The following is a 72,089-nucleotide window of genomic DNA, read 5'->3' as shown; positions in this document are numbered from 1 at the left end:
TTAAAAGCTCTGGAATCAACAAATTAATAATCACAAAAGAATAAATATTAAAATTAGAGAAATAGACAAAATGAAAAAGGTTCAACATGAATTATGAAAAAAAAATTAAAGGCTAATTATGTGACAACACTGAGAGAATTGATAAATTGTTAGTTATCCTAAATAAAAGAAAAAGGAAATAGCAAGGTTGGATAAAGATCAAGGTTCATTTACAAAAAAGAAGTTTAAAATTTTTCTTAAATTATCAGAAGCTATGATATGCAATTATTTAAGAGAAAAAAAACAAGAATTTAAAGGAATTGAATTATTATTTACAAAAATATAAAATTCTACAAATTACTAAAACATCAGATAGAAATCCCAAGGAAAAATATAATCTCAGATAGTAAGCTGAATAAGTGATAAAGGCAGCAAAATAATTCTAGAATGACTACTTGATCTGAAATCTGAGGGCCTAGGTTCAATCAATCAATCAATGACTAAGCCTTCAGTAAGTACTTGCTTTTGAATTGTCTTGGTAAGTTTCTGAAGATCAACTAGCAGGACAAAGTCTTTTCTTGAACTAAACTGCCAAATATTCAAATTCTTACTACAGAGAAGGAAATTCTGATGGACTGGCCACCTTGTTCAAATGCCAAATGTATATTTGCCTAAAAAACTATTTTTTGGAGAACTCACAGGAGGCAAGCACTCAGGATATGGTCAGAAGAAGCAATACAATGAATGATACCTTCAAAGTCTCTCTGAAGAACTTTGGAATTGATTGTGTGATATAAGAGTCATTGGCACAGGAAGGCAGGACTGAAGTAACTCAAAAGAAATGAGAGATACACAAATTTAGAGAACCCACCCCAAATGTTTACATGGAGTATTTTTATCTGACCTAAACTCTTTTGGTCTGATCAGCCATGATCAGACACAGTCTAACTTGACTCTAGTTTAACAGTGTTATTTGGGTTTTCTTTGAGAATGAAGGACAATAACCAACAAGTCAGGCACTGTATCAAATGTTCAGAATATAAAGAAAGGTTATAAACATCCTCCTTTTCCTCAGGGAACTCACATTCTGACAGTAAAGAAAACATGCAAATGATTGTTTATGTACAAAATATACATAGAGGCTCTGGAAAGCAATCTTAAAGGAATTCAGAGGACTTAGAGGAAAGGCAATATCAATGTGGAGTTTTGGGAGGGTGGGGCAAGTTCTTCTGCAGAAAGTGAGATTTTAGCTGAGTCTTGAAAGAAGTCAGGAAAAACAACAGACAGAGGTGATGAGAGAGTGTTTTACAGTTAGGAGATAGACAGTGAAAAACCATAGACTGAGGAGATGGTATGACCTAATAGAAGAACAGCAAAAATACCAGTGAAAACAAGCATCAAAAGACAGGAAATGTAAGAAGAGGGGAAACTGTAAAAATGACAGCATTTCATATTTAATCCTAGGGTTAGCAGGGAACCATTGGGGTTAATTGAGTAAGTGAAGTAACATTGCTAGACATGTACTTTGGGAAAATTACACTGGCAGCTAAGTGGAGGATGAATTGTTGCAAGAGACAAAAGGTGGGGAAACCAACCATTTATCTATTGTAATAGTCCAGTTTATGAGATAGAGAGTCTGTGTCGACCAGCATGATGGTTGAGTAAATGTTGTTCTTTGTCCTTCGTTACAAAAAGAACTGTGGCATCAGGGAGGTGATGTATTGAGTAAATAGAAAAAAAGGGGATGTAGAGCAGAGATGTAATGGTAGAAAGTGTAGAGGGCCATTTTGGTCTACTATTCCATGTTGCCTCCCTTTAATCTGGAGTGGGGATAGGAGATGTTCCACAGATGTTAGTTCACTAATAAGTTCTCTTTTTTTTAAAGTGCAAGCAAAGAGGAAAGAACCCAACTATAGAAACTTACTAATATAAGAGATTTGAATGAACAGTTTTGCCACAGGGAATGAAAAATAGCCCTACTATGTGTCAAATGTATGTATCTACTACTCTTACTCCTGTAAGAAAAGCATTTCCAAAAAGCATTAAGCAAAAATTATAAACATTTGAACTCAATTGTCCAGTGTTCTTTGAATTCAAGAAAATAAAAGAGTAAAATATTATGGAGGCAAAAATAAAAAATAAAAATTAGAATAGGTTCTCATACCATGTATCATATATAAGTTCCATATAGGTAAATTAACTAAATATAAAAGTCCATAGGGTAAATGTGTGTATGTGTATGTATATGTATTTATGTGATTATATGAAAAATGGGTGAAAAGTACCTACATTAGATGGATGATATATTGGGATGTGCACCTGAGGAGCAAATATTAGAAGCATGTCTACAAAAGACCATAGAAACATTAAGAAATTACCTATTGTATATAGCCCCAGAAAAATTCAAAGGCATACTCCTTTTCAATATTTAGGATATGAAGTATATCCTAAGGTGCTTACAGTACAAAAACTTTCTTTAAGAACAGAGAAGTTGAACATTATAAATGACTTTTAGACTTTCTTTTTTTTTCCTTTATGATCTGATTTTTCTTTGCAGCAAGATATGATTGTATATATATGGATGCATATATTGGATTTAACATATATTTTATCATGTTTAACATATATTGTATTACTTGCAATCTAGGGGAAGGTGTGGAGGGAAAGGGGGAAGGCTTTGCAAGGATCAATATTAAAAAATTATCCATGTATATGTTTTAAAAATAAAAAGCCTTAATAAAAAGAAAGAAAGATAATCTTAGGTATTCAAGAGGAATGCTATTTGCTCATAGATGAATCATATTACTATGATGAAAATAACAATACTACCTAAATAAATAAATTACATATTTAGCACTTTATCAAAGAAATTGTCAAAAGATTACTTTATATAGAGGTTAGAGGTTAGTTACATGGTCTGGAATTCTCAAAAAATAACAAAAAATAAATAAATAAATGACTTGGGTAAATACATGAATGAATGAATGAAGATGGAAATCATTTATAGACTACAGACTATGCAATAAAACAAATATTCATAAAAATTATTTTGTACAGGTTATCAAAGTATATCAGTAGGAAAGAATAGTTAAGCAAAAATTATAAACATTTGAACTCAATTGTCCAGTGTTCTTTGAATTCAAGAAAATAAAAGAGTAAAATATTATGGAGGCAAAAATAAAAAATAAAAATTAGAATAGGTTCTCATACCATGTATCATAATAAGTTCCATATAGGTAAATTAACTAAATATAAAAGTCCATAGGGTAAATGTGTGTATGTGTATGTATATGTATTTATGTGATTATATGAAAAATGGGTGAAAAGTACCTATTACAGCCTACAAACACAACTAGAACAGAATTCTTAAACAAATAGATAGTAGAACACAAAAGTTAAAAGATAATTTCAGTTACATTAAACTGAAAAGCATTTGCATGAACAAAGTCAATACAGCTAAGATAAGAAGGAGAAGAATTGATTGGGGGGAAATAATTTTTGTATCAAGCATCCATAAAAGTCTCTGATACCCAAGATAAATAAGAAATAATACCTAGTAAAGAAGATGAAAAATTGTCTCCCAATAGATAAATGGAAAACGAATCCCCCCCAACTTTTTTAATACTTTAATACATTTTATTTCCTTATTTCTCCATTATTTGTAATACCTTCTAACATTCATTTTTTTATTTTGAGTTCCAAATTCTCTCCCTCTCTCTTGTTCCTCCCTCCCCTTGAGAAAGCATGTAATATGTTATTGATTACATATGTTAATCATATAAAATATAATTCCATGTTAGCCACATTATAAAACAAAACAGAAAAGAAAAGAATAAGAATAAGAAAGGAAGTAGAAGTATACTTCAATTTGCATTCAGAGTTGATCCATTCCCTCTATGCAGTTGGACAACATATTTCATCTTGAGTCCTTTGGAATTGTCTTGGAAATTTGATTTGATTAGAGTAACTAAGTCATTATCCTTACAATATAACTATTACTATGTACAATGTTCTTCTGGTTCTCCTCATTTCATTTTTTATCAATTTATACAAGTCTTTTCAGGTTTTTCAGAAGCCATCTTGCTCATCCTTTTTTATAGCCCAATAGTATTTCATGCCAATCATGTACCATAATTTGTTCACCCATTCCCTAAGTGATTATCAAATTCTTAACCATCACAAAAAGAGATGGTATAAATATTTTTGAACAAGTAAGTCCATTTTTCATTTTTTTTGATCTCTTTAGGATATTGGTCTAGTTATGGTATTAAGGGGTCAAGGGTCTACACAATATTATAGTCTTTGGGGCATAGTTCTAAATTGTTCTCCAGAATGGTTGGACCAATTCAAAACTCTACTCGACATTGCTTTAGTGTTCCAATTATTCCACATCCTCTCCATCATTTGTCATTTTCTTTTTCTATCATGTTAGCCAATATGATAGGTATGAGGTATTATCTTAAGTTAATTTGCTTTTCTATAATCAGTAATGATTTAGAGCATATGTATGTGACTGAGACAGCTCTGAGCCAATGGCACTGTATTAATGGGTCCATGGTCCCCTCTAATGAAGTGGTCTTCAGAATCTCATGATCTGAGTTGCTTTCTCCTTTGAGGGCCTTATTTTTAGAGGGCTCAATGGCCAGTCATTCCAGAATAGCTATACCAAATATGGAATAAGTATATTTATTGACATGTGGCATATAAGCTAAAATAAGCAAAATAATATGTCAGCAGGGTCATAAGTTGAATAAAGTAAATAATATCTTCACACAAATTTGAGAGGCTTCTCTTAAGGCTGGGCAGAAAGAAATGGTATCATAAAATGATCCTATGTTCAAGAGATTGTTCCAGAGAAACAAAAATATTTCAGGGGACTTTTCATGTAGTTGAATCATCTGTCCATACTGAGATTGGTCACCAAGACAAGGAAAAACAAGAATGGAGGGCCTTTAATTAACTTCCTATAGTTAAGGAAGTGAACCAATAATTTACAGCTCATAGTTCTGGGGTCTCATATATAGGATTTTGATATGATTAATAGTGATTTGAATAGAGTAGAATTCCAAATAAATCATCTCTTACAAATATTAGTCTGCATTAAGAAAGGCCAACTATGAGGAATCCAAAGAAACACAGAAAGACATATAAACTGAAGGAAAGTGAAACAATCAGACTCCTTAAAGTAATATACACAATAACTAACAAAAAAAGGCTAAAACATAAACTGCAACAAAATACTATATTATTAAAATAATCAGTTTAAACCTGAATAGAAAGGATGAGAAAATACAATTTCCCCTTTCTTTAAAGAAGTAGAGGATTACTTTTGTGTAATGTTATATAATTACCTATCAGATTAATATATTTATTAGTTTAGCTCAAGTCTTTTCCTTATATTTTAAAATAATTTTTCTCTCTTTGATTTTCTGGGGTAAGATCACATTGGGCAGTAAAAGGTGATTAGGAATATATTTAGAAATTCATGTGATATAAAAACAAAAGTATCAATATTTTTTAAAATTGCTATGTATAATATTGCACAAATTTTATATATCTTATGCTTTCTTTTTCCACTCACTCAATCTGTATATAAACTCTGAGTTGGCAAGAACTATTTGTTTTTGTCTTTGTATCCCCAGCACCTAACAGACTGTCTCACACATAAACGACAATTGATAAATATTTGTTGAATTGGGTTGAGGCAGGGACAGAAATGGGAGGAAAGGGAAAAGGAAAGAAAAAGAAAATGGAAAGAGAAGGAAAAGGAAAATGCCTAAAGCATAGCTCAATCATAAAAATAATGTTAAATCTATTTAAAATGAACCTGAAAAATTAAACCACACTTCTAAGGGAAATAAAGAAGTGAGGCTTTGAAAATGTATGCCTCCCCTTCCTGTTTCTTTTTTGTTTGTTTTTTCATGTGAGTCTTTGCTACAGGAAAAATCTGAATGTATTCATTTTCAGGCAGATGCCAATGTTTTATTAACCTAAATTAGAAGCAGTAGAAGAAGCAAAGGTAAATGGAGCAAAAGATAGCTGAGGCTGACATTATTAACTGAGGGTGGAATGAATGTAAATTTTGTGAATAGAATATTCTCCTTTGTGGAAGCATTTCAATGCATCAGGTTGTAGATTGGACTACATGACCTTCCTTCAATTATTCACAAAAGAGAAGACCCAACATAAAAACAAAGACATGGAATTATCAAGGTCAGGATGAATGATTAGAATGAACATATAAGATATACAAACTCAAATTAGAAATTTCTCAACCACCACCATATCTAAGATTCTATGATTCTGATGCTGTTCTAGTGGCAGTGCAGAATGTTGAGATGTGAGAATTCCCTTCTGGTCAGTGCAGGTTCAAAGTGAAAGAACTCAGGAACCTAAAAAGTTTGACTGGCAAAAGGGAGTTTATTGTTGACGCTACAAAAGTCAGCTTTTGCTAGGAAGACTGACTTCCAAGTGACAAGGTCCTAGCAGAGAGATAAAGAGGGGTTATCGCTGAGAAGAAAATGTCTTCACAATGGGCAGGGGTCGTGGCAGGCAACTATGCCAAGTAGAAAGAGGTTCCTTGACAAGGCATAGTCCTGCTCCGGGCCTCTGCAGAGAAATGAGTTTTAAATTGCCTTTTAATAGGAAATTTGAGACTGAAGTTTCAATTGAATGAAATTCCTTCAATGTTGTCACTGCCCCCACGCCTAGATGCTTGGAGTTTCAAGCCACTCAATATCAGACCCAGATCTCCCAATTGAATGAAAATCACTTCCCAAAAGAACATTTGGGGGGTGGGGAGTTAATTGCCCTAGAAACGCCCAGTTGAATGACATCACTTAACTTGTCTAGGGAGATATGCTTCCCAGGAGGGCCTCAGACTCAGAATCCCCCTTCTTTATAGATCAAAGGGTATACAATTTAGGGGACACAGTTTTCAGAGTTCATCCCCATCAATTCTATTTTTATTAATGAGAATTAATTTTCAGAAACTGTTTATATGACTGGTACAGAGTTGTACTGGATCTAGCTCCTTTAACTCATAAGAACCATCCCTAAATTATCAATGTTAGTAATAACACCTCAGAAATTGGGTCAAATCAGAGTTTGATTTATTATTATTATGATTGTCCAGATTCAAGAAAGTAATCAGATAAAGAAAGTATTACTAATGTAGATTTAATTTATGTTTTGCTACACAATTTTTTTAAAGAGAAGCACCAGTAGTTAACATTTACCAGCACATCCACAAAGTCACCAAACTGTCCATCCCCAAAATGTTGAACTCTCAAGAGACAGAGAGAAGGGCAGCCAAAAGAGGAGGCAAATAGTCTAAAAGAAAAAATGAAGCAGGTCAAAACTCTGTGGCTGGTCAAGAGTGCAATTGGGCTAATATCTGGAAACTGCTGCCCCATACTGGACAAGACAAAGAGACACATCCTTAAGTAGAAAAAAAAAAATCTGTAACACATGGTTTGCTCTAAAGTTATATGTTCTAAAATCTCCATTCAAGGAAGAGGCCCTAACTTAATATTGCTGACTCCTCTCCATTGCTTTTGGCCTTTTTGTGGATTTCTCCATCATGCCCCACAGTGGATACTTTTTTCTTCTCTCCACCTCAGTCTCATTTCAACTTTTTTGTAGATTATCTTCCTCTATTAAATTGTAAGTTCTTTGAGGGCAGTGACTTTTTTTTTTTTAATGTGTATTTTTATCCTCAACACTTAGTACTTGCCACATAGTAAGTGCTTACTGCATATTTAATCTAATTTATTTAATCTAATTTACTGATAGACCCTGGGGGCTGGAATCCTCCTACAAGAAATTCTCTCTAATTGTTTGCTGATTTAAATCCAAATGTTGATTGCAAAAGGGTGCATTCAGTCATACCTCTGCTAGTAGCAAATTGACAAATAGAAACCTTCACTTTTCCCATCAAATTGAAAATTAAAAAAAATATATATGTGTTGCTTGAAGGAAACAAAGATCTGTGCCTCCTCCAAAAATGTTGCTTGTCTGAATCTTTTTCTAATGCTTTAAAAGAAAAAGTGACATGTGATAATAGATTTAGTAATGAAAAATTCTCATAATTTATCTAATCCATCTACCTCATTTTTTAGGTAAGAAAACTGAAGCCCAGAATGGCTAAGCAATTTGCATTAGGTCACACAGGCAATAAGTGTAAGACTTGATACTTCACATCTAGGTCATATGGCTCTGAAAGTAATGGTTTTATTTATTTATTTATTTGCTTTATTCTTTCCAAAACACTGAAACTGCTTCAAGGGTAGTTTGGAAATACTTTATACATGTTAGTTATTATCATCCAGTACCACAAATATGAGGGAAAATGTATATCTGAAAAACATGTGGCCAGCTCCAAGTAAAAATATTTTTTAATCTAGTGAATTAATTTTCTATTAACTAAGAATTGAGCATAAAATGGAATTTCATGTTATATAAGGATTGGTTTGGGACAATTTAGATTATTTCTTAATGTATTGTTGTGTGCTTTATTTTTGTATTTCCTTTTACTATTCAACTTTAAAAGTGCTTCCTAGATACTTGGCTAGTGAAGAGGTGGCAGAATTCTGTTGTTAATAAAACAAAAGGAAAAGTAGAAGATTTATTTCTAAATGTATCACAAGGTTTATTTCCCTAAAATGTGATTTTATTGAATCCCTGCTCAAGAATCTACAGTGGCTTCCTATTTTCCATAAAATCAAATCCAAACTTTTTAACATTCAAAATTATCTCTCAATGAGACTCATCAAATTAACAAACATTTATTCTGTACTAACAATTTTTGAAATATTGTGGTTCTAAGGGGAAAAGAAATTTTAGATAAGACATACCCTGTGCCTTCCTGGATTTGTGATCTAAAATTTTACCATTTCTAATTCTAAATTTAGTTCTCACTATACGTATCTCAATACTGTTTATTCTCTCTTGCTAAAATCAGTTGCTTTGTGTCTCCTACAACTTACAATGATATGTAGGTTAAACCTAGAATGAGTAATAAATAAAAATTAATAACATTTACAATGCTTTCAAATTACAAAATATTTTATATTCATTATCTCATTTGAGTTTTGAAGAAATTTGTTAGCAAAATAAGAAAAGAATTATTATGTCCATGTTACAGAAGAAAAAAAACTGAAGTTCAATGTTAGTTATAGGATTTGTTCTAAGTCATAAACTCAGATTCAGGACTGAGACCACTTTTTCCAAGTCAATATTTTGTCCTCTACACTAAAAACAAGACATCAAAAGCTGTGATCCATTGTAATATTATGATTAATAGATGTAAAGTCCTGTTGTCTCCAGAGACTGCCGATCTCTCAGCCGCCAACTCTGGCCCAGACAAGACTCTCCCCTTGATCAATGGTGACTTCTTTTATCCTCCCAGAGAATGGGCATGGAATAACTCAGGGGCTTCTGGGAAAAATACTTCAACCAATGAACTTGCTCCTCCTAAACATGTAAGCTCCTCCCCAGGAGTTCACAGGGGTAAAACTCCCCTAAAGGCCAGGAACTAGAGAACTGTTAAGTACAAACTTAGAATTTAGTAAGAACCTATCATCTCATTATCTCATTAGCACTTAGTAAGAACCTAACATCCCTCCCCCCTTTCTTTTGATTTAGAACATAGGGCCTCATTCAATTTCTGCAGAGGTATTTTATATCTACAACATAGTTCAATTAGCCTTAAACTATCGAGCAAGTTGTAGGAGAAGGAAAAGTTTTAAAAATGAACAAAGGAGGAAGTGTGAGGAAAAAAAGAAAGATCAAGATCTTACCCAAGGGCAAGGGGATTTAAATGAGGAATTAGGGTGTGATGACTCTGATTCTCTTGAAGAAGCTTCAACCCTGCCTAGAGAGCATATTATTGACAGGCCCACATCAACTCCACCTTCAGAGGTGGAGGAAGGAGGAGGAAGGAAAGAGGCAGAAACACAAACAGAATCGCCTGTGAAGCAGCCTATGACAAGATTAGAAAAAGCACTGGTTAAAGCTAAGAGAGAAGTTCAGGGTATAAGTGATTTTATACATGCATATCCTGTGATTGAAGAGAAGATATGCACCTTTAGATTTGAATAAAATTAAAGATTTGAAAAAAGGTTGTACCCTTTATGGGGCTACATCAGCTTATGTTAAAATGTTACTAGATGGTTTGTCTTGTGAAGTCCTAATCCCGAATGATTGGAAATCCATAGCAAGGACATGTCTAGAACTTGGACAAGTCTTGGACTTTACATATTATATTGATGGATTTATGTTTCAAGGTCATGACCATCCTATGTTCCAAATCAAAAGAAAGAGGGAGATGTTAGGATTACAATGTGAGAACTCAGGTTGTTTGGACAGTTCTCTGGCTCAGACCTTTTGTTCCTGCCTTTAAAGGGAGTTTACACCTTAGGAATTCTAAGAGGAGCAAGTTCATTGGTTGAAGTATTTTCTCAAAAGCCCCATTGAGTTCTCACTACAATCTCTGCTAGGATAAAAGAGGAGGGTAGGAGGCCAAGGAGTTAGTCAAGTCTTGGACAGAGAAAGAGTCGAGTCTGGGATTGAATTGAGACAGCAGATCTCCTCCCAGAGAGCGATAGGCAGTTTCTGGAGACAACAGAATTTTACATATTGGCGCCCACAACCTGGGACAAGGACTTTTGCTTATCCTGACAAGGACTTATTCTGAGCCCTTCAGAGGAGCTAGACCGGACCATTGCAAATAGACACCTATACTATGTAACTATAATCCAGTATTTAAATGGGCCCCAGTAAGGAATGCTGTCTCCTATCTCTTCTTGATATGGAAACAAACTGATCATGCAGAATTTCTTGGTTTGAGCAAATCATGTCTAGACAGAGCTAACTTGTATCAATTCCACAGTGATTGTATACGTTCAGAAGATCAAACTATACTATATGTATCCATTTCAAGGGTTATCTTACATAAAATCTGACTATACAATGATATTATGTAACCTCTGAAGTATGCAACTAATAAGTTAGCATACTTTGCTTTTTTTCAAAAGATCCCATCTTCTTCCTTGTTAATTGCAAGTTCATTAGGAACTCTCTAAATGTCAAAATAAAGTTATGCCCTTAACTTGAAAATGGTTTGAGCCTGTTAATTTAGTCCAGATGACTTCCCTATATGATTTGTTGTACTTCATTAGGAACTCCATTCTGGCTTCCCAAGACCAAAAATAGTAGGTATGAAAAAACCAGAGCAATGGGCAGGCTCTTATCCCAGACTGAAGAGAGCTCCAGAACCCTCAGATCAGAAAAACCTGTGCACCATTTATGACATGAAAAAGTAATGAATACATTCTGCTGGACTGTTTTCCTCCTGTTCTCCACTCCCACATTACTCTCTGCTTCAGGTCTTCATGCAGCACCCTATCTGTCCTTTCTGATCTTCTTGAAACTATTTGTCCTCCATTCCTGGAATGCTCTCCCTTTTCATGTACTATGCATCTTGAAATCTATGGCTTTCTTCTAGATTCAGTTTAAAGGCCATCTTTTGTGGTCTTTCTCATTGTCACTGCCTCCCCCTCTGAACTTATATTTACTTGCCCTATATCTTGTATAGAAGCAGCTGGGTAATTAAGTACTGGACCTGGAGAGAGAAAGATTAGAATTCAAATCTATTCTCAGACATTTACCACCTCTGTGACTGGACAATTCTTTCAATTGACCTTTGTCTTTCTCAGTTCCCTCAATGGTAAATTGGAGATGATAATAATAGCACCTACCTCCCAAGATTATTGTGAGGTTTGAAGAGATAATATTTATAAAGTACTTGGAAAAATCTTAGAGTGCTATTATTCTTATTATTTTTATTACATACCTTTGTACATATATATTGTAACCCCCTTCAAATATAAGTTCCCTGAGGGAGTTTATTGATCAATTGAAAGATCATTCAAACATTGAATGCTAAAGGAAGGCTGAATTTCAGAAACAGAGTTCTTAATGTTCAAGATCTTTAATTCTGTCTCCTGCTGTCTTAGCCTTGAGCCAAAGCTTTTACACACACACACACACACACACACACACACACACACACACACACACACACACACACACATACACCGCACACATCTAGACAAGAATATAATACAGGGTAGATTTCACAAGCTAAATCTCTTCTTCAAATAGTTCTCTTGTTCTAGAAGATGAAAACTCATTGTTAGTTCTAAGGCTTTTTTTTAATGTAGTGAAAATTACTTTATATTGTCTGTTAGATATTAGAAAAAGGTAGTTACATATATATCTCAGTATTAAACCTCCTTTAGTATTTACTATTTTCCAATAGTTTTCTGATTTATGAAAAATTAAGAAATCTTTAGAAAGAGAGAGGATGTTCACACATCAAATGTGTTTGGATGAGATCTTTCTTTTCAATGAACATTTACATAATAAACTCCTACATACACTGTGAATATTAATGAATTTTATAAAGTATTTAATAATTCCAATTAGCTAATTTTAATATAATAATTTAGTTCATGAATATATCCAACCCATGGTTTACTTTCTCTTCTGAAATCTGAGCAAGTAGTTAAATAATGATTTTACAAAATTAATACTTTACAAAGCACTCCCCGGTGGAAATCTTTTAAGAATACTATGCTTCCAAGGAGGATCTGAATCTAAGCTATTCTTATTTTTTTCATCTCCACCTCTACTCAATTTTAAAAGTTTGGTTCTTATACCATAAATAAATAAAACCAGTATTGCATTGAGTAATGCCTAGAGAGTCAAAAGAACTGGAAGTAAGTTGAATTCCATTTGTCAGAATAATAAGAAGCCTAGCGATGGGTAATCATATTAGAATATCATGAACATTAATGTGCTTCCAATATAAATATAAAAATGACATCAAACAATAATGAAAACATTCTGCTCCACTGCTTTCTTTTCTGAATAAATGTAACTGGTCAAGTCTTACAATGAATTTAACACTTAGAAGAATTTATTATAAAATCTGTGATAGTTAAATGAGCATATTTATTACAAGAATATAATAACACATACCCCACACAATTAGATTACGTTAGAGAATCAAAAATCCAAATTAGTATAACAGTTTTTCTTTTTTCCATATGAAACTGAAAGATATTTAGACATTTCTGACTTTATATTCCAAAAAAGGAATTTAATTTCCAGGACTGTATTTTCCATGAATATCCTTTGCCAGAATCTTGAAATTTATTCATCTGACAATGAAAAAAGATTTCCATAATGCTCTTCTTTTAGCTTCTCAAACATGGAACTTATGAAATGTTTACTTGATGCTACTCCTTTCTTGAAAAGAATCAAGAAAGGGAAAATTGGTATGTTCTATGCTAATTAGGAAACTGCTCCAACACTTTTCTTCTTTCTACCCTTCAGATATCATTGGAAAAAATCATTCTCCATGATGCTCAGCTAACTGTGATTAAGCTATGATGAAGACTGCTACACATATAATCTTATTTTCTATGAAATTGTAGCTAAAAAAAAAAGATAGATTGAATTTAACTAAACCTCTTTCTAAGAACTCTTCCATCTGGCTGAAAGACTATATTCCTTTCTTCGGTTCTATTCACCGGTTAGTTGAGGCTGGACAGCCATAGCTACAGCCCTCACTACTCTGAATGCCTTTTTTTTGTATTTTGTACTTCCATAAAATACCATTGCTTGTACCTTATCTTCCTATACCAAGATCAACTGAGCCCCAAGTCTCATGCAGCTCCTCATAGGACAGCACTATAACCAGCAAAACAAAATGAAATTACAATAATGTTCATGAATTAATATTGCTGAGAATGAGGCAACACAGATTATAATCTCTCAAATCAAAGGGATAAGGGGAAGCGGTAGACTAAAATCATAGTCTTAACTGGATTTGGCAAAAGAAACAAGGCTCTTATTTTTTAGAGGTTTGCCTTGTATAATGGCCTTTAAGGCTAGAAAAAAAAAATTTATAGGTGAAACAATGGAGGAAGGTAAGATCTCATAATTTAGAAGAGGAAGAAAAAAGCAGGTGCATTATTATTTCTTCAAATGGAAGACCAAGGATTATATTCTCCCAGTCTAACTGAGAATAGCTATGATTCCCCTGGGAGAGAAGGTTTTATGCCTATTCTTTGTTCTACACCTACTTGTAGTTTGACTGTAATGAGAGCAATAGGTTAGGATCCCTTTTTTTCACATCTCGACTCATTAAAGTGACACAGCAACATACCAACACTAATTTTATTTATATTTTTGTGATTTTATACACACACACACACAAAAAAAAAAAAAAAAAAAAAAAAACCACACTTAGGTAAAGATTCACATCTAGGATTTCCCCTCAAAGGAGGAGTAGAAAATATACAATATACAATTAAAAAAAAAAAAACAGGTGTGGAACTGGTAATTATTCCTTTACCAAAAAAATTGTTAAACCCTAACATTACGACTTAAAACAACATTCAGTAATTGATAATTTAACTATTGCCATTATCTGCTGAGAGGTTTATACTTAAATATATCAAAATATGAATATATTATTTGATAAAATTGCAAATTCTACATTTAGCATCTCATCTAATTTCTGTATTTCCAAACAATTCCTGCTACATATCTGCTAAAAAAAATGTGCTCAGACCTTTTTTTTTTTCAATGTTCAATCTCTCTAAAAGTGCTCTAGTAGTTGCTGGAGATTCCTTCCCCATTAATGGAGCTCAGGACTATATATATATTAACTCAAAAGGTTTGTTCTAAGTCTAAATATATCTATCTTGAAATAAATATACTCACATGCCTAAGATTACTTAAAAACAAACACAAAAAAGGCAGCTAAAACCCAAGCTTATCCATGCTTGGGTGGGACATATATTTAAGATATTATGTGTTCATTGCCACATGGAGGAGAGGTTAGATGATAGTGTAAGCTATCGCTTGGCCAATCACTTATGGAAAGAAAATTAAAACAGTCCTGAAGTGATTCACAATTGGAAAGGAAAAAAGAAGCTAAGTGAGTGGTTGCTCTCTTTTATACAGCTACTAAGTCACTCCACAGAGAATAAGGGGTCTCTTTATCACCACAAAGAAAAAGCATTTTAATTCCTATGGAGTGTAAGGAGACTGAAGGCTTCTTTAATGTCAAATTCCTTATTAAATTCTGATGTCCAAACTTTGCATTAAATAAAAAGGGGTTTGCACAAACAAACAAAACAAACAAACAAGATTAAAAGGGAAGTGCAAAGGTATGTAAAAATTTATACAGTCAGCAAATCACTATTGATCAGAGAAATGCAAATTAAGACAACTCTGAGATATCATTACACACCTGTCAGATTGGCTAAGATGACAGGAACAAATAACGATGAATGTTGGCAAGGCTGTGGGAAAACTGGGCAATGATGCATTGTTGGTGGAGTTGTGAAAGAATCCAACCATTCTGGAGAGCAATCTGGTATTATGCCCAAAAAGTTATCAAAATGTGCATGCCCTTTGACCCAGCAGTGCTACTACTGGGCTTATATCCCAAGGAAATACTAAAGAAGGGAAAGGGACCTGTATGTGCCAAAATGTTTGTGGCAGCCCTTTTCATAGTGGCTAGAAACTGGAAAATGAATGGATGTCCATCAATTGGAGAATGGTTGGGTAAATTATGGTATATGAATGTTATGGAATATTATTGTTCTGTAAGAAATGACCAACAGGAGGAATACAGAGAGGCTTGGAGAGACTTATATCAACTGATGCTGAGTGAAACGAGCAGAACTAGGGGATCATTATACACTTCAACAATGATACTGTATGAGGATGTATTCTGATGGAAGTGGATATCTTCAACATAGAGAAGAGCTAATCTAATTCCAATTGATCAATGATGGACAGAATCAGCTATATCCAGAAAAGGAACACTGGGAAATGAGTGTAAACTGTGAGCATTGGTTTTTTTTGTTTTGTTTTGTTTCTCTTCCCAGATTATTTTTACCTTGCGAATACAATCCTTCCTTTGCAACAACAACAACAACAAAATTCGGTTCTGTACATATATATTGTACCTAGGATATACTATAAGATATTTAATATGTATGGGAATGCCTGCCATCTAGGGGAGGGGGTGGAGGAAAGGAGGGGGAAAAACTCGGAACAGAAGGGAGTACAAGGGATAATGTAAAAAAAAATTACCTATGCATATGTGCTGTCAAAGAAAATGTTATAATTATAAAAATTATTTTAAAAAATTAAAAAAAAAATTATACAGTCAGTGTTTCTGATAAAGGTATCATTTCTAAAATATATAAAGAACTGTGTCAAACTTATAATACAAGTCATTCTCCAATTGAAACATGTTCAAAGGCTATGAACACACAATTCTCAGATGATGAAATTAAAACTATCTATAGTCATATGAAAAAGTACTCTAAATCTCTATTGATTAGAGAAATGAAATAACTCTGAGGTACTACCTCACCCCTCCCAGATTGGCTAAGGTGAATGGAAAAGATAATGATAAATGTTGGAGGGGATGTGGGAAATCTGGTACACTAATGCTTTGTTGGTGGAGTTGTGAAGTGATCCAACCATTTCAGAAAGAAATCTGGAGCTATGACCAAAGGGTTATAAAATTATACACATCCTTTGACCCACCAATGCTATTACTGAGTCTATATCCCAAAGAAATAATAAAGGAGGGAAAAAGACTCACATATGCAAAAAATTTGTAGCAGCTCTTTTTGTGGTAGCAAAGAATTTGGAAAAGAATAGATGTCATCAATTGGGGAATGGCTGAATAAGTTGTTGTATCTGAAAATAATGGAATATTATTGTTCTATAATAAATGATGAACAAGCTGATTGCAGAAAGGCCTGGAAAGATTTATATGAATTGATGCTGAGCAAAATGAACAGAACTAAGAATACATTATATATAGTAACAACAGTAATGTATGATGATCAACTATGAAAGGCTGTCCAATAGATTTTGGACAGAAAATGCCATTTGTATTCAGAACAATATCTAAGGAGACTGAATGTAAATCAATACATGCTATTTCACTTCTTTTTTCTGTTCTTTTTTTTTAATCTCTCCCATGTTTTTTCCCCTTTTGCTATGGTTTTTTTCTCTCCCAACATAATTTAAAAAGCAATGTATAATGAAAACAGGTAAACTTACTACATTAAAAAATAAAGACTTAATTCTTATCACTGGTTCAGTAATCCAAAGCAATCCCAATAGACTATGGACAGAAAATCAACAAATGCTATGTTCATTTCTTTTTTCTTTTTTTTTTTTTTTATATCTCCCATGGTTGTTTTTCCTTTTTGCTCTGTTATTTCTCTCCCAAGATGATTCATAAAACAATTTTAAAATAAATCAATAAAAATGCTATTAAAAAAAGAAAAAAATTCTGGTATCATCTAGTGTGTTAGTTATCTCACCCAGATTTAGCTCATTTGAAATCTTAATAGGAGGCAAATCACCTGTATCTTTTCTAGATGGTAGATAATATGTATTCCTAAGTACAAAAGTCAAAGCACTTATCTTTCCCTTTAGTCAATAAAAGATAAACTACAAAACTAAAAATTTATTTGACACAATCACTACATGGAGAAGAATTGAAGTGGGTTACTTTTATGGACAATATTAATTGGGTGAGGGCTGCTTATTGAGATGTGGTCAATGTAACTAAACTAAATGTATTGATAAAGAAAAAAAATGGGTTTCTCTAGTTTAATCTAATAAAGAAGTACAGGTCTTATCCAATAATCTATGGGCCTGGAAGATACCTGAACTAAGTCTTAAAAGGTATATAAAGGTTACTATCAGTAAGAGTTGAAATATTTGTGACAATAATAATACATTTTGAAGGAAAAGAATTGAAAAGAAATTTTATTGTTAAGTACAAATTCTTTCTTGATTAGTTTGGTATTCATACAGAATGGGTATGATGGGATTAGGGGACAAAATAAATAAATTAGATTTTTCTACTTTTAAAATTAAATGTAGTTTAAATGGATAAATGAATGAGAAATTGATACAAGGAAATGAGATATCTCTAGAGGACAAAACTGTTTTTTCTCTTTGGGACAAAGCTCTCTTCAGTATGCTCAAACCTGCTGTCCATCCAGATCAATTCTGTTATACTACAAATAGGTTATATGATGAATTAAACACCATAACTGTCAGTAGTTTGTAATGTTGTGAATTTAAGAAACGGGGGGGGGGGGAAACTAGTATTCTCTAGATACTAACAGAGGATGAAGGAAAGTGAAATACATAGTCAGCCTTTATTGCTTCTAAACAGAAAGACTAGGAGTGCCAAATTTTGAGCAAGTAAAGAGCAAAAAGAATTTTGCAATCGTTTGCCTAAAGTGTGCAGTTCAGTCAACAAAAATTTATCAAATCACCTGCTGGTGATACAAAGTAAAAAGATAGTCCCTGTTTTCAAGAAATATAATCTAATGGAAGATATGACATGCAAATGTGCACAATTAAAGTTTATACAATATAAATTTAAAATAATCAACAGAGGGAAGGCACTAAGATTAATGAGAATCATGAGATCAGAAAGGTTTTAGCTGGAACTTGAATTGAAGTTCCATTTTAGGCATGAGGCACAATCAGTGAAAATACCTGAGTTAGGAGGGGGAGTGTCTTTGGGGGACTGATATATCCATGATAGAATGATAACTGATGGCTAAGAGAAAGCAAAGCTGCTTGTGTTTGGTTTTTTTGTTTGTTGGTTTCTTTAGTTTTGGGGGGATTTTGGGGGTTTTTGTTGTTGTTGTTGTTTGGGGATGGGGTAAGGGAATATTTGATTTTTGGTTCTTTGCTTCTGTTTTTTGTGCCAAAGAAAAGAATTATTAGTCTGTAAAAGAGAAAGCAGATAGAGCTACTAAGGAACTACTATGCAAAATGAATAAGGATAGGTGGATATAATAAAAAAGCATCTGATTGCTTTTGATGAGTTTGAGTCTTCAGTTACAGACAAATTATAACCTCAAAATTGAAAGAACTAAAGGACATAACTGTGAAGAAATTGTCAGTAATCTTTGATCCTGGAGAACAGGAAGCTTGCCATGGGATTGGAGAAAGGCAAATGTTGACCTGGCTTTCAAAAAGAATTAGAGAAAAAAGTTTGGAAATGATACACTATTGAACTTGATTTTAGTCCTTAGGAAAATTCTAGAAAATATTATTAGATGGTGAATACCATGAAAAGAAAGTAGTGATTACAAAGAGGCAACTAAATTTTATCAAAAACTGGTGGTGCTGGGATAGCTAGATTGTACAGTGGATACAGTACTGGCCCTGAAGTCAGGAGAATCTGAGTTCAAATTTGGCCTCAGACACTTAATGCTTCCTAGTCATGTGGCCTTAGGCAAGTCACTTAACCCCAATTGGGGTTAAACAAAAACAAAAACAAAAACAAAAACAAAAACAAAAACAAAAACAAAAACAAAAACAAACAAAAAAAAAGGTGTTGCTGTACTTACTTACTTTAATTCCTTCCTGACAGGATTGCTAGACTGATAGTCAAAAGTATTCTATAGATATAGTATATTTTGATGTTAGCAAAGTATTTTATAAATAACTCATAAAATAACTAAATGGCACAAGAATAAGGCACTAGACTTGAAGTCAGAAAGACATTGCCTCACATACTTAACCTGAATAAACTGCTTAACTTTTGTTTGCCTCAGTTACCTCAACTGTAAAATGAGGCTCATAATGGCACCTACCTTCTAGGGTTGTTGTGAGAATCAAATAAGATATTTATCAAATGCATGGTGAAGTTCCTAGTATATAGGATGCTTGTTCCCTTCCTTCTTGTGGAAAAGATAAATAAATGAAGTCTAGGCAAAATATAATTACATACATTTAGTTATGATTAAATAACTGAGTTCAAAATGTATCCAATAATGGTTTGATATCTAGTTGGAAAGAGATCTCTAAAGAGATCAGTAGATCAGTGTTGTGTCTTATGCTAGTTAAATTTTTAATCAATGACTTTGGTAATTATAAATAATATGCTTATCAAATTTGAATATGACACAGTTAAATGAAAAAATCAGAAAGCTCTTGATAAGTAGAAATTCAACTTGAATAACATAAGATGAAATTCAATATGGATTAATTTACATTAAAATTTTACACTTGAGTTGAAAAATTCAACTTGAAAATTACAAATCAGGGAAATGTCTGGACAACAGTTTGTCTTTAAATTTTCTTCAAGGTGTGGTGGATATTGGTAAGATAAAACAGGAAAAGAATCTAATGGTATTTTGAGGTGCATCAATAAATTGCTTCCAAAAATAAGGAAATGATCAGGCTACTGAGTGCTCTGTTAAATTCTAATCACAAAGATTTAGATAGGAAATTATTCATTTGAAGAGCAATGAAAGAAAGCTACCAGGATGATGATGGACTCATGACATAAGACAATCAATCAATTAAGGAAATGGAGTGTTTAGCTTAGAGTAAATAAAATTTAGGGACATAGCAGCTACTTTCACATAATCAAAAGACTGTTGTATATAAAAAGTTATACTTTTGTGTTGGAAAAGTTATATTTATTGTATTGGAAAGGAGGTGGAGAGTAGGAAGAAAGGGTGATCGATGAGGAAAAACTCCAAATGACAGGAGGGGATAAAAGAATGAGTACAAGAGGAATCACCTCATCTTAGACTGAAGTAAGAAAAGATGGGTTATCACATAGAACAAACTTCTGAAACTGTGAGTTGGATGGGTGACATAATTAAATATAGTAAATAATGAAAAATTTGGCAAGAGTTTCTGAATGCAACAACCCAAAAATTAATTCAAAATCAGATGCATAATGAATTTAAGGTATTTCTTTCAGTACTTGCCAATGTTTTATCTCTAGACTTCACTGAAAACTTGGTTCTGAACATAAAACACACACTTTGCACTGCACATGCATGAAGGCTGCCAGAAACACCTCAGCTCAGATTTGAGAAGGGATCATGTAAAAATTTCTTGGTCAAAAAGGGACCATGAGTGGAAAAAATTTAGGAAACCCTGATATAAATAGTGTTCAACTTATGAAACAGGGGACAAGAGAGAGGAAATACTATATAACTACTATTTTCTTGGTGAAGTAGGAGGAAATGTTATATATTTAAAGAAAGAATATTGGTGAGGACATTAGAAGATTGAGGACAGAGGATAAAATATGAAACATATGCTTCAAGGAGTAATCACAATCAGCAATGAAAAAACATAAGCATTACTGTATAATAATAGTTTTGTGTGAGAACTTTGTACCAAAGAGCACTAGAAATAGTTATGGATATGTCACTTAAACTCTCAGAACCTCAGGTTTTTCATCTGTAAAATCTGAGGTGTAGGCCAGTTTGAGATTCTTAATTCACAGTCAATTATCTTTTTAAAGAAAATTTTGGCAATTATTTCAAAACAATTGGTTTCCTTTGTAATCCTATATATTTTATTTTGTGCACTTAAAATCATTATTCAGAGAAGAGTTCCCTAAGTTTCACTAGACTTCCCAAGGAGTCTATGACAGAAAAAAACAGTTAAGAACCCTTGGTCCTTCTGATCTCTAAGGTTTCTTTCAACTCTAGCATCCTAACATGTCAAGATTCAACGTGGAGTACTAAGCCAAGTTTGCACAGGAGGAGATTTTATTATGGGGACTGAATGGTAACTTCACAGTAATTTTTTAAATTTAATTTTCATTTTTCAGTTAACAAGCATTTTATTTTCTCCTGATCTCCTTTACAAACACTGAAAGAAAGAAAAGCAAAACCCTTGTAACAAACAGGTATAGTTAAACAAAATATTTTTAGTCCATCACTTCTCTGTTATGAAGCCTTCTGCTATGAGGTCAGCCATGAAGAACTTTTATTCAATGAATTAATTTATCTTTTTTAATAGTTATGAATATTAGAGAAGTGACCATAAATGACTCCCATTCACTCCTCTTTAAGTGTTAGAAGTTAGACAAGACATACCAACTTCTACTTCACACCAAGAATTTTTCAAATGATATCTTTTTCAAAGTCTCAGAAAAATATGGGTTGAAATCTCATCTGCCATTATACTCATCTAATATTATTCCAGTTGTAAGTGGCTCTTAACTCAAAGAATACAAGACCTGTGAGAAGCAGATAAAAGCTTGATTTGACTAAGTGAGAACTTTCTAAATTCATGTGGACACTACCTGTGCACTATCAGCTATGCAGTGGTGGACAGCAAAAACCATTGCCTTCTTCACTCCAGGAGGAGAGGGGAAACTGTTCTCTTTCAGGGAACTTTAGAGAACAAGTAGAAGTCAATTCATTTTTAGTATATCTAGTTATATTATAAGAAACAAGCCAACAGTTTGTAATTCTTTATAATGAAAGAAATGATCAAAGAAAAGCTAATGTGTAAGCTAATCCAATTCGACAATCATAGATTTTTTTTAAATCATAGATTTTTTTTAAAAGAACAAATAACAGACTGGGAGGGGTGGTACATGCCTGTGGTTCCTGGAGGCTGAAGCTAATGGATGGATTGAGCTCAGGAGTTCTGAGCTGTAGTTAGACATTTTGGATGTCCACACTAATTCTGCAGGGACCAAGATTACTAAAGAAATGGACTAGCCCAAGACAGAGAGGGAGAAAAAGAAGGAGAGAGGGAGGAGAGAGAGGCAGAGAAACAGAAAGAGAAACAGAGAGAGACAAAGAGAGGGCTAAGTGCTTATACCACGGGCAAGCTTTATACCAGGTGAGAGCAATGCCATGACAACAATGAAACAGTGATAAGAGAATTTGGGGCTTCAGTTTCCCACTGCCATTTACTTAAGATGAGTAGGTTATTTGACTAACTATATAGCTCCAGGATTAATGGTTAGTTTGCAAATCCAGCTATATTCCCAGGGTTTGCTGACTAGTATCCTATTTTAATCTGATATGGATCTTCCCTTTCTGCTCTCTGTTCTGATGAGAAAATCATTACCTTCTTCTATCTTCCCTAAAATTAGATGGTGCCCATCCTGCCTATATAACTAAAACCTAGAATAATTGCAGAAACTGCTACTCAAGCCCTCTATTTTTTCGTACAGAATGAGTCTGTGCTCTGAACACATAATAAGCCATTTTTTCCAGGGTCTCTATATCTTGATAGTTATGACTGGCAGTACTTATAGTCAAATGTGAACAATGTTATCACCTTTAAAGATTTCAGTTGTTTGTTGAGAAAAACAACATGTATCCATGTGAATATTTAATACAGAGACAGAGCGACAGAAACAGAGACAGAAACAGAGAGGCAAAGAGAGGCAGAGATAGGAAGAGCTAGGGGAGGTTTAATGAAAATCTTCAGAAGTTGGCCCTTGAGTCATAAAGTCCAATGGGGGATAATATTTTACTGAGCTCTTCCCTAGTTCAGACTAATGTATTCAGTTCTAATTGCCATAGTTAAAGAAGACCATTGACCCACCAGAGCATGACAGTCAGAAAACCAGGATGTGTAACATGAGAATGTCAAAGAATTACTAATGATTTCCAAGGAAAGAAAATATATCATAGATTTTAGCACTGAAAAGGACTTTAAAGATGATCAAGTCTAGCTCACTCAGTTTTCAGACGAGGAAACTGAGGCAAAGTTTTCAGATGACAAACTCTGAGGCACAGAGTTTAAATAACTTGCTCAGGATTATACATACAAAAAAAAATCTGAGGAAGGATTTAAAAACAGATATTACTAACTCTAAGTCCTATCCACTACAACATGGCTCTTTCCTTAAGAAGATTTATGGAAAACGTGATAGTTGTCTTCAAGTATTTGAAAGGTTGTCATATGGAAGAGGGATTAAGCTTATCCCATTTCACTGTAAAACCATAAACTAGAGCAGGGCATGTTAGAAGCTGAGGGCCAGCATGGCATCTGACAATTTGGAGTCAGAGTGCCTGAATTTAAATCCCCAATCTGCCAATTATGACTCTGTATGACCATGAGCAAGTCACTTAACCTGTTTATCTTTATCCAGTAAAGTAAGGGACTTGGTCAACATGACTTCTAAGATCTCTTTGTGATTTGATAACCCTGCAACTATAATTTCAAATCAAAATATCAAGATGGAGTTCTTAGCAAATCCTTTCTCATGAAATGGGGAGTTTCAATGGCCAGAAAGGTTACCATCTTTACCCCCCTTACCTCCACTATCATCACTAGCACTTCCATCTACTTACAGTTAGTCAAGGTTGGTATTCTTGAATAATAAAGTATGGGTATTCTTGAATAAGAAAGTACGAGTATTCTTGGCCTGCTTGTATAAGCAGGTGACATAGCCAAGGATAGTTGAAATGGGATCCATTAGCTCAGATAGAATACACAATATGATAGAAAATCCTGCTTTCATTCTGCCTAGTACCCACAAAGAATTTTGCAAGATGTACTTTACTTTTCTTATGATAGAAATGTAATTTACCCATTTGTTGATCCTGCCACATATTGGTTATTAAAGGAACTTCATGTTTCAGGATTCTAAGTAGTCAGAGTTTAGATGGCAGTCTCTTCACCTGAACTACATAATAGAAGGCCATCTTTGACTGACTTTTGCACTTGGGTATCAAAAGTGAACATTTTCTCAATAGAAAACTCCTCTGTGGGCTTTAATAGACTCTCAATTGGAGCTTTTAATGAGAGATGGAAAAGAAATGTTTAAAAAGCAAATGTCTAAACTAAGCATTCTCACAGCATGAAGCTGTCTTCTGGAGCAACTCATTCCATCACCACAATGGGAAAGCATTGAAAAAGACACAAATAAAGAACTGAAATCTATCTCACAGGTCCATTTTGAAATACTTATAGGTGGATTTTTAAGAAACTGCCAGCATTTAAGAACATTGTAGGAAGACTAGAAAAGAAGGGACCTCAGAATCAAAGCTGATGTTGATAAAAGTAATTCCCTCCATCTTGCAGGAAACCAAATGAACAATAATTTAGACTTTATTGACTTTAACTTCTAGGAAGAAATTAAATTTCAAAAGCTTGGAGATCAAATGAAAAGTAAGTTATATATGGTAAATCTGAGGTGTTAATAAACTGAGTCTCCATATTGCCATAATAAACTACTGAAAAGCAAAAGTTCAGTCAATAACAAATAGTTTTGTTATGGTTTGATTTTTTTTTCTTGATAAATAGATTGCTTGTTTTTTTTTTCTTTCAATACACTGACAGAAACAATTCATTACTTGATCATCAAGTAGACTAGTCTAATAGTTAAATCTGGAAAACTTTGATGTATACATAAAAGTGAAGAATGTCAGTCTATTATTTAAATTAATAATCCAAATTTCTAGTCAATGTTTCAAGTATCTGTGACTCCATCAATATGGTATCCTCTCCAGTGATGGAGACCACAATCCCTCTACACTATCTTCTAGAGTGGCAGCAGCCCAAAAATTGGCAATCAGGCACCTCAGGCCAGATCAGTATAATCCTTCAACAATAAGTACACAACAGGCACCAAGCCCATGTTAACTCAGTCAATAAGCATTTATTAAACACTTACTACTTGCCAGAGAATCTGCAAAGCATTGAAGATTAAAAAAAAAAAAAAAAGATAAAAAGACTCCTTGTCCCCAAAAATCTTGCATTCTAATGAGGAAAACTAAAATGTAGTTTGGGCAAGATATATATAAGTAGATAGAAGATAATATGAGAGGAGAAGACACTCAACCACTGGAGGGAATTGGAGAAAGCCCACTAGAAAATAGAAGATTTAAATTTAGCCTTGAAGGAATTCATGGAAGCTAGGAAATAGAGATAGCAAGGTAGATGAGATATAAAACATATCCTCCCTAGTGCTGTAGAAACTAGATTAAAATGTATTTTGGAAATATTTAACAAAATAAATAAAAATACAAATAATACTACATTTTAAAAACAAAGTCAAAACATGCCAAAGTGATATTTTTGTGTGGATTAATGACACCTGTTTCTATTTGCATTTAAATCCACTGAGGTAAAACATGCCAAGGATGAGAAATAGCCAGCCAATACAAAGCTAAAGACAGGATATGGAATTTCAACTGGGAGTAACCATAAATATATCAATGTATCTGTGACATAGAATGCATGATGAATTAGGAGAGAGCAAGTCATTTAGAAAGCTAGGAAAAGGCCGAATGAGAGGATTTACATTTATATTTGATCCGAAAGATAACAGGGAGCTACTGGACCTCATTGAGTAGGGGGATTACATGATCAGAACTATGCTTTAGAAAAATTACCTTACAAATTCCAGAAGACTCATGATGGGAAAAAAATGCTATCTACATCCAGATTGAAAAAAATAAAAACTCTGGAATTTAAATGAAAATCAAAACATATTATTTTCACTTTTTTGTTGTTTTTCTTTCTCATGGTTTTTCCCTTTTGTTCTGATTCTTCTTTCACAACATGTTTATGTAGAAACATTTTTAATATTATTATACATTTATAATCTATATCAGATTGCTTATTATTTAGGAAGGGGGAAGAAGAAACAAGGAGAAAAGAAGGGAGAAAAAAATCAAGATCAAAATCAAAAGAAATGTTGAAAACTAACTTTATATGCAACAGGAAAAATAAAATACTATTAAGTAAAGTTTTTAAAAAGGAAGAAAGAAAGAAAGGAAGAAGAAGAAAGAAAGAAAGAAAGGAAGAAAGAAAGAAAGAAAGAAAGAAAGAAAGAAAGAAGAAAGAAAGAAGGAAAGAAAGAAAGAAAGGAAGGAAGAAGGAAGGAAGGAAGGAAGGAAGAAGGAAGGAAGGAAGGAAGGAAGGAAGGAAGGAAGGAAGGAAGGAAGGAAGGAAGGAAGAAAGAAAGAAAGAAAGAAAGAAAGAAAGAAAGAAAGAAAGAAGAAAGAAAGAAAGAAAGAAAGAAAGAAAGAAAGAAGAAAGAAAGAAGAGAAAGAAAGAAGAAAGAAGAAAAGAAAGAAGAAGGAAGGAAGGAAGGAAGGAAGAGGAAGGAAGAAGGAAGGAAGGAAGGAAGGAAGGAAGGAAGGAAGGAGGAAGGAAGGAAGGAAGGAAGGAAGGAAGGAAGGAAGAAGGAAGGAAGGAAGGAAGGAAGGAAGGAAGGAAGGAAGAAAGGAAGAAAGGAAGAAAGAAAGAAAGAAAGAAAGAAAGAAAGAAAGAAGAGAAAGAAAGAAGAAGAAAGAAAGAAAGAAAGAAAGAAAGAAAGAAAGAAAGAAAGAAAGAAAGAAAGAAGAAAGAAAGAAAGAAAGAAAGAAAGAAAGAAAGAAAGAAAGAAAGAAAGAAAGAAAGAAAGGAAAGAAAGAAGAAAGAAAGAAAGAAGAAGAAAGAAAAGAAAGAAAAGAAAAGTCACCTTAGCAGATGCTTTGCTGATTGATTGATGGGAGAATGCATTGGAATGGAAAGAGATTTCAGGCAGGAAGCTCAATTAGAAGGTTGTTGTTGCAATAGTATAAATGGGAGGTGATCAGGGCCAGAAATAAAGTTGTGGTTATGTAAGTGGAAAGAAGGAGACTTAAACAATGGATGCTGGAAAGTTTAAGGGCAAGATTTGGCAAGGGGTCTTATGCATGGGATGAATTAAAAAAAAGAAGATGTGGATGACAGAGAGGATTTGTACCTACATGACTTGAGGAAGATGGTGTCCCTTTAACAGTAATAGAAAAGATTGGATGAAAGAAGGAATTGGGGAAAGGTAATGAGCTCTGCTTCCAATATGTAAAGTTTGATTTTCCTGTCAAATGCCTAAAAATTCCCCAAAGATAATTGATAGAATAGCTCAAGAGAGAGCATATGTCTGGAAATATGTAGTAGCAGTTAGGTGGCAGAGTGACCAGAGTAATGGGTTTAGAGTCAGAAAAACCTGAATTCATATCTGGCTTCTGATACTTACTAGTTTTGGGGTAAATCACTTAACCTTCATTAGCCTCAGTTTCCTCATCTGCAAAAAAGAAATAATAATAGTAACCAACTCCCAATATTATTTTTAAAATCAAATGAAATTATAACTGTAAAGAGCTTTGCAAATCTTAGAATGCTAGGTAAAGGTTAGTTAGTGTTAATAGTAGTAACAGTAATAGTAATAGTAGTAGTAGTAGTAGTAGTAGTAGTAGTAGTAGTAGTAGTAGTAGTAGTAGTTAATAGTATTACTAGCAGCAGTAGCAGTAGTAATAGCAACAGCAGTGATAAAAGCAGCAGCAGCAGTAGTAGTAGTAGTTAGTAGTAGTAATAGTAGTAGTAGTAGTTAATAGTATTACTAGCAGCAATAGCAGTAGTAATAGCAACAGCAGTGGTAAAAGCAGCAGCAGCAGTAGTAGTAGTAGTTAGTAGTAGTAATAGTAGTAGTGGTAGTTGTAGTTAGTAGTACTACTAGTAGCAACAGTAGCAGTAGTAGCAGCAGCAGTAACAGAAGCAGCAGTAGTAGCAGCAGTAGTAAGTAGTAGTAGTAGTAGTAGTAGCCATAGTAGTAGTTGTAGTAATAGTAGTAGTAGCAGCAATAGCAGCAGTGGTAGTAGCAGCAAAAGCAGTAGTAATAGCAGTAGTTGTAGTGGCAATAATACTAGATGTGCTGGTAGTGATAGTGGTAGTAGTAGCAGTAGTAGCAGCAGCAGCAGTAGTTAGTAGTAGCACTAGCAGCAGTAGCAGTAATTGTATTGTAGTAGTAATAGTAGTAGCAATAATAGTAGTTGTAGTAGTAGTAGAAGTTATAGTAGTAGTTAGTAGTAGTAGCAATTAGTAGAAATAGCAGTAGTAATAATTAGTAGTAGTAGTAGCAGTAGTAGTTAGTAGTAGTGATTAGTAGTAGTACTAGCAGCAGTAGCAGCAGTAGTAGTTGTACTAGTAGTAATTAGTAGTAATAGTAATAGTAATTGTAGTAGTAGTAGTAGTTATAGTAGTGGTTAGTAGTAGTAGTGGTGGTAGTTGTAGTTAGTGTAGCAGTAGTAGTAGTTGTAGTAGTAGTAGTGGCAGTAGTAGTATTACTACTACTAGTAGTTAGGAGCAGTACTAGGAGCAGTAGCAATAATAGTAGTTGTAGTAGTAGTAATTAGTAGTAGTAGCAGTAGTAGTTAGTAGTAGTACTAGTAGCAGTAGTAGTAGTAGTAATTAATAGTAGTAGTAGTAGTACTAATAGTAGTAGAATCATTGTTATCTGGGAATCATTGGCCAAAGATGGTAACTGAATCTATGGGAGCCAATGAGATATCTCAAATGTAGATTAATCTGCCAGAGCTTAACCTTCTAAGCCCCATAATCATAGAGAGGCAGTGTGATATGTGATAAAATGGATAAAGAGCCAGACTCAGAGCAAGAAGTCATGGGTCTGAGTCATACACAAAAGATATATATTGCCTGTGGGACCCTGGCAAAGTCATTTAATATCTCAGTGTCCCAAGGAACTCTTTAAGACTTCAAGTTGGAGAATGATTATATGCTTCGACCATAGTGGAGAGAGTTTCTTCACCGAGGGTGCAAAAATGAAAGCATAGTTCTAGACACATGCACACATGTATGCAAAAAGATATTTGAAAATCTTCATGCTATGCAATGCTATGTATACATGAGATATAAGAGGAAGACTTCAGTGTTCTTAAATTAGTAAATACAAAGGCTACTTTATGAAAAAAATCTAGTGTTAAACAAGATGAAATTTTTGGAAATGGAGGATTACCTAGAAAATATAAAAATATTTAAATTAATAAAGCATAACAATAAGAATTATCTTTATGTAGTACTTGATGGTTTGCCAAGTGCATACATATATAAGTACTTTGCATACATATATATAAATTCATTTTATAAAGTGTAAAGTACTCCACAAAGATCTCTTGCTGTGTATATGTGGGTACATAAACGCACAAAGAGAATGACCACAAACCTATGAAAAAAATGTTTATTATTATCTCCATTTTACAAAAGGGGAAACTGAAGCTGAGACAGTGACATGACTTGATAAGGGTCATACAGCTAAGCAAATACTTCAGGCATAATTAAATCTCAAGTTTTCTTGACAAGATCAGTACATTCAGTTCTGCAATAACTCAAAATATTCATTCCTAAAAATTATTGTGCCATATAAAATCTTGAAATTAAAAACCACAGGACTTGAGAGAAAAATGAAATTAGGGACACAATCAACCATTGACTTCTTAGAACATCAAAATTAAAATCAAATTAGTAGAATTAATATTCAGATCAATCCAATTAAATATTAGGTACCAACTAATATGTGGCAAGCTAAGCTTTAAGGATACAAACATCAAAGTAAATAGAATGTCCTTTTGAAGCTTGCTTTCTGATGAGGGAACACAGTAAGTACATAGATAAGCTAATTTAAAAATATATACAAAGAAAGAACAACCAACCTCAGTAAAGCAGAAAGATAGAGCTTGAGCTGAGCCTGTGAAAGGATACAAAACCAATTGATGATGGTCAATATAACGAAAATAGCAAATAGTCTGAGTTGGCTCAAACAGAATATATGAGGAGTAATATGGAATCATTCTGTGTGAAGGGCTTTAAGGACAAATGGAGGTGATATAGGGATCTAGTAAAGCCTTTTGAGGAGAAAAGTGACATAATCAAAGCTGTTCTTCAAGAATATCAATTTTGTAACTAAATGGAAAATGAATCATCGGAGTAGGTGAGTGATTAGAAATCCAGAAACAATTAAGAGATAATTAAGATCAGGTGGTGGGGTTGTTTCAGAGCCATTTCTATCTAGGTGGAGAGTCAATTGTTAAGTTTTCATTGTGAAGACTGAAACCTCAGACATCAGCAAAAACTATAAGGTGCAGCTTGATTTGTCATTTTTTAAGACTAAGAGAGTGGTGGAGAAAATGCTAATAATGCAGATTAAACTCAAAAGTATGTCTTTGGTATTTTTATGTGACAGCTGATTGTTAAAAAAAATCACAAGCATACTGCTAGATAATATCTTGAACTAATGTGCTTCTGGCATAAATGTAAAAGAGAGAAAACAAAGGAATGTTATATAGAATTAACAAGATTTTTTTGACTGATTGGATGTAGATTGCATAACAGAGAAGATTTTGGATGACTCTGAGATTCTAAGTCTGGGTGTCTGGGAAAGAGAATGATGCCCTCAACAGAAAAAGGGAAATGAGAGGTAGGCTTTATTTTGGAGGAGGAAGAGTAGATAATGAATTCCATTCTGGACATGTTGAATTAGAGACACTTAAGAAAAAAAAAAAATGTTTAGTCTGCGATGCTTGTAGAAATGTCTCAGTATTTCCCAATAGATAAGTGATCAAAGGATCAAAGGAAATAGGTAACTCTCAAAGCAAGAAAATGCTCCAAAATCACTAAGAATTAGAGAAATCCAAATTTTAAGAACTCTGAGGTTCCATCACATCTTGATAGTTTAGCAAAAATGACTAAAAAAAGGAAAATGACAAATGATGGAAACACTGAGAGCAAACGTACACACTAGAAAACATTCATGAATTGGTCCAATTATTCTGGAAAGGTCACTAAATTTTGCATATCCTTTGACATAGCTATACTATAGATAGATAGATAGATAGATAGATAGATAGATAGATAGATAGATAGATAGATAGATAGATAGATAGATAGATATAGATATAGATATCCCTCCTCCCACCAAAAAAAAAAAAAAAAAAAAAACAGAATAAAAAGAAAACCTGTACAGATTGTTTGGACATTTCAGTCATGTGTGACTCTTCATGACCCAATTGGGTTTTTCTTGGTAAAGATCCTAGAACAGCTTGGCATTTCTTTCTTCAGCTCATTTGATAGATGAGGAATAGGTAAACAGAGTATATACATACATATATATATATACACACAGGATTAAGCAATTTGTCCAAGATCACACATCCAGTAAGTATCTGAGATCAAATTTGAACCCAGGTCCTCCTGACTTCAGGACTGCATCACCAGCTGCCCCTACAATATTTTTTCAAGGCTGGATTTGTGGAGGACAAATTACAGAGAAGGAGAGGATTATGCTACTGAAAAAGAGAGAGAAGAGATTTATTTTTCATGAATAAAGATAACAAGAAGAAACACAAACAAGCAGAAAAATTTTGAAATAGTATGTTTATTATAAACTTTCAAGAAAAATAAGCTATATATAAAAAAATTCATAGTTTCATATACAAAACTCTTCACAGCTCAGTTAAAATCTATTTTTATGACAGAAATTGCCCAGTGATTCTTTGATAGGTGTGCTATCAATCATAACTCAGAGATCTAGAAAAACTATATTGTATGTTCAGGTAAGGGTCATACAGCTAGTAAGTATCTGAGGCCATATTTGAATTGAGAAAAATGAGTCTTCTTGACTCCAGGTCCAACATTCTAGCCACTGAGCCACCTAGCTGTCCAATAACAACAATAGACCATAACCAGATTAAAACTTGAAAGGAATATAAGTTCCCTCTGCACTCATTCTTTGATATCAAGGAAAAAACCACGTGATTTGATAGAACAGACTATCACTTTAGATGTACCTGACAAGGTACATTCCAATGTATCTATCAAAAACAGGCAAGATTCCTTGAAATCATTCACACACTAGAAACAATGTTGTTCGTGGACTGTTAATTGCTAAGTCATACCTGTCGAAATATTTGCCCATCAAAAGGGGTTGCCACTCATGAAGAATACATGCCATACAATCCAATTAGGAGAAGAATTCCTTATAGATGGTGATGTCCTTCAGATATTCTCATGTAGTAGACATCCTGATTTCATCAAGTTGTGGAACATTGTAAAGCCTCCTAAATGAAATCCATAATCATTCAGAAGAGGTCACCTTACTATCCAAATACATAAAAGCAGGTGAACAAAGAATGCCTAATGTCCAGTTTATGGTATTCAGCTGCAAATATGCCAAAGAGGTGGTTAATAGGTACATATGCCTAGGACAAGAATGGCAAATGAACAATAAATTAAACTAAAAATTGAACTGGATGAGGAGTTAAAGTTTTGAAAAATTGTCTTTAATATTATCAAACTTCTTAAAGAAACAAAAACTTATCTTCTTAAAATCAATATTTTCTTTGTGCACATTTATGTGCATGATGGAGACATTAAATTGATCATAAAGGAGGATCTATAATCCATCCAAATTATTCCATTATGTTTGGCCTGTCTGTGCTATTCATAAATTTTCCACCCTGAAGTACTCTCTCTAAACCATTTTACATTTTTGGCTACCAAGGCATCTCTTAAGTTTGAGTTCTTATTGCTAGTATATTTTAAATGTAAAATTATTTTTTTAAGTTTTTTTTTTTTAAGAACCATCAAATGAAAGAAATTATTAAATTAAATAAATAACAATGTCTTTGAAGAACTTTAACTTTATCATCTCAGCTAATAGGATGATACATATCACATTGTAATGATAATTTATAAATAACTAAGAAATCATACTTTCTAAATTATTAATGTAATTATATAAGATATAAAACCTAAGATATAAGATAGTGATTATGAAGGGAAAAGTAAGTGCATTTATTGGGGAAATTAGGGAATGAGGCAAAATAAGTTGAATGTTAGGAAGAAATCACTAGAGCTCTTCTACATATTGATTATTCTTTGTGCAAATGGAGTATGTAGCCACAGAGACATATTCTTGAAGTAGTGATTTCAGGAGTTTTCCAAGTGAAGGATAAAAGGCTCAATTTGTATAGAAAATAACAAAATAAGGTTAATTTTTTAAAAAGAAACAAAATCCACTAGTACTATATACTAGGACACAAAGTACTGTGTCAAGACTTTTCATTTTTAGTTTAGCCATTTTGATGGATAGCTTTCTAATAAGCATTACATGCTTTCTCTGTCTCTTTCATTGTATAATGAACCTCACATAATCTCTTTTTAATGACCCTTAGGTTAAAATTACTGATATCCCAAGAAGTTATTGAGGAGTATAAGGATTTTTGCCACTATATAAAATGGTCTCAGATTGCTAGTTTTAGGAGTTCTAATATCTGTTTTGGATCATTTTTCTTTCTCTTCCTTATTCTTTCAGAGTGATAGGCAGTGATCCCTTTTCCCAAGTTGTTAGTATAGCTCTTTTACTTTTTCCATTTTCCTTCCTCTGCCTCAATTTCTAAATTGATATTTCAAATAATTAGTTATATAAGAAATATATGAGACATGATAGGAAAAGACCATAGATGGAAGACAATATAGAAGGAAACTAAACAATTAAAACTTGTTTTATTAATGATGATAAATTGATATTAAACTTTTGTACTAAATCTTATCATGCCCCCCAAAATATTTATTTTACATTATTATTTCCCCAAAATACATTTATTTTACATTCTCTGTTATTTAAAAAAAAAAAGCCAGAATGCCCCCACTCAACGGTATAGAATAGTCTGATCCATTACTAACATACAGATACCATGAAACAGTTTTTAGTTCTATTATTGACTTTTTTTTCTAAGCCATTCTTAAGGGGCAATTTGCCAAATAACACCTCAGAAAACTTTTCCCTTAAAAGATAGCAGGATACAACAAAAGGAGTGCTGGACTTTGAGTCAAAAAGACTTGGTTTCAAATTTTACCTGTGATACTGTGTATGACAACACACAAGTCAGTTAACCTTGCTATATCAGTTTCATCAATTATTGTTTGGGGACGGGGATTATATAATACACTTTGGAGTCCTTTGTAAGTCTTAAAAAGCTATATAAATGTCAGCTATTATTAAAATCTAAGTCAGATTTACAAAGTACAAAGGAAGGCAAAACTTAATGAAACTAATTCTAATTTTCAGAGCTATTTTAAGATTTTTCCTATACAAAGAATTCTTCCCTCATGCCTAGACAAAGTGATTATTGTACCTGTTTAAAATACCCTTTGGTTATAAGTTTCACAGCTGTCTAAAACCAGCTAGCTTTCTGGAGATCAAGGATGGAGATACAAATGGGAGTTCATTCTGACCAGTCATATTATACAATAATTTTAGTAACAGGGGGAAAATATCAATAGTACATGGTTAATGGGAAAAAGCCACACATGATAGATGCTATCTAGAGAAAGTAAAAACACTATGGAATAAATAAAATGCATTTCCTTCACCAGCTTAGTAAACATGTTTTATTTACAGCTTCTGTAAAATGTATAATGTAGGCTTTGGTACTTAAAAGCGGAACGCCTCCTCAACATTGCATATAACACAAACCTGATTTGATAATTCAGTGATCCAACAGACATTTGTTAAGAACCTACAAATTGCAGAGCACTGTATTTTCAAGGATAAAAATGAATGAGATGCAATTCTTTCCCACATAGCACTTATAAAATGTAATCTTTATATTTAGTTGGACGACAGCAATAAGCAATAATTATAATGTAAAGTAGATTATAATATATTCATAAAAAGTAAAAAAAAAAAACCAATGAGATTCTATGAAAGAAAGATAGTTTGAGAAAAGCAAGAGACAGTTTTAAGGTATGCATACACTGAAGCAATATTTAACTACACCAATAATTTAGAACTTTTTCTTGTAATTTTTCTGGTAACTTCTAATGTTGTCTTCTCTATGAAACTTTTTGAATTACTGCACCACCACAAATTGCATTATATTCTCCCTTCTTCATATGCCTCCCAAATACCATAAAAGAAACCTTTTTATGCTTTTCTTTTAATTCCTAATTATTCTCAGCCTTACTCTATTGTGTTAATTAGACAATCTCCCACCTCTCTTCCTTTGCAATGACTTCTCCCCAAGGCTGTAATGTAATTCCTCTCTTACAATTTTTAGTCTTCTTCAGAACTCAGTTTAGGAAACCTTTTATATAAGGTCTTGAGGGGAAAAACTTTTTTTTTAATCTCTAGGACCTAGGTGCAAAGGATAGAGTCTGGACCTGGAGACAGGAAGATCTGAGTTCAAAGCTGACCTTCAGTACTTACCAGCTGTGTGATACTGGGCAAATCACTTAACTCTTGCTTCAGTTCCTCATCTGTAAAAAGAGCTAGAGAAGGAAATGACAAGTCATTCCAGTATTTTTGCCAAGAAAAACTGAAATGGAGTTACAAAGAATTGGTCATGATTTAAATAACAAAGCAACAACAATCTACCACAATTAATAGCACATAATAGATGCTTAATAAATGCTTACTGATGGTATGGTTAATTATCTGGTATTCCCTCCCCAATATTAAACATTTTTCTTCTCAGAGCCCAGAGAACATATTACTTTGTAATTCTTTGTGATCTCAAGCCTCAGTATGAAGATCAAAATTGAGTAAGATAGCTCTCCTCATTTAGCCTCTCATCAAGAACAAAGAGCCAGTGTTTCCCAGGTCACACCAATCTCTGTCCCCTGGGCTGGTTGAGAATGACTTCTTATCCTTTGACCTCTATTCTTACTTCTGATTTCCTTTCTTTGGGTAAGGGGCAGAAAGTTGTAATGGGGGATTGCTTCCTAATAAAAATAGCTAATTTATAAGAACAGATTTCCAATTTATGCCTTAAATAGTTCCATATTCATAAGGGAACCTTTCTTTCCTCTTTTAGGAAAGTTATTAATGAAATACAATATGACAGATGCATCGATAACAGTATCTATGAAGAGAGACAGAGGTAAGTAGGGGCAGACTGAAGCAGAGAAAGTACGTATGCAGAGGAAGAATTGAACTTACCTAAACTCCACTTAAGTGACCATTATTTCACCCACTGAAGCTCAATCAAGGACAAGTCAATAATCTCTTCTAAAATATCTCCCATGCATGGTCATTTAGTTTTTGCTTAAATATCTGCAATAGGAACGAAACAATTTCAAAGATAAGCCATTCCACTTTGGCAGAATTCTAATCATTAGTAAATTTATCTTTATGTTGAGCCTATATCTGATTCTTTCCAATACCAGCCATTACTCTTAGCCTTCTGGGACTAAGTCTAACCCCTTTTTTCCACATGATACACCTTCAAATAGGGAGGAACAAGTATTTATTAATCACTTCTATGCTTTACATACTATGCTGAGCATTTTCCAAACAGCCTCTCATTTGATCTTTATAACAACCTAGACTTTTTATTAAGAGGGAGGTATTATTATTATTATTATTATTCCATTTAGGAGTTTGGGGAATCTAGGGAAGGGAGTGATGGGAAGGAGGAGAAAATCTGAAGCCGGGCTATGCAAGATTCAATGTTGAAAAATTATCCATGCAGATGTTTTGAAAATAAAAAGCTTTAAAAAAAAAAGATGGGGAAACAGAGGTTAAGTGATTTGCCCAGATATTTATAGCTAATATATGTCTGAGGCTGAATTTGAACTCCGGTCTTCCTGACTCCAAGTCCAATGCTCTATGCTCTGCATCACCTAGCTGCATAGCTAAGAAGATAATTATTTGGTCGCCACCACTTTAGGTTAAATTTCTTCAGTTCTCACAGTCTTTCTCTCCTCATTTCTGCCTTTATACTAGGGGACTTCAACATATCTATTGATTCTCTCTCAAATATGATGCAAGGCAGCTAGGTAGGCAGCTACCTGGGGTCAAGAAGACTCACCTTCCTGAATTCAGAACTTGCCTAGACACTAGCTATACAACCTTGGGCAAGTCAACCCCATTTGACTCAGTTTTTTCATCTGTAGAGTGAGCTGGAGAAGAAGTAGAAAACCACTCTAGTTTCTTTGCCAAGAAAACCCCAAATGGACTCATAAAGAGTCAGATGCTACTGAAATGATAGACAAGGACAATAGCAAACACTCTTACCTCTCAGTTCTTGCACTTATTCATTTCCCATGGCCTACTCCTCCACCCCACCTCAGCCACACAACCATGGTGATCTGCCAGATCTGGTCATTACTGACTAATACACTCCTTCCATATTCATGAATTCTGACAGGCTCTTATCTGATCATAATGGATTACCTTTCTACCTCTTCCTCTGCCTCCAATACCAAACACTGTTTTTCGTCTACAAAATGTCTTCCAATCACTCTTCTCCTTAATTGTCTAGTAGCCTATCATCCTTTCCCCATCTTAACCTTTGACTCTTCTCATAAATTCCCAGTCCCTTGGTGATATCTCACTCTCCACTCCACCTCCCACCATATTTAATCTATTGCCAAGTCCTATTGATTTTGCCTTCAAAACATCCCCTATGTATACCCTGATATTTCTTATGACATGTCCACCAACCTGAAACAGGCCCTCATCACCTCATATCTGAATGATTACAATATCTTTATGATTACCACAAGTCCCCGTTACATTCCCATCATCTCTAGGATCACATATAAAATTCTCTCTTTGTAATGGAAAGTCCTTCATTTCCAGTCTTTTTACCCACTAATTTCTCTCTCCTTACCATGTACTCTGTGATACAATGACACTGGTTTTCTTACTGTTCCTCAAACAAGACATTCCATTTCCTGACTTGAAATTTTCACTGACAATGCTTGGAATATTACTTCCCTCATCTGTACCTCCTTGGCTTCCCTGGCTCTTTTCAAATCCCAATTTGAAATTCTAGGGCCTTCATTCTGTTAATTATATATATATATATATATATATATATATATATATATATATATATATATATATATATATATATATATATATATATATATATATATATATATACCAGTATATAGTAAATAAATGTATATTGATTGATTGACTATTTCCCATAATTCTGGTTACCTTCTTCTGAACAAGATTCAATTTGTCTTTCCTAAAATATGTTTTCCAATGTGGAATATAGTATGCTATAAGCTGACTAAAGAAGCATATAACATAACTATCTTTCTCATTCTGATACTATGTTTCTTAATGAAGACCTCGATTGCTTAAATTTTCTTTGTTCACATAATGCATTACTCAGATTGAGTTTACAATCCACTAAAACCTTTAGTTTTGTTTGTTTTTTTTTCACAGAACCTGTGTTGTCTAGCCATGTCTCCACTCTGTTATACTGACATTTATTTGGTATCTAAGTATAAGAATATACATTTATCACTATTGTATTTCATTTTATCCAAACTGAAACATTATTCTAGCTTGAAATCTTTTTGAATCCATATCCTTGTCCAGTTTGTTAGCTATTACTTCAAGTATCAAGTCTTATCTAAATCTGAGAGGTACACATCCATGCTTTCATTGAAGTCACTGATTTAAAATGTTAAACAAATGCAATGTCAAAAAAAAAAGATGCCAGAAACACTTTACTAAGTATTTCCTTTCAAAAGGACTTTTATGTACCCATTAAGTTTGGTTCTAGTCATTCAACATTTCCATATCCTCTTAAGCATGCTATCATTTAGCCCTATCTTCATATTATCCACAAGCCCAGTTTGAGAAACCTGTCCAAATGCTTTGCTGAAAAACATAATAAATATTTCTTATCTAATATTTGTACCTTTCTCACTGTCTAGCAGTGTTCTTCACCCAGGAAGCACTTTTAATATATAATCTTATTACTATTTTGATATAGGTTTTTATATCTCCTACTGTGCTTTATACTTGATTAACTTTCTTATAATTGCATATGATTGTTTTTGAGAATGTGGATATTACTAATTTGGGAAAAAAATTAAGTTTTAAATGTTTGCAGTCCCTATTTACTGAGGAAGAGATGAATCTTAATAACAAGGCCCAAGGGGGAAAAAAACTGTCTTGGAGAGGCAATGAATGGGAGAATGACTTAGCAATTGACTTCTCAAGTCAAAGCCAACTTTGTGAACTTCATCAAGGAGAGATTGACTTAAAAATCACATACACATACTCCCAGTGCCCACTTTATTTCCTTGCTTTATTTTCTCTAATTCAAGTACATTCAAAGGTTCTAATGCATATGCTCATTGTGTCCCCAGCAGTGTCATTCTGCATCGTTAACAATACCCAGATCAAAAGCAAACTCCTAGAGTTCTTAATAACAAGAATAAGCCAAGCAAATCAATCAGTCCTGAAATCCATCAAATTCAGATAGAAAATAGAACAAAGTCAGACTCAACTTCTCTTTTTCTGTCTCTGTCTCTGTCTCTCTGTCCCTTTTTCTGTACTTCTCTTTGTCTCTCTGTCTCTGTTTCTGTCTGTCTCTGTCTCTGTGTGTCTCTATCTTTTTTTCCTTAATATATGTATAAATTCAACTTCAAATACTGAAATACTTGGTAGCAGTGATTAATTTCTAACAAATGAGACAGGTATGTTTTTTCTGGTAAAATGTAGGTAGGAGTCAATCTACTAGCTCAATTTCTTGATCCTATTTTATCAGATGTGACACCCTGAATACACTTCAAATCTTATGCCAAATACATTTCAAAAGAAAAATCAAGCTCGAAGTCTGAAACTTGTAAATGTATATTTTACCAAATGCCAATCATTATTTAGTAAGTGATTTGAGTTGGTCTGATTCATTATGCAGTCCTGAGCAGAAGAAAGTTACTTCAAATTGAAAAGAATTGACTTGCCTAAAGTCTGGAGCTGTATGTTACTTCCAAGAGTACAACTTAGCCCATTAGTCTTAATTCAGTTACAATTCTGCTTTTCACCAATGCTTCCAGCCAGGTTACAACCTCCTGACCATAAGAAAAATTGCCTCAAGACTTGCTTCTGTTCTTACCATTTTTAAATAAATGCAGGCAACATCAGTATAAATGTGTATTATATACTCTCTATTGTACTGTTCTTCCTCCTTAAGTCAAATAATAGATTAAATTTTGGATTTCAAGTTTCTCTTAAACTTTTTCTTTTCTACATTAATGAGCTAGCTAAATGATATCTGAAGAAAAAGAAAATCCTTTTCTCCCTCACTGAGACAAAGGAATACTGAATGAAAAATAAGATATAGAGCTAGAAAAGATGATTAGAATTATCTGATACAACTTTCATTTTTCCAGCTGAGGAAACTGACTCCCAGAGAGATTAACAACTTGGCAAAAATCGTAGATATAGTCACAGAGCCGGAATTCCAACCCATTTCTTCTGACTCTGGATCCTGGATACTTTTACTATCCATTATACTACTTCTCCTAAAGGGGGGCATTAGCTTCCAACCTTTCATCATATTTAGAATAAGAGGAATAAAGTATTCATTCCATGGGAGTTTATGTATATATATATATATATATATATATATATATATATATATATATATATATATATATATATATATACACATATACATATATATATATATACATATACATATATATATATATATATACATATATATATACATATACATATATATATATACATACATATATATTAGTTTATACAAAAACATAGACTAAGATAAATATCCAAAGTTACCTAGGTAACCAACTGCATAGAGTAACACAAGCTGATTCTCCTGCTCTTCCTTCCTTTTATTTAGTCATTCCCACAAAATATTTATTAAGAGCTGACTAGTCACTAGGTATTATGCAAGGTGCTAAGAAACTAAGACAAAACCCTGTCCTCAAGAGGCTGGAATTTCTTCTATCAACACATGAACTATAGTAAGATTATTGAGACCAATTTAGGAAATACGAGATCAGAGACCTGAACATTCTCTCCCATTTTTGATTGTTTCCCAAAGACAGATGCAGAAAATGGGCTAGCTCTAGTTACTTATTGATCTCATAACTCAATTCTCAATTGCTATAAGCAATTAATCTTTGTCTAATTGCTTAATCAGACAGCTGTAATAACACAAAAAATAATAATAGTGATAGAAATAATAATCAATACCTAATGGTTTATAATGTGTTTTACATATTTTACCTCATTTGATCTTCACAAGTAATCCTGATTTTGGATTCTGTAATACTTTCATTCCCATTTTACTAATGAAAAATTGAGATTGAAAGTAGGCATAAATAGTTTAGCCTGGGTCACACAGATACCCTAAATTCTCCTTTCAATTGCACAAGAATACATTTAGGGCCTTTTCTGGACCATTCCATTCAGCTCTAGGTACCTTCTAAGGCCTGACTTGAATGGACCACTCCAGAGTAAGGATACTGCTGCTTTTTTTTAATAGAAATTCCACCTCTACTATTGATTTCCTGTTCTTGTCTTCTTGGCTCCCTTAGAGCTCAGATAGAAATATCCAAGTGCAAGCCACTCTACAACTATTTTTATTTATATTTAATTTTCTTTTGACTATTTTATCAGTGGATAAAATAACTGTTTTTTGGTTTTGTTTTGTAAGTTAGTAGGGATTAAGTGAATTGCCTAGAATCATACAGCTAGTAAGTGTCAAGTGTCTAAGGCTAGATTTGAATTTAAGTCCCTCTTACTCTAGAGCTGGTGCTCTATCCATTGTACCACCTAGTTGCCCCGGCTTTTTATAAATTAATAGAAAATTTGAGAATGTGCATACCACTCTCTAGGCCTATTTAATGCAAATTCAGGATAGGTCTAGTAGAAGACAAGAAAGGGGGCGCTATGTTTTTATCTTGTTTTCATGTGATTTAGTTTTCCTTTTCTAAGCCTCAAAATTTTTTAAAGTATGTTATTTGTAGAAGCTTGGAGAATATGATTATTCAGTATGGATATACCTATTTAAAATGTAGTGCTTAAATTTTTGTGGCTCCATCCTATTTTGGGGTGATTTTGTAAAACAGTTTTATCTCTGTTGATTTCTCTGTCCTAGTACAATTTATTTGTTGATTCTCAAGGAAGCCTGAATTTAGAGTACAGAGATCTGTCATCTGTTAGTTTATAAAAGATAGAAAATTGATGGTGGATGCTAGGTTGTATCTTGGAAAGAATTTGTTAGGTACTCAATTTTTGCAAGCTTCATTAATATGTTGCACAGTTCCTACTACATTTTTACAAGTTGTGTGTTAATCAAATCTGAACTTCCTAAAGATAAACTTTCTGTAATTTCTAAAACTCGTTCTTATCTGATCTTAAATTACTATCATAAATAGCTCCAATTACGTAAAAAAATCTGTGAGACTCACGTTTGAATCTTCTTTCTTGATGTATTTTTGACAGAACTCATATTATTTTGCTTCTGTGGGGCCTTTTCCATCTTGGATCTTAGCCATTTCATACACTCTATAATGACATAAACCAGTTTCAGTTACATTTGACAGAATTCAGTGGCATATACATAAAACTGCATTTTAATCTTACTCTGTGAAGTGATTTGTGCCAGTTTTTAACCTATTTATTGCATCCTCTGAAAACATTTATAAATTTTATTCTTATTAAATGGCAAGGAATTATCAATCTTTCTATAACTGCCATAGAGTAATGGGCCTTGTGTTTCATTAATATTATAAAAACATTTTGTTTGGATTCTTTCTAAATTTACAATTATTTATTTTTCTATTGGGGGGCTGCTATTACTATATCATCATCATTATTATATAGATAATTTAATATAATCCTCCCAGTCAATTCAACATATACTTTGGTGCTCAATGACTTTAATCTGAAAATGGAAAGCAGAGGGTGGCAAAAAAAAGTATGTTGGAAAATGAGGAGTCTTAGAAGTGAAAAAAGGAAAGGACCTATAGGACAATTACAAACCTTAATCTTGTAAATGCTTTTATTTAAAAGAAACTAAGGCATTGAGTACAATGAACACAGAATGCCACCACCAAAAATAAAAAAATGTGAGCACTATATTAAGACTCAGTTTTCTGGGGTATACTTTTCCATTGTATACTTAGAACAAAATTCAATATTGAGACAAAATTATAAGATTAGAAGATGCTGCATACAGTGACAACTATTAAACAAAATGGTCAGAGATTGGAGATAGTCACTTTAAATATAATGATCATCTTTAGAAGTTGAATTTAAATTGTTATCACAATGAAAATGACAAAAAAGCCAGCAACCAACTTACCCAGTAAATAGTTGTTCTCCTTGATAAAAAGGGAAAAGAGCCAAGGGTAAGAGTTTTAGAGAGTGAAAAAAATTAGTTGTACAACACTAACTAATAGTAAATTGAATGATTAGAAACATAACCTGCATAAAATGATAAAATATAGTATATATGAAAACAAATGTTTTCAGAAAGCTTAGCATGCTACCCAATTTAGCCATCTCATACAAAGAATACCCAAAGAAGAAGCTAGCAGAAGGTAAATAAATGGATGTAAAATAGAGATTTTTTTTCAGTTTTTCTATAATTCTTATCATCAACAATGACAGTGCAATTCCAATATCTTTGGGCCCAATGTACTGTGTGACGAAGTAGAAATGTCACATAAGAAGATGTCATCAGGAGAAACAATTGGACAAGACCAAATACACACTGAAAATCCATTGAAAACAATGAAGAATCATTTAAAAGCCATAAAATTGTTCTGGTCAGTCAGAAGAAAAGGCCAAAAGAATAGGGATGGAGGTGGGAAGTGGAAATAAGAAGGAATCATACACAATATTGTTCTTTTGTTTCAATCATATCCAACTCTTCATGATGCCATTTGGGGTATCCTGGCAAAGATATTGGAGTAGTTTGACATTTCCTTCTTTAGCTCATTTTGCAGATGAGGAATTGAGACAAACAAGATTAAGTGACTTACTCAATATCATAGAATTGCCAAGTGTCTAAAGCCAGATTTGAATTCAAGTCTTCCTGATTCTAGCTAAGCCTGGTACTCTATCCACTGTGCCCTGTAGCTGTCCATATATGATATTACTGTCCAAGAAAAGTGATCAGAACATCAATCTATTCTATATCCCTACTTTCTCATCTTTATAAATATTTTATAGAAATGATCTATATACATGTCTAGGGCATCCTTGATGAGACTATGAAGAAACAACAGACCAGTTTTTGCAAATGAGTTTCTTCAACAGATTATTTCTTAAAAATTATACAACTAAACAAAAGTGTTTGTTTGTTTGTTTTATTAAACTGTGTTCAGTGTATTTCTTTTTTTAATAAAAAAAATCAGTAAAAGAAAATATGGCTTTCAATGTCCTTTTCAAAAAAAGTATGCCTAAAATAAAATAATTTTGTTAAATTTGTTGAATTTAAGGCTTTTAGATATATTTAACTAATCTAATGGTGAATGCCCAGTGAAGTGATGTCTGCTTTCTCAAAAAGTGTTTCTATAATTTTTTGCCCTTCTATCATATTCTCTAAGAACATCTATCAATCCTGTTTCTACTACTTGGCAAGGAAGCTTTCATTTTTCTATAGCTGCTTTAAGGTGATAGACCCTGTTTCATTTATAGATGTTAAAAATATATTTTAAAACCATAAAAAAGATGTATGCTTGACTAACATGCTCACCACTGTCATGGAGCTTGTCCTGTGCAGTATCTAAGCAGAAAAAAAAATTCTTTACAGATGTTAAGTTCCTCAAAATGTCTAACTTGTGGATGTTAAGTTAATTTTATACATCAATACATATAGATTTGGATAAGCAATTCATCAGGACAATGAGCAGAGTCCAAAATTAAAATAAAGGAAGAGAGCAGGTAAAATACCTTGATGCAAAAGTTGCTGATACAAAGCAACATATTGTTATTAATAACAATAATAACTTATATGCATATGCTATTTTAAGGTTTGAAAAGCATTTTATGAGTCCTTTCTGTCTTTACAACAGCACTAAGAAGTAGGTGCTATCTTTGTCCCCATTTTACAGATAAATATGTAGACAAAGGTTAAGTGAGTCACTATGAGATTAGATTTGAACTCAGTTCTTCCTGAAACTCTATCCATAATGTTCTATCTACCCAGTCCCCTTAACTCTATACATAGACTGGAAATTTGCTGAAAGCCCAATCCCAGCACTAAATAGCATGTAAGTTTTGACCTCTTCCATTTTCAAGCTGGGCTGATTCTCCCTTCATCTGGAAATCTGGCAGCCCCCATTACCAGAGACTCATCATACTGGTTTCAAGTTTGGTATGAATATCTGTTTGGCGTTAGCCTTACAGCAGCCTGTATACCATAATACAAGAAATCACAAATAAAAACTGTCCAAATTTATTAGGAAGAGGACAAGACTGAAACTTGAAAGAATGCACCAATCATTTTGTGTAATACCCAAAGGAAAGCTCCTGGGAATGTCAGAGCCAAAATCTAAAACATTGGTATCAAAGAAATAATACCTGAAGCAATCAGAATGAAAGAGTTCAAGTCCCAAGAAAGTACAGACAGAATCATACAAGGCTGGCAGTTATCACTATAAAGGAGAAAAGATGATAAAATCTTGAAATATATTATTATAGAAGGCAAAACAATAAATGCTTACAACTAAAATCAAACATTTTCCTACAGGAGAAAAAAATTAAAGAAATGGAGGGTTTTTAAGCATTTAAAATGAAGATACTAGAGGTTAGTAGAGGCTTTGAAATGCAAACACAATAGTCAAGTAAACTAAAAAGAAAAGTATGGTGTAGCATTTGCAAGTAGCTATACTACAACAAGTTTATATTCTAATACTTGGAAAAGAAACAGATGTATCAGTTGTGCAGTTGTTTTCCAGTCTTCATGACCCCACTTGGGGTTTTCTTGGCAAAGACAATGGCATGGTTTGCTTTTCCCTTCATCAGCTTATTTTATAGATGAAAAAACTGAAACAATCAGGGTTAAGTGACTTGCCCAAGATCACACTAGTAGGTTTCTGAGGTCACATTTGAACTCAGGTATTCCTAACTTTAGGCCCAGTACTCTATTCAGGGAGCCAACTAGCTCCCCTTAAAAAACATAAAAAAAGTTAAATAAGATTAAGAAAGGCCTGTGGCTAGTTGTTTAGTTGGGGGGGGGGGGGTTCTGTCTTGATGTTCCAAAAAAGCAATAGAAGAGAGAAGAAAGAAGAAAGAAAGGGAGGTAACTTAGTATTTTACATAATGAGGAATTCATTAAGGAGTTGAAGAATATATAAATAAGGTGGAAGAGGTGAGAAAAATTTCCATCTCATGGGATCTCACTTTCATCTGAACAGAAAAAAAGGAGAATTAAAATTACAAATGCATAAAAAGAAAAATAAGGTGTAAAAATGAACTAGACTAAAGAAGAACTATACATTAAAATCATGAATAAATAACAATTAAAGATCTTAAACAGCATCTTGTCAAACAGACTATAGCAATTCATCCAAGAAATTATTCATTGGAATTCAATCAAAGAGATAAAGAAGATTCAAAATTAGAAAATAATTAACATAATTAGTACATTAAATACAAAAACATCCAAAACCACAGGATTATATCAATTGATGCAATAATAAAAACAACAAAGCACTTGACATACTCATTTATAGTATAGAATTTTTAAACCTAAAAAGCATAGGCATAAAAGGAACTTTTTTTAATATCACAAAAAGTAGTTACCTACAATTTAAAGTGATTTATTTCTATAAATACATTAAAATATTTTCCGGGGGACAGTTAGGTGGTTCAGTGGATAGAGCACCAGCCTTGAATTCAGGAGGACCTGAATTCAAATCTGACCTCAGACACTTAGCACTTCCTAGCTGTTTGACCCTGGGCAAGTCACTTAACTCCAGCCTCAAAAAAAATAAAAATAAAAATAAAAATAAAAAAAAATATATATATATATGTTCCTGTAAATTCAAGAATAAAGAAAGAATGCCCACTCTCCTTACTTACTTACTTTACATAATTCTAGAAATATGAACAATAGCAATGAGACAAGAAAAAGAAATTAAAAGTATAGATAAGCAAAGAAGAGATAAAACTATCCTATTTTCTGCTGATATGATGATTTATTTACAAATTCTTGGGAAATCAGCAAAGTTGCTAACTGAGACAATAAGAGTAGTGAAGTTGTAATTTATAAAATAAATTCACAAAAAAATCACAGAATGTCTATAATAATAAGAGAATCTAATATGTAACAAAAGAGAAATACCATTCAAAATAACTAAAAACTAAATTAAATATTTCATATTAAATATACCAAAATATATAAAATTATATATATTCAATTATAAAGTTGGTCAAACTATACCAATATGGTAAAAAAAAAAAAAAAAGATAATACTACCAAAGTCATCAATAATTTTATTGCTATATTAATAAAACTCTCAAAGGAATTCTTATATAATTTAGTAAAATAATTTTAAAATCTAGTTGAAATTTTAAAAAAAGATTTAGAATAAATACCTTCTACCTGTATGACTCTGGGCAAGTCACTTAATCCCAATTGCCTCAGAAAAAAAAAAAAGATTTAAAATATCAAGTCAAATAATTTTAAAAGGTAGGGATAAGAGAACTGCACTTCCAGACCTCAAAATATATTACAAGGTAAAAATCATCAGATCCATTTGGTACTGGCTTTAAAGAGAGAGAGGACTAATGGAACATACAGACAACAAAAAATCAGAAATAATGAGACTCAACAAGTCATTCCTTAATAAGTAAGAAATATAAATTGCTTAGAAAAGAATTTCCTATTTGATTAAAATTATGGGAAAAAATAAAAAAAGTATTCTAGAATCCTTTATATTTATATGAAATGTAAAATAAAGGATAAAGAGAAATAAAAATCAAAATGATCCTAAGGTTTTACCTCATACCCAATAAATAGACAAAATGAAAACAAATAAACAGGCATATACATATCAGTATATTGTTTGATAGGGCTGTGAATCAGCATAATAATTTTGGAAAGCAATGTGTGATTGTACATAGTGACTAAAATGTAAGTATCATTTAACCCAAAGTATCATTTAACCACAAAGAGATTACTGATGAGAAGAAAGTCCCTCTAGATATCAAAAGTCAAAAGATATAAACAAAGTAAATGTCAATATATGTCAGAATAGTTGATATAATGGAATACTCCTGTGCTTAAAAAAAAAAAAAAAAAAAAAAAAAAAGGATTAATACAAAGAATCATGGAATGAGTTACCTGAATTGATACTTTATATTGTTCAATTGTTTCAGTAGCGTTTAACTCTGTGGCCCCATTTGAGATTTTCTTAGCAAAGATATTGAAGTAATTTAACATTTACTTCTCTAATTTATTTTAGAGATGAGGAAACTGAGGCAAAGTGTTAACTGACTTACCCAGGGTAGCACAGCTAATGATTAAGGCCACATTTGAACTCATGAAGATGTCTTCCTGATTCCAAGTCCAGTGATATATCTGCTGTAGCTGTACCATCTAGCACCCAACAATTACAACAAAAGTGGAAAGGTTAACCACAAATAACAAAAAAATGAACATTACCAAATTACAAAGAACGATCATAGATTCAAAGAACAAAATGTGGAAGACAACCCCACTCTACTCCTTTTCAGAGCTGGAGAATGTTGTACACTTTCAGATTTTCTCAATGAGTTGATTCCTCTTTTTTTTTCTTTTTTCCCTAAAAAACCATCTTTGTTATATGATATCACTCTTTAATGAGAATAGATATAATTGAAGAAATTCTAAAATGTAAAAAGAAAAAATATCCATTAAAATTATTTTTAAAAATAAAATACATTAAAATAAATACAATAAACTATAAGAAAATAACTAGAGGGAGAATAAGAGATTTAAGGTGGAAGGAATAGGCAAAACTAAATCCAATATGTAATCGTAGATCATAAAAGGGAATTAAAAGGAAAGAAAGAAACAATAAAAATCTATGGTCTTCTCTGTAAGAAAAAAAACTCAGCACCAAAGACTGGAAAATGTATAGAAGATTAAATGAAAGAATATACATAATTACCAATCATAATCACAAATGTGAATGTATTTAACTCACCCATAATAGAGAAAGGAATAGAAAAAATTGTGATAATACAGAATCTAAAATTGTTATTTATAAGAAATGGATTTGAAAATTAAAATTCGCATAGAATTAAAATAAATAGCTTCAATAAAATTTATTATGCTTCAGGTAAACAAAAAAAATTATCTCAAACCAGGCAGTAATAAAAAATAGACCTAATCTTAAAAAGTAGACAAGTTCCATTAAGCTTAAAGACATTATTGATAATAAATCAACTTCAATACTCATATTAGTCAAATACCATACCATATAGATGTTGAGAATAATTAATGAAATTACAGGGAGAGATCATACTCAAATTGTAATAATAGGTGAACTCAAACGTACCCTTTTCATGTCAGGTGATCACTGAATTATGGTGAACAAAATAGTATTCATACTTCTCTTAAGTATCTATATGCTAGTATTTTTTTAAGTACACAAACCAAAAGCAGAAATGTTAAAAACAAGAAATTAGAAAAAAACAACTAAATACTAAATTGGGAATTCTAAAATTCAAAGAAATTAACAAAATGAAGGCAAATAATGCAAATTACGTGGTAGAGAAAGCTGCAAGATCAGGACAACACTTACTGTTCTACTGTACTGCTTCAGATAAATAAACCACTAAAACTTTAGCCAGGAAAAAAAGATCTGAATTTGAATCCTACTCCAAATATGTACTAGCTTTGTGAACTTGGGTAAGTCATTCAGCACATCTGGATTCCAGTTTCTTCATCTTTTAAAAGGCATAGTAGTTAACACCTACCTCCAAGGGTTATTCTGAGAATCAGGTTAGATAAGTATGTAAAGTGTTTTGAAATTCTCCAAGCACTCTTTAAGTGTGATCCATCTTAATCATTACTATCTTGATCATCATTATTAAGCAAAGCACAAGGGCAATTTGCATGGTCCTTGTGTTAGATGAGATGGCATCTGGGGAATTATGTTCTATTCTGGTCTGTACAGTTTAAGAATGATAGTGATAAGAAAGATAATGTCTAGAAGAGCATAGCCAGGATGGTGGAAGGCCTTGAGTTCATGTCATATAAGAAGCAGTTGCAAGAAAGGGGAACATTTAATTGAAAAAAAAGAAGAAGGGCAGCTAGGTGGCACAGTGGATAGAGCACCAGCCTTTTATTCAGAAGGACCTGAGTTCAAATCTGATCTCAGACACTTAACACTTCCTAGGTGTGTGACCCTGGGCAAGTCACTTAACCCCAGCCTCAGGAAAAAAAAAAAAAAAAGAAGACTTTGAGGAAGTTGGAGTGGGGGTGGGGGATAGGATATATCTGTCTTTAAGTATGTGAGTCTATTAGGTACAGCATGAATTAGCTGTGTTTGGCCCCATAGAGAAAAATTGGGAGCACTGAATGGAATTTGTAAAGAGGTAAATTTAGTACTGATGTTCAGGAAATCTTCCTGTTATAATGCCTTTGGAGGGCTCTTAGGATTTCTTTACTGGAGATCTTGAAGCAGCCTCTCAATGACCTTTTGTTATGGTATATTATGCTGGGGATTCTTTTTTAGGTATAGTCTAATCTATATCATTATTAAATTCCCTTTCCACTTTAAAATTTTGTGAAATGAGAGGCATGCATTCTGAAATGTAGATAAAGATATAAAGATGTACATAAATATAGATGAATATGGGAAGGTGTGTATGTGTATGTGTGTGTGTGGTTCACAATTTCACAGTACTTTATAGTTTGCGAAGAACTTTCTTCACAATAGCCCTGTGATCCTGGGAAATATATAATGCAGAAAGAGGGAAATGAGGTTCAAAGAATATCAATACAATTTGTCCAAAGTCTCACATCTACTTTGTCAGAACTAGATCTCCTGCAGCTTATCCAGAGCTCTTTCATTATCTCATGCTACCTCTCAACAAACAAAAGTAATTTTCCTTTTTATCTAAGGTTTTTAGAAGAATAAAATAGGTCACAGCAGATTGTAAGATATTACAATGAAAAGTCATACTGAAGCGAGATTTAAAAGGGAGAATGAGCAGGAGCAATGTTCTGTTTCACTGGTATGTATATTAAACAGTTTCAAATTAAAGATAATAGATGCAGACTTGGGAACTTTTTTTTTTTTTACATCTGCACAATAAGCCACTCATTGATCATATCCTTTCCTTTCAGTCAATCTAATGAATGGCAAGCTAATATACGCTATCTGATTCATTCCTTGAGCCCATTTACAAACCACTAACCTGAAAAATGAGGTGGTAACTCAGGTTTTAATGGCATCAAGCTTATGCACTGTGTACTACCAATAAGGGTACTTGGTTCTTTAAAAATAAAAGTGGTAATGAGTCAACAAGATACATGGCCACTGCCTTTAACTGAATTTGCAATGTAGTTAAATTAACTTAGACAAGAAAAGCAAAAGATACTTCATAGCTAAAGATCACAGCAGGGTAGAACAATTAGTAAATCCATCAATTATGTTGCTGTCTAAATTTCTATTTTCAAAACTAATGATCTGTAATTAAAGCAAACCTGTTATTTAAAGCAGCAAGTGTTAATTGCCATTGGAAAATTAACACTTTTGCAATTATATTTTATTTTTATCAAAGTTTTGTATTTAAGTCAAGAATACTAAGTTCAAGCATGGAGATACCATAGTAAAATAGAAAAATATATCATGGTTAGATTAGAAGATCTGGACTCATCTTATTTCCATTATTTATTATCTGTGCAATTCTGAACAAATCACCTGATCCTTCCTCCTAATTCTTAAAATGGGGATAACTGTACTTGTATTGCTTGCCTCGTAAAATTGTCCAGTGAATCAAATTAGATAATGTATAAAAAATGCACGTTGATATAAGCTATCATTATTATTAGGGCAGTGGGTTCCCACAAAAAATTAGTAATGATCTCTCAGTTTTGAAGAAAGACAGAAAAAGCAATGAATGAGGAATCTTTTGAGAAGAACAGTAAAGTTTTTTCAGGAAGTATATAGCTAGTTTCTAGATGAAGGGGTACCAGTAAATACAGAAAAATGGATAGAGTTATAAAATAGTATGTACAATTTAAGAAAAAGGTATGTGTCTACTAAATATAAATACAAATGAATTAAATTTGGAATTTGTGTAATGATGTTTAAGTATCTCAAACTGCTGTCTAAAAATAATCTTTTTTCACATAAAGTTTTCCTATTAATGATGTATGTATGAAAATTTTGAAACACTACAGTTTCTAAAGAATTAAGTTGCAGCAGCTAGGTTGTGCAGTGGATAGAGCCTCAGCCCTAAAGTCAGGAGGACCTGAGTTCAAATCTGCTTTCAAACACTTAATGCTTCGTGTGTGACCCTAGGCAAGACACTTAAACCCAATTGCCTCAGCAAAAAAAAATTTAAAAAAGAACTAAAGTCACAGATTACACAAAGGACAATGGATAGATGCATTATGGGGTGCAATGTTTCTAATGAAGATCTATACAAAAGATCTGTATAATAAATAGCATGGAGCACATGTATAATCAGAAAAGGACAGGAGCTGGTCATGTAAGAATAACAGTATGAAACATCAGATAAAGAGACAACATACTAATTTCCACAAAATGTGAAGAAGGAAAAAATGTGTTAGGTTCCCAGAATATTTGTCATCTTTTGAGAAAGTTTTCAAAAGAATAAAGATGTGGTAAGGTAAAAAGATATGTGCATGTTGCAAAGTACACTAATTGAGGGACTGTTTCCATCAATAAGGTCACAGATCAATTGAAATATTGAATATGAGGATCAAGAAAGATTCCCAGATTATCTGTGTTAAATTGATAGTAGTATTTCCCATAGACCTTGGAGAAATAGGACTAGCTAGATATTTTAGAAGGAAAAATGTGCTTTATCTTTGCCATATTGAATTTAAAATAATAGCAAGGCTGAAAGCCTGGTAAAAGAAGAAACCCATTTTTACATGCCATTAGTCACTTCCTTTTAACAATACAATCAAACCTGACAGTCAAACATTTTTGCACATTTCTCTGCAAATGACACATTCAGTCAGACTCCAGGAGCACTTGATCAGTGGTACCAGCTGAGAATTATGCAAGTTTGTGGTCTCAGGGTCTCAGAGTGAAATAACATAGGCCAAACCATGACACCCCTACCTGTATCCTTATTATGGCAGAGGGGTTTGTGGCCCAATGACACTAAATTATGGTATTCAATATTATTCAAGAAAAACAAGTCACAGTAAAGAGTGGACAAATGGTGATCCACTGGAGAAAGAAATGGCAAACCACTCCAGTATCTTTGCCAAGAAAACCCCATGGATGGTATTAAAATGCTAACATATATGACATCAGAATGTATAGTCCATAGGATGATGATGACTCAGACATGCCTGAACAACAACAAAAACAAAGCCATTATATGGTTGGACAATCTAAATCAATCACCTTGAAGCCAAGAAGCTAGGTCAAAGGAAAGTTTCTTTTATTCCATGCTTTTTAGGGGGTTGGTTTTTTGCTTATTTTTCATTTTATACTTAAATATAAAATGAAAAAAGAAAAAAGAACTGCCATGTAAATAGGAGACCATAGCAGAGGCTTCAATATTAAAAAATAAATTTTCACTCCAAGAAAATCTATATAATACATACTACACATAGTTTTCAAAGCTGCCTGGCTTTTTTGTTGATTTTCTTTTGTCTCTGCTGTGCACTTTTTACTTTATTTTTCCCCTCCTTTTGCCCAACTATTAGTGTGGCTATATACATATACATAGATATCTGTAAACATACATATGTGTGTATATATATATATATATATGTCTCATTACACATATGTTAAGACTATACTAACTATACTATGCTTATTTCCTGCTATCATTTCTTTCTCTGTAGAGAGCTGCATCCTTCATAAGTCCTTTTCTCCATGTTTTTCTAAATCAACCAGCTCATCATTTCCACAGCAATATTCCGTTATGGATTTAAACTGCATTTTCTGTCATAGAATCTTTAATGTTAATTTATTTATAACGGTCAGAATGAGTTAGTTGCTCAAAGTTGTTCTTAAAACAATACTGCTGTTACCATGTACATCATTCTCTTATTTTTGCTCTTTTTACTCTTCATTATTTTGTGGAGGTCTCTCCACATTTTTTAAAATGCTGAGTTCCTCATTTCTGGTAGCAGGATACTATTCTATCATGAACATACACCACAATTTGTTTAGTTATTCTCCAATTGACCAGCATCCCCGCAATTTCCACTTTTTTGCCACACAAAGAGAACTGCTATAAATATTTTAGAACATATAGATTCTTTTCCACTTTTCCTCATTAGCTTGGGAAATATACCTAATAGTGGCACTGCTGGGACAAAGAGTGTAAGCAGTTTAATAATTCTTTGGGCATAATTCCAAATTGCTCTCCAAGATGATGAATCAGCTCATAGAAACAATGATGAATTAAGGTCTCAATTTTTCCATATCCTCTCTAATGTTTGTTACTTTTCACCTTATACCATTTTGACCAATCTGAAAAGTTAAAATGATATCTCAAGGTCGTTTCAATTTGCATTTATCTAATTAATAATGACAGTGATGCTTTAAGCAACAGTTCTGCTTCTAGTCCAGCCCTCACAACCATCATGTGGGAAACCAATTAAGAAGAAAGCATATGTCACCCTGACCAAACCCTAACCAGCTGCCATGCTCAAGGCAGGCAAGCCAGCCTGGCTCAATCAAGAAGGCACCCTAAGGAAGAGAGAAAAGGTAGCATGTGTCAGGCAAGTTAAACCATCAGCATTACTATCTTGATTATTACCATTTCACCTCATCATCTGATGAAGCCAGCCCAGAATCCAAGTTCCTTGGAAGGAGACTACTTGCAGCCCAGTACCCTCAGGCATCATCATAGGAAGTGACCCTGGCAGAGAACCAGCCTGGCAACTGCTCCAGCAGGTACAGGTGAAGCCACTGAAGATCCAGAAAAGACAATTTTTGCCACCAAAGTTCTTGGTATTGTCACATAGATCGTCATCAGGAACTGATATGACTCTGTCAGCAGAAATGACACTAAAGAAGAGGCATTAACAACCAAGATACCCTAAGGAGCATGGAGTCTTCCTATCTCACTTGTAGCTGAAATTTTCCACAGCTGTTGTTTTCTTTATTAGAATGCAAGTGTTGAGAGCCGAAACTAGTCTACTTTGGGAAACCCATCAGTTTGGCATAGTGTTTTCATATAGTAATGCTTAAATGGATCATTCATTCTGTATTTAATATACTATGGCATATATATATATATATATATGTCTATATACATATATAGGTATATATATATATATATATATATATATATATATATATATATATATATATATATGCTAATAGACTATGGCACAGGTGGATAAAATAACTGCGTTAAATATCAGTATCAGTATGAAAGATCATCTTTTGTATATTTGTTTAAAACAATCTTATTTCATCTGTAGTAGCAGACAGGACAACAATGATATACACTTCATTTTGTTCCTACATGCTTTTTTGCTTTTTCTACTTGGTCTCTATGTTTCAATTTTTTTGTTCCATGTAACTTGGAGATATAAGTATTGGGATAACGCTGATTTGAAAACCTTAAACTTGAGTTTTGATTTATCAAAATCATGTCTAAGACATTGTGGACAAGGGTTCCATTTGTCATCATAGTCTAATTCCAAACCTAAACAACATATTGTAAGATTGTTACTTATCATCTAAAAGTCCATGAAAGATAATATTTTTATATGATTTTAGCCCTTGGGTCATATTTTGATAAGCATTTGATAGATATTAATCTTTTGCAACCTGATTTGTTGCACATTTTCTACCACTTGCTTACATAATCTATATTGTTCAGTATGAAGATTCTGAATTCCTTAAGTATGACCCTTCTATAATTTGGTGGCAAGCCATAAAATTCCTTCCATTTCCATAAATAAATATGTCATTCTTATCATTGGTTTGACACTTCTTTATCTATATATCATTGGCTAAATTCATACAGATATTGACCAAGAGGACTTCTTTATTCTCCTTTTTGAATCTTAAGCATTTCATACACTCCATTCAGAGATAAAATACCTTGAACTACATTCCATATTTGTATACCATTTATTAGTCTTTATTATTATTCAGTGAAGTAATGTCTATTTGTTTCAAAAGTAATTCTGAATTTTTTTAACCTGCTACATTATCTAATCAATCTTCTTTCTTCTTTTTTACAAAGGAAACTTGAATCTTTCAACAATTGCCTAATGGTTAATGACCTTAGGTTTCGTTCATCTTTTGATTTGTATACATTCCAAGTCTGGTATGGATCACTTTATAGTATGAAAGGTATACATTAAGACAGTATTGCATAAGGTGTTAATTGAACTTTTCCATTTACCTTTGATTTTAGTACGTCTTAATATATTCATAGTTTACTCTTTGATATCTTTATGCTCAATGTTTCGTGCTTAGATGAGATCAAAGGACTGTCTTCATCAATTGGTTCATTCAGGAATTCCATTGAAAATCATGATGTTGTGTATGGAAGTACCTGCCATTTAGGGGAAAGGGAGGAGGGGAAGGAGGGGAAAAATTGAAACAGAAGTTTCTACAAGAGTCAGTGTTGAAAAATTACCCATGCATATGTTTTGTATATAAAAGCTTATAATTAAAAAAATATTAAATAAATAAACAAACATAAATAAAAGAAAATTATGATGTTGGTCATCACATGAATTTGTGATAGTCTCAGGACATAAAGTGTAAAAATGTATCTTTCATGTTTCCCAAAAGAATATTTTTTTTCAAGTAAGTATCAAGAGACCAAGTATTTTAAATGAAAAACTAGACCATAGGGAAAACCAAGGTCCATGAACAGTAAATAACTTGCCCATAGTCACCAACATAGTAAGTAGCAGAGCTAAACCCTAGATCTGAACGTAAGTTGAATTCCAGAACCCTCTCTACTACCCTCTAAAGAAACTTTCAGGCCTGATTAATAACTCCTCTCTAAATAAAGCTCATCATGAATACTACTTCCCTCTCTCAAATCATTCTGAAATACTAAGCACCCTTCACTCCAAATAGTTTCCAAAGAACTTCTGCAAATACAGAAGAAAAAAATTAAAACAGGCAGGAAAGCTATTCAAAGTACAGAGCCAATCATTGCTTACCAATCGCATCAATTTTCCCCAAGTTGTAACCTGTCCCCATCTCCACTCCTAAATGATTCTATACTTACATACATTAGGACAGTACTGACACATTTTGTAATGGAAGCTCTCTTTTCAGCATTAGCAAAGTCTCAGGCCTGTAAATTTGAGAATCTGGTTTGCTAATCAGTCAGTAACACTTACCTATTACATGATTTCATTATAGGAGTCAAATCTTCTACTTACAGTAACAAATGAATATTTAGAGTCAGAGACTCATTACTCTAAAATGATTCAGCCTCTTTTATGTCACATTTAAAACTCTATTCATATCTATTTCATAAAAGAGAGGCAACATTTTCTCCATCAATTTCTGCTACAAATTGCAATGCTTTGGAAATGAGGCAAAAACCTTTCATTAGAGTATATATCATAATGTAGCCTATTGATTATATGAATGTTTTTCAGATTTGATAACCACTGTCACCCATTATAGCATAATTATTCCCTGCACTTAGCTCCAAAGTCTAAAATATTTGAAGACATCAAATGGCAATTCTTTAAAATATTTAAAAGAACGCTTTTCTTTCCAGTGCTTTTATTAGCTATTCTTTATCTAAAGTGTGGTACTAACAAAGAGGTAGGAAATTGCTCAGTAGGCACTATTCTCCACACGAAATCTAGGCTTGAACTAGGTAATCATCCCCATGGGCACCAGCCTCTTGGCCCAACTATATTCTTCCCAGGAGCCCCAGCATAAAACTGTCTTCAGAAGCAAAAGTTCCCCACAGCCTAATGCAGCTGTTAGCACCCTTCAAAGAGGCAATAACAAAATTTTATTTTTGTTTTGTTTTTCCCAGGGAATTCAAGAGCACATGAGAGAACCACTGATACTCTAGAAACTATTTCTGAATTAGTTTGACCTATTGTAAGGCAAAAAGTCATCATGTTAGCATTGTGCAATACAACGAAGAAGCCTGAATTCAAATCTTGGCTTTGCCATTTACTATATGTGTAATACTATATAAAGTGAATACAGTCACTTAAACCTCTGTAGAACTCAGTTTCCTCATCTATAAAATGAGAGAGTTGGTCTTAATGATCACTGATGTCCCTTCCATTTCTAGATTTATAAGACAATGGGAAGGTCATTGAGGTGCTCCACCTCAGTTTCATAACACAATATAACTTTTAGGATCCTATCATGTCATAATCCTACCTGTTCAAGCAGAGAATTCTGAAACAGGCACATGTTTGGAGTCTCTTTCCCACAGGCCACTTTTTGCCTCAGTAAGTGGGATGTAATTAAATTTAATAATGATTTGTTGTCAATAATTGTTAGAGGAATGAATATGGTGATACATTCAAAAATAAAATATTTTTTTAAATGTCTGCATATCTCAGCTACTTTATTCAGTAAGAGTGAGAAATTACTGTTATTGCCAGTATAGAAAATCCCTTGGGTCCTAGAAGTTGTTAGTTTGCATATTGACTGAAGAGTCTTACATATTTGTCAGATTCCAAAGCTAAGGGAGTTAAGTAGTAGTTTCTACAAATGAGAGCTGGTTAAGCTTTTTCATTTTTCTCTAAACCAAGGAGGAAAGAAAATGAACCCTCATTTTTAGAAATCAAAGATAATCTGTACATCCCATCCCAAGCTCTTCAAAAATTAAAAAAAAACCCAATATTCCAATTTGTATCACACTTTTCTGTACATTTTTGTGACTGCTTATGCATTCACATTATAAATTCACAATATAGAGATCAGAGCCCAATACAAAAATCACATTAAATGCTGCAGACAATATGTGAAAGAGGTTGTAAAATTATTCATCCAAAGTTATAGAGTTGCTATTAACCCTATGGCAGTTATCCAAGTTTGAGGAATTATTTAAAGTTGTCATTTGGAGAGTGTTAATACTCCATTGTAATCCCTTATTTTCATCATCAGTTTTAACTTATTTATAGCTTTTTCTGAACTTTTTATGTCTAGCATTTGCCAATTAATAATACAACTTTTCAGAGTTACAATAAATTGAAAATTCCATTCGTTAAAAGACCATATATTTAATGCATATTTGCATATATTCTCCCACTGCATGCATTCTCCCACCATCTCCAAGAATCCTGATCTATATCTTGCCACTGGTCCCAGATGGTTATGAAGAAGGAAATGAGACTGGTGATTTTTTCACAGCCCTCCCTCATTTAAATCTTCATTTGCATGGTATAGCATGGGCTATCTGATGTCATGGTCCTCTTCAAGAATTAAGGACAAACAACAAGGATACATTCTTCTATTTACATAATTAACAACTATTCATTCTCACTGAAATTAGACCAAATACTGTTGGCCCAGCCCAGTTCATCCTTAGCCACCACTTTCTAACTTGTTCTTTGACAGTGAACAATGAGAAAAAAGCAAATAGAATCAACTTCTCTTGCTCTCAAGGAGTTTCTAGACAAAAAGCAAAATCTGATCTCATTTTTTGTACTTTTAGTTCCACTTTGTAAATATAAGAAGCTATTCATGCTAATTCAATATAGTGTCCCTTGTTTTTGGGGGTAGGAAGGATGGGTAAAGTGTCTACACTGTGACTTTACAATGTCTTTGGATTAAGGGTCAATTAAGATAATATTGTTCAAGCACTTGACACGCAGTAGGCACTTAATAAATACTGATTTTCTCCCTTCCTTATAAAGTAAAAAATGACTCAAAGCTGTTTAGGGTTTTTCTCTTGTGTTTTGTTTTGTTTTTTTTTCCCTAGGTCTTCATGAAACTGTTAATACTATTAACAGAAATAGGAAAGTAGAAGGCAGAATAGAATTAGTAGGGGAAATATATTAATAGCTAATTTAGCTATTTAAGATTTGCAAAGAATTTTACTAACATTTACATATCAATTTAAGATTTACAAAATTTCACAAATATTTCTTTTTTTTAACAAAACCCTCAGTGGCAAATACTATTGTTATCATGCCCTTTATACAAATGAAGAAACTGAAGTAGGATAGGAATTAAAAAGACTAGGTCAGCATCACACAACTAATAAATATCTGAGTATCTATTTGAACTCAGTTCTTCCTGGCTCTAGCAGGAGCTACTCTATCCTGTAAACCACCTGACTGTCTCTGATAATAAATTAATTTTCAGAGATTTTCAGGTAGATTCAGGCATCCAAGTAAAGATTCTCAGCAGGCTACTTGAAAATGTATATATGAAGGAAAGAGGTATGACTGAGCTAGAGGTTTAGGAGTCAGTCTATATGGAGCAAAAGTTAAAATCAGGAAACAAGATCACTATGGGATACAAACAACAAAATAAAGGACTATACACATCCTCCAATTTTCTTGCTCTCTCAAACCTTATTAAAGTGGGAATTACACATAGGAGATAAAATTTCAGCTATTTACTCTAAGAAACCAAGAACCCCAATGAACCCAATTACTAATTCACTCAATACACTCTCCCCCACCAGATACTTCACTCAATTAGGGCTACACAAGCCTACCCAGCAAAAGAACTCAACTCTACACACATCACAAACTTTGTCCCTGTGCCCTGGAGATCGATAAGGCAGAATCTCATTCAGGATGAGCATGGCAGCTTCTGATGCAACAGAGTTCAGCCAGAGTAATGAAGAATATAGAATATTAAAGCACAACAAGCCCTGCACCAAGCCTGAGGGAAGGGGCCAAACATTCAGTTAGGGCCTTAAGAAATATTGAAAAGTAGCTTCCACCTTGTGTAGCAAGCTTCCAGCTAGTGTAGGACGGTAGGTACCATTGACTAATAGGTTTTTAGAATGTGAAAGGTTAAGGAAAGTTAAGATTCCACAGAACAATTAAGTTTCAATCAGAAGCCTTGAGCAAAAAAGGAATTGAGGAGCTAGGAATTGGGGATCTAGGAAGGCACAGGTAGGGAGGATGTGTTTATACATATTTAGGGAGAAACATATAGAGGATATATCAGAAAGACTGTAATCAGAAGGGAATGGACCAATCCATTCTCTGAAGAAGAATTTTTGCTCGGAGTTCTCTCTTCCCAAAGAAAAGTGGAAGCAGCTTCTGGCCAGAAACATTAAGACGATTCCTTAAGATTCTTCTTTAATAAGTTTTCTTTTATACCTGATTTTCAATATCAAGAGTATGTTTCTAACAGACCTATATCTGTCTCTCCAGAATTTACTTGGGACAGAGACTAAAACCAGCAAAATAAATCCCCATAGCAGGAGGAAGCTAAGACAGTTTTGAAATCCAGTTCCCCAAGGATAAATATAGTTAAAGGGAGAAGACTGAAAAGTTAGGTTATATAAGAATTCGGGGATGGGGGGGGGACTGCCATGGGAAAAAATATGTAGGAAGACAAAAGATCCAAAGAAAGCACCCTGGAGAAGTCCAACATTTTAGGAGACAGAAAGAAGAAGAAGTACAAGACTGAAAAGGATAAATCAGGTACACAGGAAGAGAATAAAAAAAATTTAGTATCATATATAACTGTTATCAAGTTGCCTGCTTTCTTAATAAGCGGAGAGAATGAAAGAATAGGAAATAATCTGGAACTCAATATTGTTTTTAAAAAATGCTAATTTTGTATGTAATTGACAAAAATAAAATATTAGAGAAATAAAGATTTTTTGAAAGAATTTAATGTGATTAAAGCTAAGGAAAGAGAGAATTTCAAGAATGGGAGAGGTTAAATATGGCAAAAAAAAATAGTCAGAGACATAAATCAGTATAAATTTAATCTAAAAGTCTGAAAGAGTTAAACCATCTTAAAAGAATCTAATATAACCAGGACACAGCTCAAACATAGGAAGAAAACAAATGAAAAGTGCATATATAACCAATTGTACAGCTATTTTCAATATAATTGAGAATTTAAAATATTATATTATATATATATATATATATATAATATGCTCGTTTTATAATAAAAGAAAATCAATTCTATCTGTTACCATAATTAAATTAGCTTCCATGAGACCTATAAAAATAAACTTCCAAAATAATTTGAACATTGAGCCAGAATAAAATGCAAATAAACAATAACTAAAAGCAAAAATTTAGGCACAGGACCCTCTTGAGTATTCTGTCCCACCACATAGCACTAGCAATGCATCATTTGCAGTTTTTCACAACCAGCCAGTGTAGCAGGATAAGGGATGGAGGAGATATTCACTTCTATAAAAAAAGATAAAACCTGACAAAGGGTGAAACTGCCTTAAGCTTATTGTACCTGTACCCCTACAGGAAGAATCCCTAAATTCTGCACAGACAGCCTGACTTTAAAATGGCATATTGTACTCATCTCTGTGTACCCACTCAACTCTCACCTCTGTATCTGTCTTTTCATGTATTTCTCTATAATTCTTACAGACTCTCATTGTAGTATAGAGCTGATAACCCACATCTTTTTTCCAAATAGTTTTTCCCACAAGTTAGGTGACCAACCACCAACAGTGTTTATTCCCCCAACCAGGAAACACAATAGTATTATCAAGAGTACTTTCCATTTTTATTTTTTATTTTGGGGGCCAGTGGCGCAATCACTGTCTGAACCCACACTGGAAAGACATTTGAAAGTACTATTTCTACTGTAGCAGTATTATTAAAATGAATAACTTTGCAACATTTAAGATCTCTGATCAGCCATGATTTCAGAGGACCCATGATAAAGAATGCTATCTACCTTGATAGAAAGATGAAGCAGCAAATATGTACAATAAGCTACCTTATTGGAGAGGAGAAGAGGGAAGAATAAAAAGGAGGGCAAAGGAAGGGAAAAGAAGGTGAAATCTAGTTAAAACTAGATGCTTGCTTTCTAGGCCCTTTTCCTTGTGGCAATAAATTTAAATTGGTTAAACGTCCATATTATTATTATATTTGCTTCCTTTGTGATTTCTGTTACAAATTTTACAATTTTGATTATCATTTACTTGTTTAAAGAGTTTGAAATTGGGTTGGTTTCGTTGAAATGTTTTTAAATTATTATTATTTTCTTTTCCTTTTTTAATAATTCTGGTCTTTAATCCAATTGATGGTGTGATCATATAGATTGCTCTCCCCTCATTCTGTACACTCAGTCAGTTTCCCTAGGACACAGCAAGGCTAAGTGAAAATAATATTGGATTTGGTGTCTAAGGATTTAAAATAAAATCTCAGCACTGTCACTTACTACCTGAATGATCTTGAGCAAATTATTTTTATTTTTAGCTCCCTTGCTAAATTTTGATCAGTAATTAATCATTTCCCATTTCTTATATAATAATGATAAACTTTGTTCTCCCTCCCCTCCAACAGAATGAAAGCTCCTAAAGGTCAGAGATTGTCCTGCTGTATCTTCATTATCTTGTAAAGTGCCTGGTACAGAGTGAACATTTAATAAATACATTGTTTTAATTGAATTAAATGTCCTATTTTAGTTCCATTTTACCTCAAGTTTCTTGTCTGCAGGGCAGGTAGAATTAGGGGTGATAGATGAGGGGAAGGAATGGTTTATAGAGTAAAGATCTGATGTATATATTAACATAATATAGGGGATCTAAAATTCTTAGAATTTCTGTCTCTTAATCCTCAGCAACTGATACTGTTGTTTAAGCTGCAATTATTTTTATGGTGATATTTTTGGCAGAATCTTGTCTTTAGCAGTGCAATATGCAATAGCCAAATATCCTCTGAAATAATGTTTCTTGTTTTCTTGGGGAACATGATAAAACCACTGACTTTTTTGTCTCTCCTAAGACTAATTACAAGTCACTTTTTCCCTCAGCTACAACTTCTATCCATTTTCTAGTTTCTTTTATAGTAACTATGTCAAGATTGATGAAATTCAGTCCACCAGGAATAGATTCACTTGTTAACCTTTGGACAGAGATCTTACATTTAGAATACTAACAATCAAATTTAGGTTTATAGATGGGCTAAAAACAAAATGGTTCTTAGCGCCATGTGTCTGCTTTCTCATAAGTCTTTCCCACTCACTGCAGAAAACAGAAAGGGATTATACAGAACTGAAGATCATTTTGTTTTTATTTTATTGTATTGTTTACCAGAGCCAAAAAATTTATCACCAAATGGCCAGATGGTGATGAGCACTCCCATGCTTAATTACTGATTCTCAAAAAAGTCATAATCTTTTCCTGGGACCATATCTCAAATCTTTTCAGCAGGGAAGAACCTATTGGAATCCTCTTTGCTTTTTTTTTTTTTCTTTTTTTCTTAAAAAAAGTCTTTGTTGTGGTTGTCTGGGAGGAAAGGGAAATGTATTTAGGGGAAATTTTAGGTGAATTGAAAACAAATATATCAAAAAAAAATCTATTTTTTAGAAAAGGTTGTTTCAGCATGAGAGAATCAGTATCTTCTAGCTGCTTCCAGCTTCTTGATATGATGGCATCTTTCCAGTATTATGGATGTCTTTGAATTTTGAACACCAATCTGTGCCAAATTGTTGTCATTGAAATCCTGGCTGCTACTATTTCCTTGTATTTCTATGTCATTATAATCCAAAATTAATATGGGCTATTGTCCCAGGATAAGAAGTTTCATAGGGGACTGGCACAAGTTAACTAACACTGAAGCTGACACCAATAAGCCTTACCACAATGGCAATTCTCAAATTTTTGTCTATTGCTATTCAAGGCACAACAATAATCGGTATGATTTGGGGATTATTTGATATATGATGGACAAAACCCAAAAGCCAATGAATAAGAAAATAAAATTAGGCATTTTAAATTTTGCTGCCTTGTCAGAAAAGGGTGGTAATTATATTTGCCCTTTTTTGAGTTTTGCTCATCATGAGCCACAACCAAAATGCAAAAAGATCCCTCTCTATATCCTCTGTAGAACTGGTTTAAGAATGCTGCCTGAAAGTCAAAAATAATGGAAAACCTTCTGAAAAACATGTCAGTATACTTTGACTTTCAGTTCTATGACCATCATGCTGATAATATTCCAGCATTAAAATTGTCCTTGGATGCTTTGAACATATTAATGGTGATGAAGCTGTGTCAGATATGAATATTCCAAAATGTCTTTCTCAATAAAATATCATTGGAGTAGAGTGTCAACTCATACAATCTATAGTTACCATATAGGTGGATTTATAGGTAATCAGTTTTATAGAGAAAAATAGTTATTTATGTGCATATATAACTACATATCTGCTAGACAGATAGTAAAACATATATGTACACATTATGAAATTTCATAATTAAAATTATATTCCATACATCAAGATACTTTTTAAAAGTAAACATTCATACTTATATTTAAATTTATTTTTACTATAATTATACTTTAAGATAAACATAATTATAGTTAAATATCAAATTACTTTACAAAAGCAGAATATGCATATATTTATAAATGTAAAAACTTGTTATTAACTTATATATATATATTTTCTTTTGTAAAATAATTGCCAAAACATAATTATCTTGAAATTATTTTAGTTAATTCTATAGCACAGAATCCTCAAAACCATAAGTTTTGCTCCTCACAACGAAAAGAAGTAGCCCAAAATTTACTGACTGAATTTAACCTGGACTATGACTGTCATCAGACTGAGCATGTACATATGTATGCAATTCTTTTCCTTAATATGCTGATAGTATCAACAGGATAGATTCCTGAATAAGCAGGTGCTCTGACTTCTGATCCTTCATATCTGGCTCCCTGCCTGCTGTTAGACGTTCAGAATAAAATTCAGAACAGTAAATCGAATACCTGGTTAGAACCTAGAGACTTGACCCTTGGTCACTGTTTTCCAAACAAGAGAAGTGAATCTTAGACTTTCCTTAGTGGAATCTATCAATCTTCAACTCATTTCCAGAACTGTGAATTTTATGATTCATCAGAATTCTACCATTACACTAAAGATATGCTAAGAATGCTACCAATATATTAAAACCTCAAATGATTATTGTGCAAATTAAGTTGTCAATCTTTCCAGAATTCTTTGAACTGACACTGTACCTCTCTCATACAAGTCTCAAAATAGGCTAAAATATAACTGCCTTAAGTCTGCTTGAATGCATAAGATATTTCACAGGGGCCTCTCATTTCTAGGTAATCACAGCAATTTAAATATTTCTTTGCAAATTTGTGACAAGGAAGTTATGGACATTGGCAGGGAGTGGGGGTGGAGGGAAGATTGAGGCTTATCCTTTAAAAAATTAATCTGATTTTTATTCTTTTCCAGAAGGAGTACCACCAGGACAGGCATGCTCATTAGCATGATGTTTCCTTTGTCTATAATCACTACTCTGTTTTCTTTTTGTCTTGTTGTCCATTCTTTTCTATTTACTGCATATCAGCCAAAAATGTTTCCCTCAGAGATTCTTCTCATTTTTCTTTTTTGTTTTCTCCCTTTGGTTACTTAAAATATAAATGATAAAAAATATAAATAGCTACTTTTCCCAGCATAAATAAATATTAAAACAAATAAAATTCAGATGCAATATGTCTACTAATCTAGTAAAAGTACCAAAAAAGGAAACTCATCATGCTATATTTAGTGAACCCTTGTTGGCACCTAGGGATTACTATTCTTTCTAAGAACTCAGGAATTTTCTCTTAAATAATCTCTTCTGAGGGAACCCTGGATGATTTTAAAATGAATAAATTAATAAAAATCTATTAAAATTAATTTCTTCTAAAATTTTGTCTAGCATAGAACTAGATAGATAGATAGATAGATAGATAGATAGATAGATAGATAGATAGATAGATCTGATATGTAATTAGGTTATATAGATATAACCTTGTATAGAACTAGGTAAGATCTACTTTATGGAATTAAACTTATTATCCTTTTTTAAAAGAAGGAACAACATTTGCCATTTTTCAGTTTTCTGATATTTTATCCAATCTCTACAGATAATCAACAAGCATCAAACAAATATGTGATTATACATCTCTTAGTAATGTGTTCCCTCATTTCCCAAAGTATTAAATGGTCATCTAAATATATGTGTGTGTGTGTGTGTGTGCATATACATATGTATGTGTATGAAACTTTGAAGAATCCTATTTTGTAAGAAAATAAATAGGTTTTTGTAGAATAATGATATCACAAAATTTAATGTTACATTAAAAATATAATGCTGTCTTGCAAGTAAATAAATATTTCACTTGAGAAAAGAGAATATTATTAAATAACTTTATAATTATTGTCCTTGTGATAGGAATTCATAAAAATGGTTCTTAATTTGTGTATTATTATTTTGTTTTATCTTATTTTATTATTAGTTTATGTTTGATTTATTATGACATCCTGCAGGATTTTCTTTTGCATATCATGTATTATTTTCTGGAATAAAGCTTAATAAAGAAAAGCTGAACTATTCTTGAAATAAATGAAACTAGAAGAAAGTATGAAATTGAAATTCAATGGAAAGTTGGCTCAGAAATACTCTATATAGAGGTGAAGAAAAGAGTTAGCAAAGGAACTTTTATCACATGCCCATAGGCAACAAGAAACATTATTTCATGGACTATTTAGTCATCAGACTGCCATGAGAAACATTGGTTTCTATTTTAGCCTATACAATTGAGAAAAAAGGAGAGGAAAGGAGAACACAGATCAGTTTTGGGAGAGCTCAACAATGACTTTTATATCAAATGGTGAACTGGGAAGCCAAAAAACCTGATGAGGAGACATTGGTCATGTGGGAAGGATCTATCAGAGAATGTGAAGAATGTTGAAGTGGGAAAATGTCAGGGTCAAAACCATGCTTCATAATTTGTCTTAAGGTTCAATTATTCATATCACTATTAATTTTGTTATGATTTAATTCATACCATAATTAATATACTAAATTCAATCTGTCACAGTAGAATGAGTTCTGGATCTATAATTTGTAAAGATCTTTGTTCAAATTCTGATTCCAACACTTTACAGTAGCTCTATAAGCATAGGGATGTCATGTAATCTCAGAACCTCAAATTCCTTATCTATAAAATAAGGAATATAATTATTTCTCTGCCATTCATCCTACAGGTCTGTTATAAGGAAATCTTATAAATTAATCTGAAATCTTTATATCAATTTGAAAACAATACAGCAATGTGTCATCATTCTGGGAATACTGTTTGATATAATGCAATAATAAAATACAATTTCGAAGTTCAATGAACTTTAATTTAAAATAGACCACACAGAAAAGGCACAGAAGAATTAATAAGGGAAACAAAATTTTTAATTTCCTTAGTAAATGTTTTCCACTAGAGCATTGCTAACAATTGAATCAGGCCTATAAATAACTGGTGATAGATATAACTGTGATTGTAAACTCAGAGTATATATTATTATTTTAAAAGCTTCAAAATTGTCCATTAGCATTTTCTAAATCTCTATCATTAGAGACCCTACTCTTGCAGAGCCTATTAAAAAGATACTTTGTCAACAACAAAGCTGTCATATGTCCTCCAGTCCATTAATCCACCAATATTAAGAAATGTTGTAATATATGAGCTGCTGATTATAAATAAGCTTGTGAATTTGAAAGAATTACCAGATTCTTTATAATCCTCCTAGAGATGCGTCTGAACTCATTTTACTTTTGACAACACTTCCAAATTTATTATAATGGTCAATAATAATATCTAGTATTGAATCAAAGGTCATTCTTCATTAATATCAATTCTTACAGTGATGTTGTCCCAATGTGAATCATAGAACACCACATTTTCCAAAGAATTAAAGTCATGGATAATCCAAAGGTCAATGAAGAGGTACAAGATGGGTAATGACCAATCTAAAACATATTACCAATTAAGAGGCAATGTGGTATAGTAGACAGAGCACTGGACTTGAGATCAGAAAATCTGACTTTGATTTCCACTCCAGACACCTATTACTGGAGTTATGTGACCGTATCTGTGAAATACATAAATACTCAACATAGTGCCTGACAATTTGTAGGTCATTAGTAAAAATATTTATTGACTATTAGTGAGATAATAAATGTAAAGCACTTTGCAAACCTTAAAGAATTATATAATCATTAATTATTATTACCAATAAAAATTTGTGCAGAAGAATCGGAAAAAAAAAAGATATCAGAGAAATGGATGATTGCAATGGAGGTGGCTTAGTCTCGTACTGAAACAGGAGCTAACTAATGAACCATCTGTGTGTTTTTAACAGTGTCAGAAGGCAAAGAGGAAGATATTCGGCATACAGGGAATATCATTTATGTAGAATTTATTGGGCAAGGAAGCAAAATATGAGGTATGAATGAGGGGGTGATCTGCATAGCACTCAGAACAATAAGATCATAGCTATCTCAAGAAAATTCTGAATAGTTTTAAATGAAGGAGTTGAAGCCTTAAAATTACAGAATTCGAGTTTTAGAGCAAAAAAAGTATGGCAATAATTTTAACCACTTCCCCTCATGATAAAGGTGAAGGTCTTAAAAAATGATTTCCCCAAGATGCTACAGATAGTAAGTGGCAAAGTCAAGAGCCGAATTTTCATGACTTTTGGTCAATTCAATATATTTGAACAAACGTTTTTAAAGTACCTATTATATCAAGGCCTGATGCTTAGCACTGATCCGGTCTACTTTCTAGCAATTTACACTGTCTTTCCTTGCCAACGTTGCCTTATAGGCTATAAAAACCCATTTAACTGTTTTCTTTTTTTAAATAAGTAAATAACTATATACTTCTAGACTCTCAGAGCCAAACATGGATAAGATCAGGGTCTTTGTATATAATCTATTTGTTCTTGAGATGTAGTCAATATTCAATAGTTCAAAAATCTATACTTTATCTTTGTGGACCTTCCCTCCTCCAAAACAGTCAACATTCCTTCTATGCCTTATGGTATTTGAAAGTTAAGGAAACTATATTTTATTATCATCTGTCATCCACTCCTATGCTTTTACATGTCATCTTTAAGTCTACATATTCAGGTCAAACTCTCCATAGTGCTACAATTCTACATCCCTAACTTTCTGTTGTATTTCTATATATCAATAACAATGTAAACCCAATAGAAGTCTAAATCAAAATTCATTATTCCACCAAAAAAATCTTCACAGTCTTCAAACTTCCCTATTCTTATTAAGGGCACTATGGTAAACCAGATATTCATGATTATAACTTTAGCAGCATCTTACTCTTAGTACATAATCAATTGCCATAATAGAGAGCAAGATCCAGTGAAAAGAGTGCTGTATTTGTAGTCAGAAGATTTGCACGAGCTTGGGCAAGTCATTTAAACTCTCAGTTTCTAAATCTGTCAAATGAGAGAAGGTTGGCCTAAATGATCTCTAAACTTATTTATAACTCTAAAACTACAGTCAATAATAGGTTGTTTCTTAAATACAATAAAATTCTGATCTAAATATATAAAAATGTTACTTTTTAAATAAACAAAATAAAATACATTTTATTACCTTCCAATAGAATATAAGTTCCTTTTATCTTCATATCTACAGTATCTAACACATTACCTGACACAAATAGGCATTTTAAAAAAGATTCTTTTTATTGAATTGATTGCCCTATCTTACATATATATTTTCTGGAGTGGTTCATTCACTCCACTTTACCCATCCTGCTATTTTTATTTAGATCCTTATCATTTCTATCTCTGATTATTGTAATAAATGTTCCCCTTTGTCTCCGGTCTCAGTTTTCTGGAATTTATCTTTCACATAACTGCCAAAATAATCTTCCTACTTTACAGTTCTAACAATGTCATTCTTGTTCAAAGATCTTAAGTGGTTTGCTATTTTCTAATGAACAAGTTACATGTTTACCTTTTGTTTAAAGATCTCCAAAATATAGTTCCAACTCACATTTCTAATTTTATAGGACATTTATACAGTATACAAATAGTCTATTTGTCTACTATATGTTTAGACAAAATGAAATACCAAGTATAGCCTGATTTAGTCCAATATCCTATTACCTATATAGGTGGGTTATTATCCTGGTCTATATCACCCATCCTTATTTTCAACTCTTCTCTCCCACAATTTTAATAATTATGCTACATATTTATTCATCCAAAAATTCTTACTTTCTTAATAGAAAGAGCTAACTGCAAAAGAAACAGCAGGTTAGAATATAAGCTCATTTGTAAAATCTTACAAAGAAAAATTATAGAACAAAATGAATAGTATAGTCTCAAAGTACAAAGAAATAGTATAGGAACCAGTTTGAAGAAATTTTGCAAGACACACAATTAAGTGAAGTCAGCCTGATGACTTTTTGAATGCAAAGATTCAATAACCTTCTCATCATAAACATTAACTTGCATTAACTTCAAAGAACAAGAATTTAATGTCATGTGGTGAGGGTGACAGATGAGAGCTGCAGAGAACTCCTTGT

The 72,089-nt window shown here is 32.9% G+C and overlaps 1 long non-coding RNA gene across 4 annotated transcripts; it reads right to left on the bottom strand.

The window, feature by feature from the left end:
• Nucleotides 1–27,375: 27,375 nt before the first annotated feature.
• LOC141554045 (uncharacterized) lies at nt 27,376–57,285 on the bottom strand. 4 transcript variants are annotated; one of them, XR_012485763.1, is made up of 9 exons: nt 56,987–57,284; nt 55,382–55,632; nt 48,914–49,010; nt 43,764–43,782; nt 42,868–42,964; nt 36,608–36,721; nt 35,876–35,937; nt 32,562–32,723; nt 27,376–27,898 (listed from the first exon to the last, which is right to left on the bottom strand). It is a non-coding gene; the product is annotated as an uncharacterized LOC141554045 (long non-coding RNA). The 4 variants fall into 4 exon arrangements; XR_012485768.1 differs by having other exon boundaries at nt 55,382–55,533; XR_012485767.1 differs by lacking the exon at nt 43,764–43,782 and having other exon boundaries at nt 56,987–57,285.
• Between the last annotated feature and the right edge of the window lie 14,804 nt (nt 57,286–72,089).

Source organism: Sminthopsis crassicaudata, chromosome 1 (genome assembly GCF_048593235.1).
Source record: "Sminthopsis crassicaudata isolate SCR6 chromosome 1, ASM4859323v1, whole genome shotgun sequence".
NCBI classification, from domain to species: Eukaryota; Metazoa; Chordata; class Mammalia; order Dasyuromorphia; family Dasyuridae; genus Sminthopsis; species Sminthopsis crassicaudata.
This window is presented reverse-complemented; position numbering and strand designations above follow the sequence as displayed.